Genomic DNA, 72089 nt, shown 5'->3' on the forward strand with positions numbered 1-72089 from the left:
TTTGTTTTGGAATTTGTTTTTTTAATCGGTTTTTTTTGTTAAAATTTGTGTTTATTTTTTTATTTTTAGTGAAGCTGAAGTATTTGTCTTAACATGGGTAGACCTACTAAACGCGCTGCTCATATGAGACAGCGCCGTTTAAATGAAACAAACTAAGTCTGGGAGAAACGCCTATCTCAACAGAGGAAATCTACATCGAGGACAATTTCAAAAGAGACTTGCGAAGAGCGCAAAAATATACTTTCGAAATTGCGGCTTTACATGAAAAAGTTTTGAACAGGGAAAATATCGAAAAACGAAATCACCGTCTCGGCTTGATCAACGATCGTCTATCCAAAGAGACAGAAGAGCAACGTGCAAACCGTCTCAGCTTGATCCACGTTACGGTAGGGGACAAAAATATCCGGATAGCCTATAAAAGATTCGGCCGAGTATCGTTAATTTGCTCCTAAGAATTGAAGAGTTCCGTTACTTTGTCATGGATTCCATAATCAGAACCTAACCAAACTTTCATCAAACTACCCTTGAAGTACATCCTTTCCAATAAAAAAAGAATCCTCGAAATCGGTTGTCGTGATATTGAGTTATTCGTCCATTTGTCGCGCACATACTTAATGCAAATTTAAGACATATGGTTTTCTAATGGATGTAATTGTCAGAAATTGACCAAATTGAAATGGGACCACACGGAAAGCACCAGCTTTCAAATAAAAAAAAGAATCTTCAAAATCGGTTCACCCAGTCGAAAGTTCTGAGGTAACAAACATAAAAAAAAAAATTACCGACGAATCGAGAACCTCCTCCTTTTTTTGAAGCCGGTTAAAAATGGAATCGAGGTGTCGAATTACACCGAAGATATCATATTTCAGTCACATTACAAGGTTGAGGTCATATAACGTGGCAGCTGTAACGTCACAATACAAGAAGGTGGTCGCTCATTGACCTAATTGTTATGAAAGTTACTATATAGGATTTATGTTATTACACACGTGTCCCGCCATCTTCCTGTGAAAATTTCGTTGCATGATGCGCGCCTGAGTATAATTTGAAATAAATAAAAATATTGGTTGTCTGTAAAGTCGGTTTACGGACGATAGTTTAACGTGACAATGTCATAACATTGATGAAATGATTGCATACTTTCATGAATAAAATTGAATCATTTTTATTTTAGTAATAAAAGAATAAATACTTGAAATTATACTAGTAATCAGATTTTTAAAATGCAAGAATAATTAACCTTTATTGCCGAAGTTGTTGTTGTAATAAGCAATGAAAAACACATTAACTTTTCACTTCACTTTATAACCAGTCGACGAAACAGTTCACGTGTAGATGCAAGTTGTGTGCTGCCGCTGTCTTTCTTCTCCTCGGACGCATAGGCCAATCGATTGGAAGAGAGATAGATGCGGCGCAAGCGTACAATGAGCGTAACGGGACACAGCGTAACGGAACAATGCGCGTAACGGGACACTTTTTTCGTGCGTGCAGCCGGCGTTCATCGATTCATTAGACGTTGTCACGTCAAAAACCGGCAAAAGACTCTTGGGTCTGTTTTGCTCCGGAGGCTCGTAATCTGGGCGCCAAGCCGGCGATGGGCTTTTGTTCCTCCCCGTCAGCGATAGGCAGTCTGTCGCAGGCCGCCGCGGACGCTACCCGAGTAGCGACAGACGGTTTGCCGGTAGCGCGAGCGAGAGAGAGAGAGATGGCGGAGCAGAAGGCGGGGTCGAAGAGAGTGACGCTGCGGCAGACTTACAGGCAGTACCTGGTCGCCTTAGCAGGTACTTTCCCTAGCTCAAACTGTTGGGGACGACATCGCACGATTCGCCCTTGAATGAGCCTAGTCAAGGGGGTGTGTATCTGTCGGCGAGGCGTGATGATAAGCGCGACGCTCGCTGGTGCTTCTAGCGCGGTGTCGCCTCGGAACTGGCGCGCAGTCTTCTACTCACGCATGGGAGCAACCGTTAGATTTGAGCGGTTACCATAACCACTATACGAAGGAGAAATGAAGATAAAGGATGTAATGCAAGTCCCTGGAGTGTTTTCAAGAATCTGCACCGGACGTTACCTGCCTAAAAAAAATTATTCGGAAAGCATGCGTTTCAACCCTTTTACACGCTTATAAAAAATAGTTTAAAAGGAACGTGGACCTCAGCTTATTTTTAAAATGATTTAAAAATAAAAAATCCCTCTGATATCTTGAGCGTGGTTAAAATCACGTGGTTTCTTCTGAAGTGCTGCTTACAGTATGTGTGTCCGGGTAGGCGGGGTTCTTAAGGAATGTCAGCCATTGTTGTTGATCTGCCGCAGTGATGGACGATGGGGAGGAATAGAGGTATGTATCCCCCCCCCTCTTCCCTGAAGTAATGAAAAAAAAGTGAGATCTCTGTGAAGGAAGCTATTTTAGTTGATTCAAGGTGAGCTTACAACACCTGTAATCATTTACATTTTTTACAGTTTACATATCCAATCTACAATCTAAAGTGATACATAGCTACATTGAAATTAACATTTACAAGGAAATAGCTTTGAAAGATAACATTTAGTTTGTAATATTAACAAATATATATATGTACAATTTTGGAATACACTCATCTTTTATAAATTTTAGAATGATTAAAATTTACAAGATCTATACCGTATTGACTTACAACAAATATATCTTTATTATAAACACACATATCCTTAAATACTTTAGAAAACTGAGCGGAACTTATAGCATTTTTATTGCCTCGTACGCGGTGTTAACTATGCAAATGAAAACTCAAATAAACTTATACCGCTGTCACCATCTGCTTTACAAACTTAATATCTGCATTCAGTGGTGGTTTCCCAAAATACCTCTTTCCCTTCCCTTTCTTCAGTACATTCCATGAATACTTTTCAATTGTAGGATGGATGAGATAAAATTAAACTGTCAGGTGATGAACTTGAACGTGCAGTAAACTTTGAATTTTGCCTGAAAATAGTGTCATTTATTTTAAACACGAAAAAAATACTGCCAGGCTCTGTAAGAGTCAATATTATTAGGATATACTTTTCACGGCTAGTGTATCACTGAATGCAACCTTGAAATTTAAGTATCCTTTGGTTAAGACTGCGTCGATAAATGACACAGCCTTGATGATTGAAAACAAAACAATGATTTATAGTACTTTGTGGGGATGTAGGGTCAAATTTTTTCGTACAGTGGATTAAATTCAATTCCGTTACCTCGCCTGTTTCCATGGATTTTATACAAAGTTTATGGTTTAATTGGCTAAGGTTTAGTTTCCATATATATATATTATATATAAGTGAGAATAATACACAAAGTTGATGTTTTTGTCATTTAAATATTTTTTTTACTATCACTGTGATAAAAAAATTAATAATCACCCAGGCCTACATACTCTTTCACGAAGGTAGATAGACCGTTTTTGAATACATTCTGTACTTGTTTTCGTTTCTCTAAACTCAACAGCGAGTTCACTAGAAACGATAACCCATGACGTCACAGAACAATTATTGTAAATCGTAAACGGGGCAAAGGAGGGGAGGGGAGAAAGCACAGACATGGAATCCAAACAGGGTCTCGCGCTGACACTATTACCATTGAATATATATAATATACTTATATATTCAATGCTATTACCACCGACGCATATTGTCATGTTTGCCATACAACTTGTAGACCCCTTTACACTACACAACGTAAATGTAATAAATTCAATTTTTATTAAAACTTTCAAAATTTTCGTAGAATTAGGAAGAGAAAAAAAACATCGTCGACATGTTAGTTCCAGGTTGGCTTGGAATAGTTTTTTTTAAAGAGTTATTTTTAAAATATTCAAGGAGAGGGCTCATGGCACCTCTCTTCTCTGGAGGCTATTCCATGCCCTTCCGTACTTCTGTACCCTAGAAAACAAGACTCACAAGGTATGATCCATGCCCTTCCGTTCTTCTGTACCAAAGAGAACAAGACTCACTAGGCATGATCCATTTCCTTCCGTTCTTCTGTACCAAAGAGAACAAGACTCACAAGGTATGATCCATGCCCTTCCGTTCTTCTGTACCAAAGAGAACAAGACTCACTAGGCATGATCCATTTCCTTCCGTTCTTCTGTACCAAAGAGAACAAGAGTCACTAGGGATGATCCATTCCCTTCCGTTCTTCTGTACCAAAGAGAACAAGAGTCACTAGGGGTATTCTTTCGTGAAGGCAAGAGGAACCGTTCAAGATTTGAAAAATCATCAAAAAAATTGTTACCAGTAGTTAGACATAAATACCTCTGAAGAAGGAAACGTAAGACATCTCACACTATGATTCAGTAAGTAAGCTTATGCTTGTAATTTGTTCATCTTTATTTGACACGATGCTTACGATTTTGATGAATCCACAGTATTTAGGTGCTCTAGTATACGAAATTTATTAAATGGCATTATTAACTTGATATCCGACTATGTTTTTTTTGGACTGTATTTTTTATTAGAGTTGAAACGGCTAAAAGGCGTTTTTATTCCAGGCGTGAAACAACCGGTACAGATCCTTGCAAGCCCTTCGCCTTCATTTCTGGGCCAAATGATGTCAGGGTCACTGCTCAAGGGGTACCAGTGTGATGTGGGAGATCGGGGAAGGCGCCAGCAGTGCTGATAAAAGTCTAAAGGGCTCAGGACACCGCCAACTGTCTGGTCAGCTGAGTGAAGTTACAGGGCTGAGGCGGTGACTATGCTGGGTTGGTGGCCCCAGCCGCTGGTCGTTGCCGAAGCTCTAATACCCTCCCGATCAAACAGGGAGCGATCCCTAACAGTTCGGTTTTTAAATGAGAAGCCCAAGATGTACATCAAGTTCTGTCCCTGCCCGAACACGCCCGAATATTCACCTTCGGCCAATCTCGGGATTTGTTTTATTTTTGCGCAGTAAAAAATGAATTCAAATATTGAAAGTGGTCGGTTAGGTCAGCTACATTAAAACACTTCAAAACACTATGGACGGTTAGTTAGGTTAGTATAGCTACATTAAAAAAAACAGAGAAATATAAATATATATATATGTAAATGAACCTGAGGTTGGCAGAAGGTGAATATTCGGGCGTGTTCGGGCAGGGACAGAACTTGATGTACATCTTAGGCTTCCCTTTTTAAATAAGCTCTGGAATGTATATAAATCGAACTGGAAGTTTCTCCCACCCTACCCTGATAGGGCGCACATGTGGGAGTGTCACGGTTGTCCCGTGGACGACGGGAAGACCGCGCGAGCGATGGAGGGGGGGGGGGGGGGGTCCTAGAGGAAGTGCCTGTCAGGGAGTGTGCGGGGGACGCACCACAACGCCGAAATGCCAAAATTGACCACAACGCCGACAGCTAGAAAACTGCTGTGTACCACAACGCCAAATTACCAGAACGTCGAAATACTCTAACGCCGAAAAATATCACTGCAGGACTGCCACAAAGGTTAGGTTAGGTTAGGTTAGACTAGGTTAGGTTGTACTAGGTTAGGTTGTACTAGGTAAGGTTGTACTAAGTTAGGTTGGACTAGGTTAGGTTAGACTAGGTTAGGTTAGACTAGGTTAGGTTAGACTAGGTTAGGTTGTACTAGGTTAGGTTGTACTAGGTTAGGTTGTACTAGGTTAGGTTGTACTAGGTTAGGTTGTACTAGGTTAGGTTGTACTAGGTTAGGTTATACTAGGTTAGGTTATACTAGGTTAGGTTATACTAGGTTAGGTTATACTAGGTTAGGTTATACTAGGTTAGGTTATACTAGGTTAGGTTATACTAGGTTAGGTTATACTAGGTTAGGTTATACTAGGTTAGGTTGGACTAGGTTAGGTTGGACTAGGTTAGGTTGGACTAGGTTAGGTTGGACTAGGTTAGGTTGGACTAGGTTAGGTTAGGTTAGGCTAGGATAGGCTAGGCTAGGATAGGCTAGGCTAGGATAGGCTAGGCTAGGATAGGCTAGGCTAGAATAGGCTAGGCTATAATAGGCTAGGTTAGAATAGGCTAGGCTAGAATATGCTAGGTTAAGTTAGATTAGGTTATATTACGCTAGGTTAGGTAACGTTAGGTTTTTATTGTGGTATTTCGGCGTTAAGGTACATTTAAGAAACACACACAAATGCATTCGGTTGTTATTTCGGCGTTGTGGTACACGGCAGTTTTCTAGCTGTCCGCGTTGCGGTCAATTTTGACATTAGGCGTTAAGGTGGGTTTACGATTGAAAATTAAGAATTAAGAATTAAGAATTAAGACTTAGTCGTGTACTTACCATATGACTATGTAAACTAGTGGAATGGTTTATGATTGTCGTGTGTGAATTTGGACGGGTCATGTGCAAACCACATGATGACAAAGACTTAACAGAAATGGTTATATTTTACATTTTTCGTTAAGACCAATCACAACAAACCGGAACCTTTCAGCCGGAAGGTTTATGCCTTGGTATTGTACCGAGCGAGGCGGTAATTTTTGGTTTAGAATTCGTATATTTGTAATTTGTAACCATCATCCATTTCGAAAAATAGATAGGTATCCCATTTGCCAATAACATATTTCCAACCTGCTTCTCCGTTTCGAACAATGGCCGACCATGTGTTTTGTGCTGTGATTGGTTTGGAATTGACGACTTCCATGTAGATCATAAACTGGAAAATGTAGTTTTGACTTGAATCGTGTGCTCGATGTTAACTAATAATTTCTTAAGGAAATCAATCGTAAACCCAGCTTTACGGTATTTCGGCGCTGTGTTGTAACTTTGAATATACATACTGTATAGAAGTCGCGAGTGGATAGGATTTACTCTACGTTTTTCAGAAGGGTATGATGAGCAGCTTGGGAACTTCACCGCTGCAGTGCGCTGCCGTAACGCCCTGTATCGTCTAAGTTGTTATTTACACGTTAGAGCGCAGCACTGTCGCCCGCTGTCATTCCCCGCACCCCCCAATCCATCATTCACCGCAGCTCCAGTTCGTTCCACAGGAGGGGGAAGGGGTGTTTGAAGAGTTCGACACTTGTCCGCTAGGGACCACCACAAGTCGATGGCCCTAGAGATGGTGGCGATTGCGGCGGTGAATTAACCAACTAACTCAAAACCGTATTAGAAATTTTAACCTGGGTTGTACCGACCCGAGCGCGCGCGCCCCCCATGTGCGCAGGCAACCTGGCCACGCTGAGCCTGGGCTGCGCGCTGGCCTGGCCGTCTCCCACCCTGCCCCAGCTGCGCGCAGACCCCTCCCCCAGGCTCAACCTGACGGCCGCCCAGGCCTCCTGGGTGGGCTCGCTGACTCAGTTCGCGGGAGCCGCCGGACCGCTGCCCGCCGCCCTCGCAGTGGCCCGGCTGGGCTGCCGCCCCACCTTCCTGCTCGTGGGGGCGGTGTTCGCGCTGGGCTGGGCGCTGACGGGGGCGGCGCGCGCCGCCTCCACCCTGCTGGTCGCCAGGTTCCTCATGGGCGCCGGCTTCGGAGCCGTGCTGGTGCTGGTGCCCGCCTACTGCGGCGAGATTGCCCAGGTACCTACACTACATTCATCGCTCAAGGGGATTGGTGCGCGGCAAAACTCGCTTTAGCTTGGCTGCCAAAATCTGATCTAATTGTAAAAAAAAATATATATATTTTTTTATTCATCATTTTTGTATCATTTTTAACTATGTGATATGCTAGGGAAATTAGTGTACCATTAAAATATAAAGAACATATTCGAGTTGTTCTTAACAGAAGCAAGTTATAAAAAAATAATATGCTTAGATTTCAAAAATCTCTTTAGTTATAAACAAGGTTGTCTTCATTGGTCTGTAGCTCTTAATACTGAAATTATGTACTAAATTTACGGCATTTTTACCAGAGGGTAGGAATGTGATGTTCGGGCGTAGGCAGGCTCTGCGATCACAAACCCTTTTTACCACAGTATGGATACAGCACCCCGCTACGATACACTAGACCTAAAAACCACTGGCTTAGAGACAGACATTATTTACAGGGCTTACACGATAACGATATGTAATAATTATATCATTAATAGCGCGTTACTGACGCGTTATCTAGGACTACACAAAATGCACGTGAATCGTACGTACGAACATTCGAGGTAATTCGTTACAAAAATATATGGAAAAACTTTAACAATTCAGTGAATACGTAGGAGTTAAATAAAATAATATTTTTGAAATCGTAATTTGAAGTATAAAGCGAAAATGTTTTTATCGGTAATTCATATTTAATTACACAAAGAAAACCGTCATATCTGAAGAAAATTAGTATCAGAACTTATTACTGAAATGCCAATGTATGGTTTAAGTATGTTGATTTTTTTTTATTGAATATCCATGCTATCCCTCAAACACGTATAATTTGCTACCTAAGCGGAACCACGCTGGTTGCATGATAATTTGCATAAAACAGTTGAGTTGGTTTTTGAAAGGCTACAGATTAGTAAAGAGCAACCAGTTATGTAAACTGTAGTATAATTACTTTATGCTCATAAATGTGAGGTATGACGCGGCCTCAAATCAAGCACACAAACTTCTCCAAATGAATGTGACGCGTTTTAATATTAAGGCAGTTTTTATTCCTAAGTACGCTGTTAATAAATGGAAGTTGTGTTCAAGAGGGAGGGACCACGAGCCCCCTTCCATTCTCCCTAAAGCCAGAACATTTGGACAGCACGTTAAAAATTATATTTATCCCAAGTTATTTCATTTTTTAAAAATATTAATGCACCTCATTTACAAGTTTAAATTTAAAATATAGTTCGATTTATCGCTACTGAATATTGCATAATTTTAGAATAGCCTTTTTTTAAAATACTCATTACTACAATCATGGACGTGTGGATTTGCATGTCATAAGTGGTATAATTTACCCCTAAGATTTTCAGGTTAAGAAAAAGCTCTTAAGGGTCCTCAGCTAGATTAAAGTACTGTTTATGGCAACATATTTTTAAAAACATTCCGGGGGAGAACCACTGCCCCTCCCTCTCAAGAAACTTTCATATAAAAAATATGATCATACTTTTCTCATTGCGCTCCTCGTTACGCCTAAGATTACAATGGGTGTTTTGTAAGTAAGACTATAATAGCGACGATACATTCATTGCCAACAGCGATATGTTTAGTTTAATTCTATTTCAATACAAACACACACACAACAAATACATCAAAAATGAATGTTTTGAATAAATAACTGAAAACAATTATGTAATTAGTCATTAAGTTGTTTTATGTAGGCATGTACGTTTGAACTCTTTCAAATGAAATATTATTTCTGGTTTTACTGAAATAAGCAATCGAAGTAGCTAGTCCATGAGTCATTTATAAATATACATACATATATATCATTATTTGAATGAATAATTTAACTGAGAAACACCCTTAATTTCTTGCGAAGTTCTTCAAAACAAAAATAGGCTTATAAAAATTTTTGTTAGAATTCCCGAGTACTTATGCTATTGTCACCCCCACCCCCCTGCTTAAAGGTTGACCAGGGGGTAAGTTCCATAATGGTAGTTTTCCAGTATGGTTCTTTTGCGCACCCCCATTAAGAAGTGGTTTAGAGCCAACCTTCCCCCTTTCAGATTCATGTAGGCTATTTAACGGAATAATTGATTAATTATTGACTTTTACCAAACGTGTTGTGTTGTCAAACGTTATAAATCATCATATAAACTAAGTGTTTTTAAAGACTTCCAAACCTTTTTTTTTTAAAAGTAAGCATTCACGTAGGCTTTCGTGGTGAAACAGGAATAAAGGTCGAAAAATTTACGACGTCTAGAAATATAAGCATACTGAAAATAAAATAATTTTAACACCATTTGAAAAACAAGGCTTGCACAAAAATGTAAAATATATATATATATATATATCGGATACGTATAATAAGCTTTCTGTGGTGCGATTGATTGAACCGCTGAATCATGTGATTTTAAAGCATACTTGATAACGTAGACATCTAAACTGTAGCAAGGCAGTTTATCTCAGTAATATTTAACAAAATACATCATGCTTTAATATTTATTTATTTTTAGTCATAAGGAGTAAAAATTTTTTTTTAAAGGTTTTAACATTTTTGTTGAAAAAATTTCCGTTTCGTGATAATTTTGCTAAAGATCTTTCGTGGAAGATTTTGTTAAAGATTATGGATTATTCTTTTACAATCCTGCTATCAGGCGTATTAGGTTTTGCTTTTGATACTTCAATTAATTTAATTTTTGGCAAAATTTATTTTCATATTTTTAAACTATATAACGAAAACCAACAGACGAGAGCGGCTGTGACGAGTCGCGTCATCTCGGGCCGACCTGACGCCCGAACAATCCAGAAGGGCGGCGTCAATTCACGCTCCTCCGCGCGGCGGCTACGCGGAATTCCCAAAGACGCTCAGCGATAGATAACAGCGCGGGAACGGGGAGAAGGTTTACGACGACCCTTGTAATCCGGCAAGGCACGCGTGGCATGCCTTACGTCATTGGATGACGCGTGACGTCAGTGGCCGTGCAGGGCCGCCAGCTATCTCCGAACCTGGCATCGTGGTCTGGTCTCCCACTGTCGTAATCTTTTTGATGAATTTCAACAGGATGGGCAGTATTTTAATGAAATTCCTTTTCGAAAATCAGGTCCAAAGCCGGGGTTCAGTACTTTTTTTAAGTCTCTTTTTGTCGGAGCTGTTTCATTATACATTTGAAAATTTCGCTTTGCGAATCGACGTAGCTGCTCCGGTAGCGAATTCTAGCGGCGGGTGCGGAAACTATACGCTGGATTCACATCAAGGAATGTATTTGGAAACACAATTTGGGTGTATTTATTACGTCCGGCGTGATCTGAAACATGAGAAAAACACAAATTCGCACACTATCAAGTACGGAAAAAGACTCGCTCACATTTATTTTAATTTTTGATTTAATTTTTGCTGTCGCATCGCCAGTCTAACTGTTGCGATTCCAGCATTACCGTATCTTTCAGGAACTAGTTGCAAGTTCGACAAGTCACTTGACGGGGGGGTTGTGACGGGGAACTGGGTTTCTCTTCCCCCCGGGTGCAGGACGAGATCCGCGGCCGCCTGGGCTCCTTCCTGCGCATGCAGCTGTCCCTGGGCTACCTGTTCGCCTACTCCGTGGGGCCGTACGTGTCGTACCTGGCGCTGGTGTTGGCGAGCGCATGCTTCCCTGCTGCGCTGCTGGTCGCCGCCGTGTTCCTGCCCGAGTCGCCCTACCGCCTGGTGGCCTTCGGGCGGCTCGACGAGGCCCGCGAGGTGCTCTGTTGGCTGCGCCGCTGCGACGACTACGAGGCGCGGCGCCAACTGCAGCTGGTCCAGGTAACACCACGGAGCTGCTCGCATTTGTTTACGTTAAGGGGGGGGGGGGGGGAGAGAGAGAGAGAGAGAGAGAGAGAGAGAGAGAGAGAGAGAGAGAGAGAGGTGTTCCAGATGTTTATTCATTTAAAAAAAAAAAAAAAAGCAGTCACGTGTACTGTCGACAGAAGTGAAAAACTTAAAAAAAAAAAAAAAAAAAAAAAAACTTTTGTTTTCAAATGTGATATATGACATCATTTCTAAGTCAAATGTACGCGAGAAAATTATTCTGGTCTTATATATCACTAGCACGTCGGTGACGCGAACTCACACAAGATTTTGCCCATCCAAAAATTCGCTCAACGCGGTTAAAGAAGTTTTCACTTAAAAAAAAAAAAAAAAAAACCGCTTAGGTAACTCTTTGCATGTTTTGGATTCAAACGACCAATACGCATTGTGCTGTAAAGTGGTTGATTCAGATCCAGATTATTTATTCACACACTGGACAATGCTTAGGTTACGCGTCCCAGCCGTACAACGGTCTTCCACGCACACTTCCTTCTATACTATACAACCATAATTAATACATATACAGCAGAAAAGGGTTTTGCGTAATAACAATTGTATGTAATTCCAACATCCTAAATATACAACAGAAGCTTGATGTCTTGTTTGGTAATAATTTTTTGACGTGACGTCTAATAAATCGATGAACGCCGGCTGCACGCACGAAAAAGTGTCTCGTAACGCACATTGTCCCACTACGATGTGTCCCGTTACGCTATTGTACGCTTGCGCCGCATCTATCTCTCTTCCACTCGATTGGAACAACCATCGATTTGACTTTTCAATCATGTTTTCGTCGTTTGAATGATTAATATTATGTAATTTAACGATCGTCCACCGATTTTCAGCACAATCGGTACGGTTATTTAAAAGTAATCTTGAATTTTCCAATACGTTTTTGTATGAACAATGGTTTTTTACAGTTACACATAATAATTCAAATTACACCCGGGATCTTTTGCACAATGTTTTAAAAAATATTGTAACTCATTATAAATACGGTATTTTTGGGATGCGTATTTGTTATAAAATCTAATTAGAAAAACAAAATAATATTATTCCCCTACGGTGTTGCCATCTACGGTGACGGACGCGAACCGAACGAATCGCGCTATCTAGCCGCTTCCGCGGCAACCAGGCAACCAGGCACTTCTCCTTTGTTTATCGAGAGGGGCGTTATTATTAATGAATTATAAATAAAATTTCGTGCCCGGGGCTACAATTTCATATCATTTTGAGCACTGGAAGACATAAAACCGTAAACTATTCTCGACGAATTTTAATCTCAGCTCCAGCGCACCACGAGCGCCTGGGTTGGAGATTAAAGCCGAAATTCTTTCTTAAACTTACTAATACTTATTTTATTAACTGCAAGGGCATTTTTATAAAATTCTATGTTTAATTTCACGACGAACAAACTTCGTTGTTAAATGTGTAATTGTGAAAAAGCGTAAAACATTCTCGACGATCTTTAAGTTAAATAGCAAACATGTATAAAAGTTATAGTTAAAATAATCTCTTCGTTAAATTAATAAACATATTTTAATTAATGAGTGCAAATAAAAGTAAATTTATCAATTAAATTGTAGATTTCATTTCACTCCTTCTTTGTATCCATACAAAATAGTGGTAATTCAATAAAAATGATTCAATTTTATTCATAAAAGTATGCAATCATTTCATCAATGTTTTGTTATGACGTTGTCACGATAAACTATCGTCCGTATACCGACTTTACAGACGATCAATTTTTTTTTGTTGATCATTCGTTATATGATAATTCGTAAAGAACACGACAAAAAAATACAAATTATTAGTATCTTTAAAGAATACTTTCTATGATGGAAAAAACAATGTGGTTAATGTTTGATTATGTTATAGGAATAACAGCTGAAGTACCCGGCGTTGCCCGGGCTAGACACATCACGATATAATGAACATAACTGCCGAGTTTCAAACTCTGTAGGACGTACACTTGAAATTTTGGATTTTGGATTTTAAAGTCCCATTGATTGCACAATTCCGGTGCGTCAAGGCTACGCACCAGCAAAACTGCGACGCCATTCATCAGCTTCATTTTGTGGGACGGCAGTTGACCCCTAGGCAAGACGTGACGGACGCACCAAACGATAGCGCGTTACAAATTCAAGGCAACGCCATCTACTGTCGACGTTCTAAACTAAACTGTTATGAGCTCCTTTTGTTCACTAAGCGGTTGGGTTTCGCCAAGGTGAAAAATGGGAAGTTTCCAGACCTTACTATATGACCGTGTGATTGACATACAGAATTTATACAAACTACCGATTTGTGTATCTCTGACCTACCTCCTATGATTTTCTATTATAAAACTGAATTTACCCCTCTTTTTTCACTCCCTTAGGCATGGAATTTCATTATTATATGTAGCGTATGTCATACTTCGGCCCATAAACTATCTGTATGCAAAAAATCATACCAATTCATTACTCCGTTGCTGCGTGAAAAAAAAGGACAAACAGACAAACAAACTTTCGCATTTATAATATCAAGGATGGTAGGTACTAATAAAGTAATTTATATGTTAGCATCAGTTAGTATTGCTTCTGGCACAGTGGGACAGTTTTCCAGTCTCGGAAAGAATGACAGGGAGAATGACAATCAGGAAATTATTGTATCAAGTCGCATACCCGCTGCGCACTATTTTCAACAGCCATCCGGGATTCGGCGTGACGTGTTGCCCAGACCTCAGGGAACGGTGATTGTATCTGATTACCTCAAGGAGCTGACTTTTGAAGCTGAAGGGCCTGATGTATTTCCTCGCGAGGTGATGTTCGTTGTGACTGGCCTCGCTCTGTTCCGCTTGGGACAAGGGAAGCAACTGCATTGTCCATCCAATTGGGTTGGACCGCGAGGAGATGGAGCTAAATGTGCCGTAGGCAAGGGCGTAGTCAGGGAGGGGGGCGTAACCTCCTCAATAGCAATTCGTTAAACAGCTTGAAATTACTAATAGTCCTATCAAGTTAGCCCAAAAAATAGAGTTACCCTATGGCTTTTTCTCAGAAATGGTGAATCGTAGGAAAAAAAAGTGTAAAGATCATTTTTGTAGAGAATTTAATGATATACAATTTTTGTCTGAGCTATTTTTATTATAAAACTAACCATTTCGCTAAAAAAAAAAAACATTATGGTGAACTTTGACCTTTTATAAAAAATTTTTTGCACGCACGGGATCGATGGGGACTTTTCACAATTTCATTATAACGGTATCCCTAACATTAATGCAAATTTTCAGCTTATTTGGAATTTATTCGAAGGTGAATGTCTATTTTGACCGGACTGTAATGTATGTTGTCACGACCTTGACATGCTTACACGGTCAAGGCGGGCAGATATTCCCCACACGCACGTCATCAAGAGTGTCAAATCACGCAGCTGCCCGAAACAAGCTGTCTACACTCGCTTCCTCGAAGCCGGAGTCCCTACCCCCTTGAGCATGCAATGTGAGATTACAGAAATACATCCAACCCGTTATAAACATCTTATAGAAAAGTATCTAATGGGTAGCTATGATAAAAAAAATTTTTTAAAAAAATTGAACATTAAGATAACTTTCTGCAGTTTATTAAATTCAATCACAATTGTGAAACCGACCATGGCTGTTGCGAGATACTTTAAAATTCAATTTTATGCACATGGTGAACTTTTTCTAAAGTCCGTTTGCTTCATAACCACCACTAACAAAAAATACATATATACCTACAAATAATGATAAGAATATTGTAAATAAAATACATGCCTCAAAATTGCACAATAAAGTTAAGAAAAACTCACGTTAATACAAATACGAGATGTAAAAATAAAACCTCTTATTCCATTACCAGGCTAAATAGATTTTTTAAAAGTAATCTTAACACATTATCTAAAATAGTACAATTTTAATGGAGCGCTCCTACATCAAACTTCATGAAGCCTTTTCTGTTCATCATGAAAGTTCAACTCAATTATTAGCACGGTTGCCCAAATATCTTTTTTCACGGCACCTTCCTAGACTTTAATAACGCACAATTCGTAATCAATTGTTACATTAATTCGTAGACTTTAAATTTACCGTTTGTGCAAACCGTATTTTCATAAACCCCGTATGAACGCTACCTGGCCATTTAACCGTTTCCGATTTGTCTCAGTTTGTAAAGGCGGAAAACAAACAATTTAATATAGCCGCTCAAACTTTTTTTTTTCCGTTTGCAAGACAAGTTATTCATAATTATTGTTCGCTAGAAATATAAACGTCCGTAGCAAAAAATTCGGGAACCACATGTTGGATCTTGTAGCTGTCCCATTCAAATCAACAGCATGTCACATTAAAATCCGTCCAACCGAATGTGCGTATTTTCCGTGTCCAGCGACTTACCTCTATGTGCGTGTCGTCCGCCTGACCTGACTCCACGACGCAGGCTTCCAGAGTCGACCCTTGAGACTCCTGGTGTCAGTTCCTCGCCGTCGACCGCCGCAGACAGCTCTGACCTCCGCACTAGTAGCCGGCGACACTACAAGTCCCGGGGCCGTCGATAGTTCACACCTCAACACACTCTGGCGTTGTCGTTTGTTTATGCACGTCTTCGGGCGCACTCGGCTCTTTCCGCAAACAACCGAAGCGGGAATATTTAGCAAGCGTGCCTCGGGAAAGCGCAAATTACAACCAGAAAAAAATTATTTAAAAAAATTGCAAACAATAAAAAGAATACTTCAAACCAGACTAAAAAAATAATTAACAGAAATAAAATCTAACATTATTAAAATAATTAAATAGTAATTTAAAGCAAGCAGCTACTAAAACGTATTTAAATTCCAATTGCCAACCTAAAGAAAAAGTTACCAGGCAACTGGTAAGCAATGTCTCAATTTTTGTCCACTAAATCACAGTGTAAGGATCCATCTTTCATGTGTGGCATGTTTAATTAAGTACCTTAAAACGCGGTGAATAGAAACTGCGGGGTGACTAATAAGAGTCCGTTTAGAGAACCATTAAAACCCAGGGTCAGGGGCTTGATCGTTCAAACAATCTCGTATAGTGAGATTTCAATGGGGAGGGGCTCCATCCTGTTGCCAACTAAAGTTTACAAGTTCACCCTCCACTAATTGGGGGAAGAGTCATTCTTGAGCGCTGCAAGCTAGAAAACAACAAAGCAGTATTCGCGCATACACTTATCTAAAACTGATGCTTACAATTGATACTATTAAATTTTATAACTGGGACATTCTTCCAAGGACTTACTGAATTACCCAGCATGCTCCATCCAACTTGATTTCTGATTTCCATAAAAACCCCTGATTATCACTCTTGAACAATACTGGGATGGTTTCTTACTACAAGCCATGGCTGATATCTTCTTCAATTTGACTGGCCAGTATTGAAGATGTTTCTCTCTTTTGGACCTTGTCGTCATTGTTGCATAAAGTTTTTTTTTTTAAACGCAACCCAGAGTAATGTAGTAAACGTGATTTTTGGATACACATCCCCCCCCCCCCCCCACCCAGCAATGGTGTGTGTCCAAGAAATGACGTTGAATGATCCAAACCTTCACCACCTCTCCGACCGGCCACTTGTACGACCCGGCCACTTATACGACCCGGGCAGTTCTCCACCCACTGGTCATGGTTTCAGGAGTTCGTGGAGAAGGCCGGGCGGGAGGAAGGGACATTCCACGACCTGTTCCACCAGCGAGCCAGCCTCAAGGCCATGCTGCTCATGCTGGCGCTCTTCCTGTTCCAACAGCTCAGCGGGATCGCCGCCATCACCGTGTACAACGAGACCATATTCAGGGTGGGGAAGAAAACACATGCCGTCCGGAGGGAGAGAAAGAATCTCACTGACCCTTCATAGCCTTAGCCCTCTGGGTTTTTCTGTGTTCCTGTATATTTCGAGGTTCTTTGTTTGTGGTATTGTCTACCAGGGACGTCGGAACGTTTTCATGAGTTGGAGGGGGGGGGGGGTGGAGGGGGGGGGGGGGGCCAAAAGATGTATCACACTTACCTCAGTCCTAGAGCGGGGGAAATTTGGAATTTTAGATGCAAAATTGTGCTATTTAATGAGTTTCCGAACCAAAATATTAAATATACCATTCCAAGAATTTGATGACGTAGTATGTATTAAATACTACTCTGACAGTAGATGTAGTACAAATTAATTAAAATACCATCTAGGAATTTGCAATCATTTTACAGTATACCTATTGACAATCATAAATTTGATTTTCTAATCAATGTGATCATCCAATGCAAGGTTTGTAACTACTGGTTGAGAAAAATACTACTAGGACCAAAAATTTATTCTGGGAAAAGGAGGGGGGCGAACCCTGCTGCCCCCCCTGTTTCGACGTCCCTGTTGTCTACCAATCAAACAGGGTATTTTTTCTTTGATAACTCGGCGCTCTTTCAAACCCCATGGGCGAGGGTAACGGATTACGCCGCACACGCAACCACAGATCGGCTAACCAGATAGTTGGCTGTGTCCTTGGCCCCAGACCCAGCACTACTGGCGCCGCATGACGACACTGGGACCCCTCAAAACACCCAGTGAACCCGTGGTCCGGTCGAGGCCTATCCAACCTCTCCTCGCTTTCCAGGCTAGTAAACCGACAGCTGTTTCGCGACAATCCCTGGAACCCGTGGTGCACCCTGATGGTAAGACAAACTAATGTGGGCGGGTCTTTCAGTACCTACTCGCCAGATGTGCAACATCTAACCTCGTTAACGATCAAATTTTCAAGTGTTCTCACGTTGCATATACAATAATTATGAAACGAAAACTTTGACGCGAAATTTAACGTAGAATTCTTTGGAAACAATCCCGAGCGTGATAAACATACGCAAATTGTTTTTTCAACTACATTTTTTTTGACGCGAAGCACACATAGTTTCCTCACTCGCCGCTAGAATTCGCTGTCAGAGGAACTAAGTTGACTATCGTATCATTCCGATTTGCAGCACATATAAAAGCGAAAATGTTTTGAAAATACCAAATCCTCGGATTTTTCGACCAAGAATTTAATTAAAATACCGCCCACCTTGTTAAAATTCACTTAACAGGTAATACTACAAAGTTTCGCTTTGGCTTTGCGAACTTCGGTTCGCGCCATCTGCCACAGATGGCCGCACCGCGGTTACACATTTCCGTTCCATGACTTCCGTTCCACTCACGAAATATATATACTCCTCCCAAATACAGATAATATCACGCTCAGAATTATTTTGAAGAATCCTACGTTGAATTTCGTGTCGCGAGTTTCGTATTAGGTATTTTAAGTGTCTTCACAAACACGAGAACACACGTCACGCATCTTTGGCGAGTATTGAAAGACTCGCTAGCATTAAAAAATATATATATTTTTGACGTGACGTCTAATAAATCGATGAACGCCGGCTGCACGCACGAAAAATTGTCCCGTTGCGCTCATTGTCCCGTTACGCTCATTGTACGCTTGCGCCGCATCTCTCTTCCAATCGATTGGAACAACCATTGATTTGACTTTTTCGAGGCACATTAAACTTGAAACACTCCCATTCGTTTCCTACTTTTCCTATCATCATCCTGTCCTTAAAAGAATAACACAGATTGGAAGAAGTTAAATAGCAAACATGTATAAAAGTTATAGTTAAAATAATCTGTTCGTTAAAGTAATAAACATATTTGAATTAATGAGTGCAAATGAAAGTAAATTTTATCAATTAAATTGTAGATTTCATTTCACTCTTCTTTGTATCCATACAAAAGTGATAATTCAATAAAAAATGATTCAATTTTATTCATAAAAGTATGCAATCATTTCATCAATTTTTTGTTACGACGTTGTCACGTTAAACATATCGTCCGTAAACCGACTTTACAGACAACCAATTTTTTTTTGGTTGGAGTCACAACATCGTTTACCGAAGGTCAGGCGGATGTAATGTGCTACCAGAGCGATGGGTAGTAGCGTACATGAACGATAGTTTCAGTTTCATCCGAGTGAAAAATTTTCTTGCGACGCATGAATTCTTTTAATTCGTGGAAGTTAAAAACGACGTTTGCTTTTGAATCATCTTGGTGAGGCGTAGCGGGAATGCTTATGTTAACTATTGTGTGTGTATTTGCGTGCGCGCGCGCGTCTTCTCGAGTTTGGTTATGCGAGAGTGTTTGTGTGTGGCCACGCGTGCCTAGTCAGTTGGGTTGGGTAGGGGCAGGGGCGCAGCCAGGGGGGGGGTGTTTGGGGTTCAACCCCCCCCTCCCCCTTAGCACCAAATCTTTAATTAATTTCTTATTCATCACTCAAACAAATTTCATATTAAAATTAATACAAATTTTACCATTATAATATTTAAATTTAAGTACCGAAAACTGCTAAAATAGCACTATTTTACACCTTAAAATACAATTTTTCCCGGGGGAGGACCCCCGGACCACCTGCTTTAATACGGGGGGGGGGGGGGAGGAGGGCATGCTTTTTAACACCCCCCATACACAAATCCTGGCTACGCCACTGGGTAGGGGGGGGGGGGAAATTGAGATTGGCAGGGGTTTTTTTTTCCTTCTTTCTTCCCCCCGATTGCGAACAGTGTGTGCGTGTGTTTTCCCAGGAGAGCGGGGGCTCCGTGGACGCGAGCGTGGCTGCCATCATCGTCGGCGTGGTGATGTTCCTGGCGTCGGGCTCCTGCTCGCTGCTGGTGGACCGCCTGGGCAGGCGGCCACTGCTGATGGCCTCCTCCGCCGGCATGGCGCTGTCGATGGTGCGTGGCTTACCACTGGGTTCAACTTTCCTCAACTACAAGCATGGACGTATGCTTTGAAAGAAAAAAAAAAAGCGGGGGAGGGTGTGATTTTGTGACGATATATTCCCCCCACCCCACCCTCCACACAATTCTTAAAAAAAAAAAAAAAAAAAAAAAAAAAAAAATGGTGGTTCCTCTCCCCCTTACTTTTCACCATGGAAAAAAAAAAGTCCATACTCTGTCCACGATGTCTCGAGTAAAAAAAATTTACGAAGCCATTATATACATACACTCACTTCCCAGTGTCTCGTTGAAGTTCGTGGAAATTAAAGTTCAAACACGGTAGTTACAGAAAAGTACTCTAATTAAACTTGTTTTGCAGCCTGGGTGAGTGAGAAGCAGGGGAAAAAAAAAGAAAGAAAAAAAAAAGCACCCCGAAGAATTCAACATAACTACTTCAGTTTTTCGCGATTTCTCCTTCTCCAAAAACTGCAACTGCACTTGGTTTATGAACAAGTTGGTATACTACTACATCCTGAGCTCGAGGGAACGCAAACAGTAGGTATTTTCAGTTGTCGTGCTTATAAAGTTGTTCCCATGCGAGACTCTGTGCAGTCGTTTCTTTCGCACGGTGCACGTCCTGGTGTTAGGATTCCTTCGCCTCGTCACACGCTATATGACATGGAGTGAACACACGGTGACTTACATCAGGGTGCTGTTCAACTCCCACTGCCGACCCACGACAGCGAGTTGTATAAACATCGCTGTGAAGTTCCGCGTGTCACATGATTCTGCACGGATAGGTTCGAGGTAAACGGGACCTCCGGCACGTCGATGGTCTCTTGAGCCACACTGCGATACCGACCCGGTGTTCATGATCACATTTCTGCCAAAGGATGGGATCAGGGCCATCAAGTGAGAACAAGGCCCGCCCCCCCCCCCCCAACCCTATTGCTTAATGTACAACTTTTCAAATTCCATAACTACAGACCGTAAACATTACTGTGGCTATTTATTAACTGTAAACCTGATCTGTGCATATTGCAATGTAACTTACACGATCCCCTATAATTCCATTAATGAATTGTATAAATTTATTAAATAAATAATGTTATAAAAATATTGTTACGATTTTTTAAAAAATGAAATAAATCGTCGTGGGAAACTACTAGGTTCGTAAAGGATAGCCCCAATTAAAGATTTTATTACACACGCAGTTTTATTTATTGCCACTATTTACATCACTAGCAAATAATCTAAAAATGCCAATTAATCAATTGTACTTGGAAATGTTGCTTCCCCAGTCACTCGGTTCTTACACACCACACACCTCGCTGGGCCGCACCTCTGGCACAACTCTCGCCGCAGCACCCCTCGTGGATCTCCGTCGCAGGACTCCGTCGCCGCACTCCGCCGCCGCCGTCGCACTTGCCTTCGCCGAGGATCCGCTCAACGCCTCGCTCGGAACTTCCCTCCGAACTTCGCTCGGGACTCCGCCGCGCCCGAAACACTATCGCCCGAAACTGAACCCCTACCCTGGAACCTTCGTCCAGGGACTTCGCCGCTTTATCGCCCGGAAACTCCGCCGCGGGAAAACTCCCGATTCCACTGAACCCCTGCCCTGGAACTTTCGTCCAAGGACTTCGCCACTCTACCGCACCCGCGGCACTATCGCCCCGGAAACTCCGCCGCGGGAAAGCTCCCGCCTGAACTCTCACTCTGAGGCCAGCGTCCTCGTATTATATATCAGAGACGCCATTTCTAGAATGCACGAGCGCGGCTGGGGCCTGTCGCGTCATTCCGCGCCGACCCGACGGCAGGAATATCTCGAAACACGCGTCGGCGGCTCGCGTAACTCCGCAGCTGTCAGGGAGCTGAGAGCTGGAAGGAGGGGAGGCGCGACCCAAGTGCGCGCGGAACGTCTCATGTTGCGGCGGCCGCATGATGTAAGCCAGCTGTGCACCTGCACGTATCGCGGCACTTGCTCACGTTTGTAACAATATAATATAATTAATATAGTTGAATAATTTTCGTACTATCAGGGTAAGACATCAGAACTCAAGCGGGGCCCGCCTGGTGCCTGGCAATCGTGGATTTTGCCCCCCACCCCCTCTCTTCGCCCACACCTCTCTCACAATGGCCCAGCGTGTAATTGAACCATTGATCTGCACCACACTATGCCTCAGAGAGCCCGGCCACTGTGTACCCTCACCAGGCTGCTAATCCATTGCTAGGGACAAGATTACATGGTGGAATTGCGATAAACCTGAAGTAACACCGCAAAGCCTGTAAATACATCACTTAACACTGAAATGCAAGTTAATACACCATAAACCACCGAAATGTAGCTAAAACAAATAGTGAGTGGAGTCCCTCCGCGCGGAAGAAGTGAAACTTCACTGTTTACTTCGCTGCACAGCAAGAATACCACGCGCATGTGCTTGGGATCTACCGACTCACTCTCTTTCTCTCTCCTACTTTCTACCTTTGTGTATCTTTCTTTCTCTCTCCCTCTTGCGTTGGAATAATGGACGCTACTCGTTGCTAACGCTCGCGCTGGCCTGTAACAGGTATACTACGCGCATGCGTTCGAGTGCCACGCATTCACTCTCGCTCTGTCTCTTTCTATTCCCCCTCCCCAGGAGGGTTGAACGTTTAACACAACAGTGCTTTCATACCCCCTCCATGGTAGCGTTAAACGTTTAACGCTACCCCCTCCATGGTAGCGTTAAACGTTTAACGCAACCTTGTTGGAAGTCGCATTAGAAGTTTCACTTCAAAAACAGGAAAACAGACAAGCAGCATTTTGACAAAATTTAACAAAAATCACAAAGATTTTATATTTTATGATAGTTTATTCATTGGATGTAATTTATTTGGCAAGAATTTTGTACCAAGATATATGGACTAAACAGATTAAAAAAATAAAATAAAAATGTTTGATCTTGCATGTCTTATTAGTATCACGTTTTTAAATTAATTACGTCGCAAATTTGCCAATATATTTTTTCTGAAGTTCTGTTCTCCGTATGCTTATTGTTATTACTAATGATTATATTGTGTAAGTGCATCTTGAATGTGGCAGTCAAAACGAGACTATTTTGGTGAAATAAGTACTAAAAAACATTTAGTTTGATATTTTTTGAGTAATACATTAAATTAATGAAGACAATGTTAAAAATAAGAACAATAATGCTGAAATCACCTGTTTTAAAAACTAAATTGTCATAAAAATTAAACCATAAAATCTTGTCCGTATCCACTGCCAATTCTAATAACTTTGTCTTGACATTGGCATGGTCACAATATGTTTTCTTTCAGTTATCATATGAAAGCATAGATCCATTATACAAAACATGTTTATCAAGTCCATACTGCAATTTTTTTTTCCCCTAGGCTCTGCTTGGAACATACTTCTACTGGAAAGCAATAGGCAGTGACACGTCCTCCGTCGGGTGGCTGCCTGTGACGTCGCTGGTCACGCACATAATTGCCTTCAACATAGGTAAGTTTCCTATGCAGCAACTTTGGGTTACATTGCTCCATTTTTCTTATATTTTAATTTTTATTGTCTAGTAAAATTCCATTTAATGGAATAATTAAATGTTTAATATTTTTTTATACACTATAGTGGGTTAAATAGAAGATGATGGTGTTGCTAGTTTTAAGAAACAATACATACTTGTTCTCATTAAATTTTTTTTTAAAAAGTGGAGCATGGTATGGCCTTTTCAAATATACAATCTAATCTATATCAGAATAAAACAACTGTTAGAACAGCAACATTGTGAAAAATGGTAATTAACATCACAGTATAGTTTTTTAAAATGTTAGTGTAGGTATTTTTTTCAGTGGCATCAGTTTTGTCCTCATGTATTTTTTGGTGTAAAACTCAATTCTAAAATCAGAGTTCAGGGAAAGAGAAGAAACCACAACGATTTATCACCTTTGGAGTTTGGATGCTTCCAATTAAATCATCAAAATGATATATCATTTCATCTTTATGTGTGGACCATCTCCGTGACTTCGGTGATTTCTTCATGAAACTTAAGTCACTCCTTCTTCAGTTACCAGGAAAATAGTCATTTTCACATTGGAATACAACATGCTGACCCACATTCTTGAGGACTTCTCCAAACCCTGATCTGCTTTCTTCACATCCATCCAGAGTCTCTGTACAATCCGTCTCATCCTCGGTCGTTGAACTAGCTTGCTGCTTGCGATACTGCTCAAAGTTCTCTCTTCCAGATGCATCTTCAAGAGTGAGATTTTTGTCATCTTCCCCCGAACTGCTGTTATATATACACTGACTTTGAGAACCTGTAGTCCATTCAGATCTTTTGTTGTAAAGTGCAGAACACCTTTTTTTGCAAGTTCGTAAAGGAAGATGACACAGAAGTTCATTTACATTAATAGGATGTGTTCCAACACTTCCTGAAGTCTGATCTTAAATTTTCTGCCGAGTTCGGAGCTAGTTTAACCATGAGTCAGTTTAAAAGAAATGGGAAGTGTGGTTTTTGCAGTGTAGTCTCTTTCAAATCAAGATTGCTAGCCTTCCACTCAGGAAGCATGTTTAACCACACTACTTTCATGGGTCGAAAGTAGGAAACATCTAGACGCTGGGTAAGATGAGTACTATTTGCTGGCAGGCTATGAACAATATGTCATTTTGCCATCCTGTTTTTCTTTAATTTATTTATTTTAAAGTCTAGATAACATCATGGTTGTAAACCATTCATAGAAAGTGTTGCTGTTGAACCATCCACTTGAGATATATACATACCAGCAACCTGGAGGGTCATTTACATGTTGACCACATAAAAGCGTGTTTCACATTCAGCATTCACAGAAAACACCAGGGAAACGCTGGATTTGGAGGAGTTGCAAATATTTTCTGGGTATTTTGCTCCTCTCCCCCCCCCCCCCCCCCTTTTTCCTGTTTTAAAAATCATTAAATAACACTTATGAGGTGATTAAACCATTTATCAACTATGAACTATAGTTACATTATTGATTAAATATAGCAAAAATAACAATCACAATAATATCTAGAACAATGATATTAAACAGTAAGTACACCAGGAATGTTAATTTTAATAAACATGACGAAGAAAAAAATCTGCAAAGGATTTTAGTTATCTTACTCTCTACTTTTTAGTTGTTCCTTCTCCCTCACCAAGGAGAAAATTAGTTACCTCTGTTACTTTACTCATTTCGGTTACCCTGTGATTTCATTGCTTCACTAACACTTATCTTAATTGTGTGCTGGTTCCATGAAATAAGATGGATAGAGGTTTTTCTTGCACACCAAGCATCTAGTTACCAGGATAAAATAATTCTATGACTGAATTATGTTCTAAAAGCTTTAAAAATAATTTCAATATTTGGTTCCTTCTCCACATAAGTAGTTACTTTCGTCTTTCACCAAATAAAATCTCCAAGACATCAACATTTTGCATTCTTTAGCAAAATGTACAGTTTTACCATTTTAATTGTATTATAGTTTATGTAGATATAAATTTTCCTGAGTGTTGCATAACTTTGCATATTTTAGAAAACAATTAACATAAATGTGCAAAAAAAAATAATTGGGGATAATAATACCACTTTCAGATGAAAAATAACACTACTTTGTGCCTTAAAAATGGCTGTAACACAATTTCACTTTGAAATTAACTGGCAAAAATAAAATATTATAGAAGCAATTTAAGTTAGGAAACTATGCTTTACGTAAGGAATGCTCATCAAAATTTTCTTTGGTGGTGAAATTTTGCATTAATTATTTCCAGAAGTGCTGCCAACTCTCAGACACTCCCACCAGTAATCAAATTTAAGCACACAATTCAACAGGCGGTCAACAAACGCTATGAAGTTTACACCAGATACTAGACTTGACACGCAATAATGAATACCACTTCTGCAGAGTAATAAGATAATTCATCTGTCAAGTAATTTAAAAATTACACTGGTTTAAAAATCACTTTAAATTAAAATGTAAAAATTTCAGGATTCATATTTATTTGAAGATCTTAAAAAAAAATAATTACTTTATTATTGCAAGAGATAATAGAGCGATATTTATCGTACAAAATTCTGATTTTGCGACGTCCTTAAGTGTCTCTGATTCTGTAATAAATACATTAACACCCCGTAGTTCCATTACTGGATGTCTACATCACTAACAATGACTGAAAACCTGTCATATCTGGCAGTACTGTACCAGGATTCGTTGTTTCACGGCAGGTTTTGGCACGGTGCCGTTTGCCCAGATGGGAGAGTTGTTCTCGCCGGGCGCGAAGAACAAGGCCACGGCTATCTTGTCCATGTGGTCCGCCCTGTGGTCTGCGATAATCGCGAGGTTTTTCCTGGACCTGGTGGGAGCCCTCGGCACGCACGGCGTCTTCTGGCTGTTCGGGGCGACGACCCTGGTCGCCGGTGTTTTCACCTTCTTTGCCGTGCCAGAGACCAAGAAGAAACCGCAGCAAGTCATACACGAAATGCTCAGCAGTTAGCCGGCCCCTGGTTCAGGCACAGCAACATAAGTCCACTGTCTTCAAGGACACTGTCAGATCGTCTTTCCCGCTCTTCCAAGTCTGAAATCAACTATGAACTGTTCTCGAATGCCCCGATTTCAAGCTTTCTCCAAACACCCATTCCTTCCCCTGTGATGTCATAAATTTAAAGCTAGTTTGGTTTCATGGTTTGTGTTCACATGATTGCTTCTTCACACAAAAACAAGAATTAAGGACATCAAAGAATCTCAAAAGATGTAGTACGTATTATGTATAAAACTTATAAATACCAGTACCAAAACACTGCTAAAATGTTCGAAAAGTAGAATCTCACAGAACTTAGACATTTAATGAAAATTATTATTTTTTCTTTGTATGTTCACCATTTTAATATAACGATTAAAAATTTATATATTTTTTTCACAAAGTTTATGTACAAAATTAAATTGGATCTCAAATGTTTAAATTTAAGTGAGATTTTTAATGTATGTATAGTTGACTATCTTTAAAGGATTGTTTACGATTTAAAAAAAAAATCCACACACTTTTACCAATATCAGGTACCTATTAACTTTCTTATTCCAAAATATAAAATAAAATTAATATTATTGTAATTAATTTTTATTTTGAGGATTTTATGTCCCCACCTCCCACCTTATTTCGTAAGGCTAAAAATACCTACTTACAAGGTACTTAATACATGACAAGAGCTATGTCCAGTACACTTATCCTTAAACCACTTAAGTCTTGCATTAACTACATAATGTCATAATATCATAATACTAAAATACTTACCCAAAATAAGATACTGCCTTCACATAAATATTGGATATTTTTCCAAAACTTCAGTGGGGAGGGGGAAGGGGAATGTATCTCTCTTATCCTTCCGCTTCATCCTTCACTGTCGGAGATAAAGGAGCGATGAAATCAGAATGTACCTGCTGGCTTCTTGCCGTCTGTCTCTGTCCTGGTTACCCGGTCCTCTTGAACTGAATGTTCTTCAGAATCCTGCTTGCTTCTGCTTCCACTGCTGCCGTCTACAGAAAAAAACCAAAGTATTAGACATGTTTCAACAGTCAGTAAGTCTGAGTATGCTATTTCCTTTTGTGGCTATGTATTAGAATAATGGTAATTGAGCTAAATGGCCATGTAGTAAGTTAGTGTGTTTGGGAGAAATGTAAAATTTGTTTTGCAAACAAATTGTTTTTTTTTTTTTTTTTTTTTTTTTAAAGATATATACTTGAAAATTCTATTTATTTTAAATGTATGTTTGTTCTGTTTTAAATTGTTTTATTAATTTCTAATTTCCATAAAAGTTTTTTTTTAATATTGTCAACTTAACCTGTATTTCTAAATGATTTGTTATATCTATATAGTAGTTTTGGGTTTTAATAGCAAACCTCTATCACTCTGAACAAAGTCTGCTAAATGAAAAAAAAATAGAAGTAGCATCTATTAATGTACTGCTTCTCCAAGGATGTTATTAGGAAATACCATAAATATTTATACACCAAATTGTCAAGTTTTGTCCTAATCACATAACATTTGAATTAAAACTACTTACATTACAGATGGACAGACTGACACGAATAGCAAACTATAAGTGTCCTTTGCTTGCCTACGGACGCTAAATATGTTTGTGTAAAATTAGAACTAAATGTAGCTATTGTTAAGTCCTACTGCAATTCTTTTCTATAAAAATAAATAAAATAAGAAAGTAACATTTAAAGATTCCTTGTCACATTAGATATTCAAATTAGGTAATGAATACTTACCTTCTTTTGCCATGTCTTTGACATTAAGCCAACAGAAAGCAAGGATGAAGACTAGTGGGTTTCTTTTTCTCATTCTTTAGCTCTTCTTATGAATTACGCACCTGATAGGTTTTTTTTCCCACTTGATTTATGATTAAAAACAAATGTCAAACACGGTGTAAACAGAGATTGTATAATCGCAAACAGCAAAACTGACAGATCCGAAATGCTACAAACTATGAAATATATCCCAGGGTGAATGAACGTACCATGTTTTCAAACTTACCTATTCACAACAGTGCATAGGAGAGAGATTGTGCGCATAGCAGGGAAATGAACATATTTTATTTCTGTTACAGTTGCATGGCATAACAGCCAATGAGAGAAGAGCAGGGTGCCATTCTGGCCAAACTTTATAACTTTCTATAGTCATCAAACATATTGTGGCAAAAGATATCTAGATATCACAAAACTCAGGTAATTCCTGTTTCAAAAAAAGGTTAATGCAATTATGTATTTAGAAAAAAACACTAGCCATAAATGTACATAAAAAAAAGGCTTAAAAAATGTTTCGTGGTTAGAACTGTTAACTAAAATTTTTATGCATTCCGAATTCATTATATGATGAAAAAAATGTGTTCACAAACTGCTAGGCAGTTCTCACAGGGTAATCACATGGTAGTTGATATAGTTAATTACTAGAGACCTGCAAAATTTGCGGATTCATTTGGTGATGGGCTAGAATTCAAACATATACCTCTTAGATAATTGTGCTATTGGCTTATTGTTCATCTGGACGAATCTCAACCAGTTATAAACCCTCAACCAAAGAAAGATCGAGTCACAGACAAACCAGCTGAGACGACTTACCGGTCGGCAGCCAATGAACTTGCGTTATTTGCCCGAGTGTTCAGGGGGGCATATGCAGTCTATCCTGAAGGCCACCGAAACCACGAATTTTGCAGGTCTCTATTAATTACTAACACTTCCAAAAGATGTCAATTACTTTGCGAAACTTCACTGGCTAAAGTTAAGAGTAAGACTTCAACTGGGAACGGATTTCGCCCGAGTCGTGTGCACGGCCGCCTGCTGTGTACTCGCTTGTATTGCGATATTGCGAACCTAGCCTCAAATAACGTCCCCCCAGGCAGCCGTCCAGGATTTCACGAACGTCCCCCGTTTCTGCGGCAGGTTTCGGCACGGTGCCTTTCGCCCAGATGGGGGAGATGTTCTCGCCGGGCGCGAAGAACAAGGCCTCGACCATCGTCGCCATGTGGACCGCGCTGTGCTCGGCGCTGGTGGCGCGCTTCTTCCTGGACCTGGCGGCAGCCCTCGGCACGCACGGCGTCTTCTGGCTGTTCGGGGCGACGGCGCTGGTCGCCGGGGTCTTCACCTTCTTCCTCCTGCCGGAGACCAAGGAGATACCGCAGCACGTCATACACCAAATGCTCGGCAGGCGACCCGCTTCCCGTCGCTCCGAGGACGGCGGTTCGGAACTGCACAAGCTACCGTCGCGTGTCTGAAAGTTGAAAGGACATTTATTTGGCAATCGGCGTTTCGACACATTCAATAATCCGGTGCCATCCGAGATGCTCGGATTCAGGATTCACTTTTTTTTTTCTCCCCGAGTGGATTCCGGCCTTTGACCACGGCCGCACAGTCGAGGCTACATTCACAGCACGCAAACCGCATACAAATGGCACGGTTAAACACGCACGGCACAGACGTCGAAACTACATTCACGCACAACACAGTACATAGTTCGAATCAGCCCAACAAATTTTCCCCTCATTTATTTCTGTCAAAAATTTTTAGTTTGAATTGTTTGAATTTTGTCAGCTATTATTTACAGATGCAGTTTTTTTTTCTTCCCTAAATTCAAACATTTAATTTCACAGTTTAGGAATAATAAGTTACCAAAGGTTTAATTTAGCAAATAAACACCATTTGACCCGAAAATTATGCAACTGTGAATATAATACAACCCCAATCTTTTTATCATGTGTTTATGAAAAAGAATTTATGTATCAAAATTTGCAATTAAAGTGCATATAACTTGAAAATTATTTAAATTATTAAATCTCTTCCATATTTACCAGACCCTTTATGGTGTAACTTTCGTCAGAGTGATTTACGTGGTCTCTTTTGAAACACCAAGCCAGAAGTTAGAATCTGCTGCATGTGTGCAGAGGTTCAGCAAGCCCCAGACTAGAGGCACACGTGACACATTTAAGATGCGGAGCCTGTAGTTTTTCAACTAAGTTGTTCCCAAAGGCAAGATACAAGTTTGCGATTGTAACGCGACCCCCACTTTTAGTTTCCACCGTTTTGGTAAAAATCACAGCATCGTATTCAGGTAAATACGGCACATGTACGAATTAGTTTCACTCGTCATCTTTGGAACGCACGTATCAAACCGTCAGTTATTCTATGCCGCTGGCAAAGTGTAAGCCTATTGGCCGCAAACAGAAATTGGCGCACAGCACGAAGAAAAGTTAGAAGTTTGTTAACTTTCTGTGTGCCATGCACGTGCTGTTTTTGCTGTGCGTGTGCTATTTTCCAATGTGGCAGCTGCTATCGGTTTCTGTACATTCAACTTCCGTGTGTCTGTGCTGTGCGAGTGCTGTTGCATATGTAGCCGAGACTATAATGAGCTGCTGCATTTTTTAGTTTGCTTAGTTTATCATTACCCACGGTTTTCCTTTCGCACTGTTTTTCCTAGTGGGTTACATTTCATACATTTGTTATTTATTTCCATTGCAAGTATACTGATGTTCAAAAATCTGGCATAATTGCTAATCAAGTGGTCCCAAAAATGCTAGCATATTAATCCTGGTAAAAAAAAAAAAATGGGTGCGTGTACTTATGTACGTGCGTGAGAAGTTATACTTCTTTGGCATCATTAAAAAAATAGTTTTTAATTGCATGCAAATAATTAATTACAATAAAATAATAGAAGGGCTGGAAAAAAGATAGTCAAAACAGTCGATAAAGTTCAGTTTAAATTAGAAAAATTAAATAAATAAAATTTAGATAATAATAAATATATGACCTAATTTGTACTAAATTTTATAAGATTCTTAATTTTAAATATTTATTATTGATTATTTAATATTTTAAAAGAAAATAAACAAATTTAATAATAAATTCAAAAATTGAATTTAAGTTTGTTCATTTTTTAAATATTTATTATTTTCTTAATTTAATATTCACTTTTCATTTTTATCAAAAAGTTTTCATTAAATTTGTTCATTTATTTTTGTAAATATTATTTATTCAATTTAATAATAAATATTAAAAATTAATATTTTAATTTGATGTTCTATTTTAATTTTTATCACAAATTTTTTATTAATTGTTTTATTAAATTAATTTCTTTATTTTGTAAATATTATATATATTAAATAATATTTTAATTTATATCAATAATTAATACATACAGATAGTTAACCTCAATTATATTGGATTACTTGTAAAAGTATAAAGGCACAATTTTTTTTACTAATATTTACGAATAGTAAATAATATTAATCAAAATATTCAATTTAAATCACTACTGAATATAATTTATTAGCACATAAATATAATTCGCACTTGTATGAAACTAAAACACGTGTTGTGAATGTAGAAACTAGAAACATGTGGATAAGTATTATAAATATGAAAACAGCGATCAGAGGCGACTAATAGAGGTTCTATTTCTATTTTGTTGGTAGCTTTTTTTCGAGACTTAATGAGCGGTTTAGCGGGCAGCTTCATCCTGTTAATTTTGTCACAGTGATGCGCGCACATCTTAAAATTTCACTCTCATCATTTTTTCATAACGCGCCTAAAGAAGTATAACTTCAATAAAATTAATTGAATTTTATTTTACGAGTGTTAATTGCTGAAGTGTTATGCCAAATAAACTATAAAATGATGATCAAAATGTCGAAATTTTTTTACCTGGAAGTAAACTAGACTTGCACAGCTTCGTTTGTACCTTACTTGAAGTCTGGACATAAGTACAATAGAGCATACAAAATTCTTGTGTAACTTTAAGTAATAAAAGAAATATACGTAAAACTAGGTATAAACATAAAATTTGTTGCAGTTTTTCTTGTAAACAAACCCATCTTTTATTTTTTCACCCCTCTAAATAACCAACAATATGAAGATACAAGACGTACAAACACAGCACAAAGAGAAACTTGTCGTGTTTGTGGCATTCATAAATAAAATTATGGGCTCTGTAGTAAAAATCAAAATACATACTTTATCTGAATTTGTTTCCTGTGTTAAAGATCTATGAACTTATGTGTGACTTCTCAGAAATGGTGTCAACCTACTCATATAAGCAATTGTGTTCCACGCCAATTTTTTTTATGTAATGAGAAATTTCAGGAAAAACTTCGAAAACAGCTGACTGTCATTTTCTGAAAATTTTGCGTTTCACCAATTGTTGGGTTCCTAAATATGGCAACATTAAAATTTGTTCCAAGAACTAAGTTTTCCAGATGAGTATATGATATGTATTTAATTTACTCAATACATATACATTAAAATATTATTTTGGACAACAGTATTATAATAGGCACAAGATAAATATAAATAAACCTAGTTAAAGCATTTGCCAGTGTTAAATTTTTTAATTTACTATTTTTATTCAAAATATATCACTATCTTTTTCCTCGAATCCCGAATCTTTTGAATACTGGAGATTTGGTGGGATTCGAGGATTCGACCTTCCCATCCCTAAGTTTTACGTAAAACCAAACATAATATTGAGTCTCTTCCCATGACGGATGTCTACTGTTATGAAGAATATACTTATAATACAATTTTAAGAATTAACTCACCTCACTTTTCATTCAGAATACTAGTTACAAAAAATATTCTTCTGAAGTCAACACATTTGAATTACATTAGAAATGTTATCTGCTGATTACAAACCACGCCAATTTTAGTGAACATAATATTTTATTTTAACATCTACAAAATAATAAATTTTTTCAATAAGTAATATTTGGATTGGGCACCATTATAAGATCCATTGCTTATCCCAAAAAATACTGTTATCACATACTTAAATAATAAAAATGTTATTCCCTGTCCAAATAATGCATGTTGAGAAAATTTATTACGTTGTTTATTCTTAGGCAGGAGTTGCAAAAATATATGCCTTAAGTAACTGGCACACAGTCTTTCTAAAAGTATGATTGCAAAAATTGGGTTTTTATTTATTTTTATTAGTAAAGTAAACTGTGTTGTATTAAATTTTAAGTAAGAAATAAAATGAAACAGTTCATAAATAATTCTAACACACCAATTTAGTCTTAAAAAATCGAGCAACTACGACTACCTAATGCAATACGCATAGATAATGTTTACAGTTACGGCGAAAGTAAACATTTACAGTCTTTTTAATTTTTTCTTATTTTGGAGTTTGAAAGGTTGTACATTAAAAAAATAGGGTGGGGGTCCGTTATAATGATTTGCTCTCGGGCGCCGGTGGCACGTACACAGTAGAGTACACCGAAATGGAAAAACCACTTTAACCTAAATAATCAAATTCCATCAAAAAAAAAAATTTCAAGTCATATTTCAATATTTATTACACAACAGAATGATACTCGAAGTATTCACTAAATACAGATTCATTTCACAAATAAATACAGCGCATATGGAAAAAAAAAAAAAAATGATTATGTTCAATGTATACAGGCTGTTTATACAACGTATTAAATTGTGCAGGGGGACGACATGCAATACAATCTCGGTGCAAGAGACGCTCTCCGCCAACGCTACATCAGTCTTGTGGGTATATACTGGCAGCTTGTCCGAAGCACGTGCCGGGGAGGGGGGGGGGGGGGGGGAGAGCGGCTAGCACCCGGAGGCCTCCCCTCGCTCCAGGAGGGGCAGGTCCGGGGCGCAGCGGAGCTCGAGGAACGCGGGCGAGTCCCGCCGCACCGCCAGGGTCACCCCGGAGGCGTACGACGCGGGGATGCTGATGTGCTCGCTGACCGCGTGCTCGCGAGACCGGATAACGTTCACCACTTGCCCTGCAAACCACACAAGGGCACCCCCGGGTCAACGTTCGGCAATTCCCTTTCCCTGTCAAACTCCCACTTAAGAAATTAAACCCTGCACGAGAAGCCTTAAAAGGACGAGCACTTGACCTATATTATTTTACCCTTTTAGTAAGTTTTAAATTTTTTAGTGGATTGAAAAACTTCTTCACAGGGATTTAATGTACATCAACAGTGGCGGATCCAGGATTTTGGGTTTGGGAGGGGCTTGACCCCAGCTGAGGCTAGGCTTTACCAAGGCAAACACTAAAACAATAGTGGACCCAGTTGCTTTTGGAGGGGCGCTTGAGCCCCTTAGCCCCCCCCCTCAGGATCCGCTACTGTGTACATCTACAGTTTGTAGCAAGGTGCCAATTTCACATTCGGTAGTTAAAATCTTTTCAGAAAAAAATTACACACAATTTAAAAAAAAAAAAAACTATATGTCCAGTTGCGACTACGATCTGAAGTGAGGCAACAACAGCGGGCTAGCTCACCGAGCACGTTCATGAGGTTCCAGCGGGGGTCAGGGTGGGCGGCGAGCGGCCGGAGGTCGGTCTGGTCGGTCCAGCGCGCCAGCACGTCCTTGCAGCGCACCAGCAGCACGGACGGGCTGCACAGCTGCCGCGCCAGCTCCTCCTCCCCCACCCACTCCAAGGGGTTGGCCAGGTACACGGTGCGGGGCCCCGCCCCGAACACCATCTGGTGGTGCCAGGCGTCGGGCACCTGCCCCGCCGCCGTGCGGGCGCGCTGGAGGTTCAGCGTCGCCACGGGCACTGCGCCTGCGCCACGTCGTGCCACTTGAGACTCGCGAAACCACACGATTTGAGAACTGCTCAAGACATCAGAGTGGTGCTTGTTTACGAAGATCATTTAAGCATACACTGAGAGAACAGTAATTTTAGAAGTGAAAATGGCTACAACATGTATTTTCAGAATAATATTTTAAGCACAAAACCCCCCAGTACAGATACTTAAAAAGCACTCAAGGGACCTGCATTATACCTTTATCCTTATTCCTCTGCTATATAATATTAATGACTACCACTCAAACCTCATAGTTATTATATGCACTACAGTAAGACTGCACACTAGTTCAGAGCATCGCGCTCAGAGGCGACACCATGCTAGAAGCACTAGCAAGCATCACACTTATCATCCTGTCCCACAAACACAACCTGACTGGGTGGCCCCCTTAATGCCTCAATGACATCGAGATGAGACTGAAGCATTGTCATTACAAATCCAATAACTTTTAAAATTATTAGTTAGCGATAGCTACACGAAAAGGGACTAATTAACAAACAATTTAAATGAAAGAGTGCAACATGAATGAAACCAATGAAGATTTATTCTGACATTTTGATTTGTTTACTCCAACATAGAACATGCATGGCTTTTATATGTAAAAATATAATAGCTGTAAATTATTTATTTATTTTTATATTAATAATTTTACTGTGTTTTCAGAATTTTTTCTTGGACTTCCATAAAGGGTGTAAAACATGGTTTAAGTTTACAATGAATTTTGATTAGAAAAATATTTTACCATGACAATAATTTGATATGTAATTCAAATTTGAAAAACAGGATTCGCAGAACTCTACTTGTAGGAGGAATAGTAGAATCCAGAGAAAACCCCCTTGCTCTCTATAATGTACACCACATTTCCCAAAAAGTTTGACAGAGACAGTTCTCTCTACCATTATCCTGACGATGATTGACAATGGATTTTCCACGTTTAATTAAATTAATGCTTGCAGTTACTGTTATTGTTCATCAACTTGTAATATAATTATGCTAAATAAACATATAGGTTAAAAAGTTTTAAATTAATTTTTTTATCTTCTATTATAATATTCAGCAAAAATGGCAGGTCAAAGCAAAAATTATGTAGAATAGTTCTTCAAAAAATGTATAAATTAAATATTGTTAAATACAAAAGACGATCTTGTAGTGCATAAAAAAAAATTGTAACATGTTATTTAAAAAATTTTAAATTATAGTTCATTTTCTTGTTCGCTTATTTAGATCACTTTCATACTCAAGAACGAGGTCCATGAGTACATGACTTAAGTTAATGTTCTAGAAAGGAGAATAAGGAAAAGAATACCAGGGTGGCCACCACACTTTGATTTTTAAATAATTTGCAGGTTTTCAATGAACAAAATTTTGTTTTTTAAGGAATTTGCTTGATGGTGAAACTACGCAAATTTAAGATGTCGATATAAATTTATGTACTAACGACACAGCACACTTATATTCCAGCAAAAGACAGCATAAACAATTTATTTTTTCTGAGCTGCCTGAACTTAAGTTATACTTGAATAGAATAGTTCCCAAACTACACACCCAAACAAAAAAAAATTAATATGGCTAGTCATGTAGCAGGTCAAATTTTTTAAGTGCCTTTATTGGCTTATTACTGAAACTTAAGCTACTTATTAAAATATCCGAAAATAAGTAAACGGTATTCACAGGCATTTTTATATTTTAAGATTCATAGTTTTATTTTTAAATTATTAATCGCCATAAGACTATTAATTTCTGAGAATGAAGATGATAATAGTAGGCAAGAACCACTCAAGAAAACTATGCAAAAATTTGTTATGCTCTAGTCAATACAGATCCCAAGTTCGCGAATAAAGTAAATATTGTTGGCTTTGTACATTTTCATGTGCTAATCGAAATATTTGTAAATTTTTATTTGTGAATACAAGCTTTCGTAGAATTGCCATTTCATTAAATAATTGTGGCAAATTTTATAAATAAAAATTTTTTTTAATAGGTAGACCTACGAATTCTGACAAAATTAAATACAACCCTCTTGTTTATTCTCTCAAACATATTTTCAGCCAGTCACAGTTTGTGAATGAGCATGTTTTAAAAACATACTTTGTTTGTTAATATGTTTTATTTCATGTAATATATATTTTCAATGAACCCGAATAGGTTTACTGCTCCTTTGAACAATGGATAAACCTTTGATTTGGCATATGTCATTCATGACATCACAAAACAATGGTGAATGGAATCCATTCACTCTACCAGCCTGCTGATGACCCCAAATATTAAAGTTGACCATCTCGACAATTAAAAGAGTTACTGGGCTGCCGTCGGGAGATAGTACACAATGAAGGAAGCGAATAGCTATTAAGAGGAAAATATTGTCTGTTGATACGACACATTGTATTTAATGCTACACAAGTGCTGTTGCCATTGTGCATGCATGTAAATAAATATTCACGTAAAAGAAAAATTGTACTTGGAATGTATCACCACGCTATTTCAAATCATGCCGTAATTTATTGGCATAGTTACTTCAAAACCACGCAAATCGAATAGTGTTACTTTGAGGGGTAGGTCTAATATGAAATTACTAAGCACCAACACTTCTCAATCATGAACGAACCTCTTAGAAAATGATTTACCGCATGCAGTAATGGAAATGCTTCTCCAACGGTTGAAGTTGCAGCAGACGCAGACTCCCCTACTGCAATAGTGAGAGTCAAAGGACTACAGGATTCTAAGAATGAATGACTAAGGGCTTGACATATTACCATCAGGGTCACTAGAGATGACAAACGGGCCATGGGATGAGAACGGAGCTGATGGAATGAACTAGACGGTGGTGGGGGGAGTACCACCGTCCCAAGAAATTCCACAAACTTACTTCGATCCCGACCACGTTTCCAGATTATGGAAAATCCGGGTCGGGCCCCGTATAACCTCGGTGTAGGACTCTACAAGGGAGGGGTCGCAAGGCTCACCTTTCCGCATCCAGTTGACCAGCCACCGGCACAGGGAGACGTCCCGCTGCGGGTAGAAGGGGAAGAAGCGGGCGTACAGCTGGCCCTCCGAGGCCTCCTCCAGCCCCCGGATGATGTCCTCGTGGGTGACGCCGGCCGCCGACCGCGAGAACAGGTACTCGGGGAGCGGGGCGTACTCCGCCCTCAGGCGGGTGCCCACAGCTTCCTTCAGCTTGTCCAGGTGGAAGGGGATGTTCAGGAGAAGCTGCGGACAGTACGAGGGTGCAACGTGAAAAACTTGCTTCCCAAGCGTGACAAATTATACCCATGTTAATTATCCCCGACCCAGAATTTCACATCAGTATCATAGTGTTTACAATCACCCGGTAAACCAATTTCAGGAACTTCTAAATAAAAGTATTCTTACAACTTCTTGATATCACAGGGTTTTTTTTAAAAAAAAAATTTAATTTGAAAAAATGGAACATAACACGAAATATCTCCACCACTTGCAAAAATTTGACACTGGCTGATTCTGGCTTGGTTTTCTGTGTGTGTTCATATTTCGTTTGTAGGTTTTCTCTACCGCACACAGTGCTAACTGGCCACCGCAGGGAGCACCCGGAGGTCTCCCGAGGCACACGGTCTGGGAACCGCCGCGCCGGGCACTCACCAGGACGTTGATGACGGCCGTGGCGCCGCACGCAGACGTGCCGATCTGGGTCACCTGCTTGGTGCACGCCTCCTGTATCGACCACAGCATGACGCGCTGCGACGACGAGCCGGCCGAGGACATGCCCGGCCCACTGTCCTGAGACGAACACACCCGATCCCCCATCGCCACTGTTTTACAGCGGGTCCACGCTTACAGCTAGACATGACACGCCCGACACGCTCAACAGCCAATCAAATACAAAGTCGCAGTGGCGTCACCCAAGACAAAATACCTGCACCGACTGCCCGCAAGGAATAGATTCCATTTCCACTTCCATCAAGTCGTGCTGCCCGACAGATAGGAAAACAGAAACGGGCGAGAAGCCTCACAGAAATACGACTTCAAAAATATTTACCCGCTTGAAATATAATTTTATACTTGTGGGAGTTACACTTTAATATTTGCAGTTTGCCTTCATCTGTTCTTATAAATGGATATCATCGTGTTTATGGTCAATGTAGTTACTGTAGACTGGCAAAGATTTAGTTTCAGAATTGACGAGTTCAGCGAAGAACTTTTAATTAATAAAGTTCAGGCTCGTGGTATTCTGAACGAAATTGGGTTGAAGCACTACAGAAATCTGCCAAAAGAAAAAGCAGGGACTGAGATAGCATGTTCTTTTTCTCTTCTATACTGTTTTTTAGCACATTCTATAGTGCATTTTTAATGAAAGTATTTGGGTTGGAACGATTTTCCGACAGCCAAATCTGAAATTGTTGGGTTAATGTTGTGCTGTACAACGGTTTGTCAGGTTCGTTCTGGCGTTGCGACTCCAGCTTTAGGGAAAGCAATAGGAACAAAATGATGCACACGTGTGTGCAGGCCTCAAAGTGATTTATTCACTGGAAAAAAGTGAGAAAAGTGACCTTTGTGATAGAAAAAGTGAGAAAAAAGTGATCTCCAGGAAAATAAGTGACTTCAAAGGTGACCTGAAATATAACTGAAATAAATGTTACAAAAAATTCTGATTGTAGTAAAATAAAATGTTAGGTTATATATGGATCTAATAAAATACTGGCAGTTATTCTATCAACTATTTAAAAACACATAAGTTATAAATTATGCACCAGTAGCACAAAATTAAAAGAAACAAATTATTCACATACCTAAGATGGTGAAAGAGAAGTCAACTGTGTAAACTGTGACTTAAAAGTGGTTTCCATGAAAATTCTGTCAAGATTAACATTTTTATATTGTCTTATAAAATGAACTAAGAATTATATTAATTAAGAAGACACCATAGGCCTACTACATAACTGTATCTAGTCCAATTTAAGAACATTTCAACATCAGCAAACTTATGTCAGAACACTCCATCAACACAAAACATCTAATTTTTTTAGTATTTTGAAAAATAGTCAGAAATAATTTTAGATTTCCTTTTCTCCACTGAGTGTTGTACAGTATCAATCTCAAGCTTCATCTCTGCAGCTTCTTTTCTGACTCTGTTAACACCTTCCAACATGGCCTAGGCCAATCCAATTTCCTGCATATCTTTCTTTTCTACAGCCCTCTTTAATCTCTTATTTGCCTCCTCAAAAGTACATCTGCAGTCTTTCTTTTTTGCTGCTCTTCACTTTGCAAACTCTTCAATTTGTTCTCAGCACCAGCTATTATCTTTCTCTCATCTTTCAGTTTTTGTATTCTCTACTTCTTCCGATCTGCTTCTTTTAAAGCCTTCTCATTTTGCAAGTGTGTAAGGTAGCTGCTATGAGCTACATGAGCCATTGCTAATAGCTCTCTTGTAAAGTGGGCTTAATGCATCTTTTAGTAGATACCTAAATTTAGTGCTGCTCAGGCTGAAGTCCTCAGGCAAACCCTCACCAAACATACTTTTAAAAACGTCAGCTATTCCTCCACAAGATGATGCTGAATAATTTGAAATAATACATTTCATTACCCATTTCAGTTCTGCACTTGTTACATCATCTCGTACACTGTAAAGACATTTAAGATGGTTTTCTGAGGACACTTCGCTTTATGTGGAAGCTGAACATGAAGGTCGAACGACCGTGAATTTTAGCTGACTAGGAGCCAACTTATTCCGACATTCACTCTTATGTCGCTCGCAAGTAGCATGCTGAGATAGTGCTTGATACCCTTTGGTTGATATTTTGATTGTGACACAGCAAACTGCACAAAAAACATCAGTATTGTTACTTTTTTGCCCACTCGTTAATGATATATCCATTATTATCGTGCCTCTCTAGCCACTCGCTACGAAAACGACACTTCCCCATCTTCACCACACAAGAAAACATCAAAACACTACGATATTATTTCCGGTTACTTGTTTATCTCAAATAATAGTATAGCATTACACAAGTCATATCGCTAGCCAAGGCCCCTAACGACAAAACTATCTTAAGACCGTAATCAGACTAACTACAGAACACACTGGCGCTAACATAGGTTATCTGCCATCATGTCAGCCAATCAATACTGTAGGGCGAATCGATTAATGGATAGTTCGACTTCAGTTGTTGTTTACGCTTTAACGCATGTAAAAAAACGATCTCGACACAATCCGTGTTATGGCAAACGGCAAATACCTTGATTACGGTCAAAAACACAAATTCAAGCATTTAATTAATGTCACTTTCATAAACGGAAATGCAAATTTTGGGCACCAATATCGAAAAAAAAGTAAATTAAGTGACTGTTTAAAAAAAAAGTGACAAAATAGTGATTGATGCAAAATAAGTGACTGTAAGTGAGTTAAGTGACCATTTTCGACCCCTGTGTGTGTGCACACACCTCCCCACCCACATACACCCCTACACCCATACACCCACATTTAGTTTTTCAACTTCACTGTATTAACATCATTTGTACACACAGGTTATAGCAAAACACGCCTTTGCAAATTAATGAAACACAGAACATACTCTCCTGAAAAGTAGATTTTAGATTTTTCAACACTACTGGAATGGTTCTAATGTGACAACATTAATTTCCAAATTATTTTTGCGCAAACCACAACCTTAACTTTGCAACATGTAAAACTGCTCTCAGCTTAACAAAAGATATTACAAACTACAAATTTAACAACAGTTATATGAACTTGACTTTTCCAATACTTTTGTGTGAATTTGCGTGGTAGTATAACTAGTATTTTAAGAAAGCCAAATTGTTTTTGTGGTTGAATTTTTTTAAATCTAGTGCACTCCATTATGGTAGTCCCAAATTATATGCTCACTTTATGTGGAAAGTGGCCAAACAATTGAGAATCCCAATTTATCTTAAAAACATCAATATGTTAGGAAACTGAATTTGTATAATCTAATAATACACCTTAAAAGTTATCCAAAATCTTTCACCATTTAAACACAGTTTACTTAATATTTTTCTTTACAATGACCTACAGCAATATACATGAAGGAAGCGTACTATTCAACAACTCGTGTTGTTAGGATGGGTTTATAAACTATGCAAGGAAACCAAAGACGCAGCAGCACAACACAAGTTGTGGTAAATATGTAGTTGGGCGGTATTTGCGAAAAAAAATGTTAAAAATCCGAAAATACTTTTATTATGTGCTCTTTATCTTCCTCTTTTCATTAAACCCGGCGAATATAAGAAATTCCAAATACTTTAGGAGATATCAAATTTTTTAATTTTTATAGTAGGGCAGTATTTGTTAAAAAAAATTATAAAATTCCGAAAATACTTTTATTCTATGCTCTTTAACTTCCTCTTTTCATTAAACCCGGCGGAGATAAGAAATTCCAAATACTTTTGGAGATATCGAAATTTTTAATTTTCATCACAATACCTGTGCATTCATGCGTCATTCACAATTGTTTCTTGTTTACGAGTAGGATTTTTTTTTTCGCGACGTAGGTGAACGACTACATCATTTTCTACTAATGGTAAAGGTATTGTACCCACCTCTAACTTAGGTGAGTTTTTAACGTTTAAAATTTTAATGTTTTATTTGTTATTTGGATATTGTTGCGCAAGTAATAAGTAAAGAAAAAATTACGTAAGTTCCTACTGTTCATCCTTTGTCCCGGTTTGTTAGGTCAGGTCAGTTACATTATAAATACTTTAAAACTAAACAACCATTAAGATTACTTCATATTATTTTTAATGTCCGCTTAGTTTGAAAGTATTTATAATGTAACTGACCTGGCCTAATTGACCATTTTAATTAATTAGGCATTCACGAACACACGGTAAAATAAAAAAAATTGCGGCGATGGAATGATTGCACAGGTCTTGTATTGCAAAATAAGAACGGCGATATCTCCTAAAGTATTTGGAATTTCTTATCTCCGCCGGGTTTAATGAAAAAAGGAAGTTAAAGAGCATAGAATAAAAGTATTTTCGGATTTTTAACATTTTTTTTCCGCAAATACCGCCCAACTACATATTCACCCAAGTTGTTTATAAAGCATGCATGTCGCAATACATCATCAACCCTACACAATTCTTTTACAAATTCATTTTATTATGGAAACAATATGTTTAGAGTTTTATTTTCTTTCACCATGTAAAAGTTTAACAAATGTAAACACACTGTTTATAATTAAAAGAACACCGGGCTCTTCCATGCACATAACGTTTTATTCTTTAAAAGTTTTCAGAACATTTTCGTTCAGATATGGCCGTCGAAAATGAAAGCCAAAATGGAAAAAAAGTCGGAAGTTTAACAATACTTGCATTGTGTTTTTGCGCTTATTATATACCAGTACTCTAAATTGTGGTTGCGTTCTTGCATAGTGTACAAACTAGGCCTTACACAAGCTTACAAAGACATGTGCTACACTATGAAATTAATTATTAATATAGGTAAGTACTCACCACAGTGGAATCAACTTCTTTGTCCAGGGCATTAAGCAATTTGAAGACTGAGAAGTTCATGATGTTGCTAGCCTCAAACTGAACTCTACCCCGCATTCCATTCCACACCATCAACACTCCGTGATTGTCATCAGACCCGTGCGAAACCGAACACAAGTCTCCGCTGTTGTGGTGTCCCCACGACTCGTGGGAGTCCACGTGAACAAACCTCAGTGCATTCGACTGTGACAGCGGGGGCTGCACCGGCTGGGGTTCATCCGACGAGTCAGAACCAGACGTCGACGTACTGTTCTCCCGGTACAACACGGGGGGGCCCTGGGCACCAGAATACGCAGCACCGCACTCAGAGTCTTCTTCCGACTTGGGGACCGGTTCCGGTTCCAGGAGTGGGGGCTGCGCACCGGACCTGCCGATGAGCTCTCCCAGGTCTTCCCCCTCCTCGCAGTCCAACGCTTCGTCCGAATCCTGCTCGCAAGAAGGCCCTGGATCAAAGTCCATCTCCAAGAAGTCCATCTCGGGCGAAGAACTTCCGTTTCTGTTTCCCTCCACGCCGTTCACCGCTTGGCCGTTTCGCACGTCCCTGTGGTCCTGGTCGCGAGACAACCCGTCCAATCGGAAGAACGAGTTGGGTAGATCTGCTGCCTGGTCTCCTTTGTACGTGTATATACAGCATTCATCACCAGAGTACCCCTCCTCGCCGTCACTGTCACTGTAACAATGGTTACTACTTAACCTATCACTTTTGCTAAACGACCCTCCAAACTTTCCACAACCGTTTGAGTTGGCTGAAACTGACCCTTTTTGATTTCCCCTACTAAGTGAGCTCTGACCAACAGTTTCATGGAAATTAGCATTATACAGTACATCGGTCCCGTTCTCATTCATTACACGATTGAAATTGTTGGCAGAGCACACTGTAGACGGAGCGGTCTTGTCGCTCGTGTTGCACAGTTGGTTATTGTTGAGCTTCGTCGCATCTTCCAGACGGCTTGCGTTGGCACCATTACATAAAACCATTTGCTTCGCTTTCGGCCTCGCACCACCCACTACCAAACTGTACTGTCGACCGTCCTCTTCGTCACAGGCACCCTCGCGGCTAGGTTCGTCTGCAGCCTTACCGCTGGCGTCTTCATTCATGTCGCCACATCTAACGACTATTTACTGTTCTGAAAGTAAAAAAACAAACAAAAAAAACAATAAAATACTATTAGGGATTCAAAACAAAAGCAACATATTAAAATATAAAGTATTAACATACTTGTGTGTTTAATGCACTCAATTATGTGAAAAATGGTACTGCAATACTTCAAGTAGTTTAATATTTTAACCTTTGATAAACATTAAAATACTATAAAATAATGTGGGTAGTCAGTGAGGTAGGCTACATTAAAAATACTGTAAAACAGTGTTAAGGTTGGTTAAAAATTATATATTTTAAATGTTGCTAACCTAACCAACCATTTATCTATACTATTTTAAATATAGCTAACCTAACCTAACCAACCATTCATATATAATTTTATAGTATTTTAAATGTAGCTAAAACAAAAATTACCAGGAAAGTAATAAACATATCGCAATACCCTTTCATAAAAGATTAGAAAAAAATGTCTGTAACTAAGAAAAGATATTTCAGATTTCTATGTGCTTTCTTCAGATACACCCCGCTCCTTCATGATTACAAAACAATGTGTGTTTCAGTTGTAGCAAAGTCTTATCATGATTCTGACAATAATCCTCAACATTAAAGCAAAGCCTTTCTCATGGTTCCGATCATAATCTTGTCGGTTATAGCACTGGAGACCTTTCAATTGTTAATAACTGACTTTGGTTTTAGTGTGCGTTTGGATATGTAAACTGTAAATATTACAATGATTCATGTACAAATAACATGTTCTCCAGCCTACCATAACCACAGGCTCAACGAAATAAATAATAAATAAAAGCCACAAGTGGTAACACATGCACCATCATCTCTTGTATTGCCGGCAGTCTTAAGAATACAAACATCCCGTGATACGGAACTTTTACCTCCATAATACTATTTAAAATTTCTCCACAATTAAAACAAAATATATTTTAAAAAATTGCATAATACTGACTCCTGTACTCTAAAATAAACACAACAATTTGTTATGACATTGAAGTCTCGCTCCACCCAAAGTTTCAAAACAACCTTGAATTTGAAATTTACACTTATATTATATAGTTAATAACTTACAAGCATTAATCGTTTATGGGTTAGCAATAAAACGATAGATGAATGTTACCATATTAACATTACCCACGTTGACTAAAACAGTTTTCCAACAAAATTAAATAATTCACTTCAAACACCTACTGCGAAACACCGACAATATTTTTAATACAAAATTAATGCACTCTTGTCACAGGACTACCAATATACTTATACCAAATGTCGATTTAAGGGGGAACATTGTCCGCCATAATAGATTTGGACATATATCGTATATTTCCTATTTTGAAATATAAATCCCAATTACGGGCAGGAAAAATCTGGGGGAAAAATTTCCAAGATTATCGTTTAGTGTAACATGGGTAAATATCAATAGTAAAATAGGCCCAAAATGTGAAAATCAAACAATAAATATGTATTGCAAGTTGAAAACATTAAAAAAATTGACAATATATTATTAAATCCGTAAAGTAATATAAAAAACTCGTTTGGCCTACTGTGAATCATACTAATCAATATTTTATTGCAATAGTAAATGTTGTGTAGGCAAAACAACTATTGTTTATCTGTATACAGTTGGTGGTGATTTCCGATATCCAAGCCCATGTATGAGAAAGTAAAGGATAGCCTATGCACATAACCTCAGTTAAGGTGGTTTTACGAGAGAAAATTAAAAATTAGTCATCTACTTAAGATATGACTCTACATATGCCAGTGTTTATGATTATCATTTAAAGGCCCTATCACACGATGGAAAGCCGACCTCCATAGCGTAGTCATATGCACATCGGCTTATGGTGCAAGGGGTTCTGGGTTCGAGTCACGGGTAAGGCATGGGTGCCAAATTGACATGGGGATATTTGATTGCTGAAGAGATAATACAGAGATTGCACACGTGAATAACGGACCTATGGCCGTGAGCTTCGAGCTGAAGGCCACCTCCCCCTCCCCCCCCCCCCCCTTAACGACTTAAAAAAAGATGTAAGTTTCAAATTCCTTCAGAGACGTCACCAACCAATAAAACAAAAAAAATTCCTGGTGAGGAAATTAGATCTGTTCTCAACTTAACTGGTTAGACCAAAGTTCAGCTTGATTATGAGTGAGTTTATTAGTTTTTACATGCTTTATATTAGCTTCACCTGTATGTTTGTCTGTCTGTCTGTAACTCTTTCGACTAAGAGTGAGTGCCTTATAACTATAAAATGTCCCACTAATTTCCTTACGTTCGTTAGCCGAGCGGTCTAAGGCGCGCGACTTCTGTGACGTCAGCTTTCGGATAAAGCGATCGTGGGTTCTACTCCCGGCCACGCCGAAAAAAAAAAATTTTTTTTAAATTTTTTTGTTCCCCGGTAAATTCTAAGATTATATCCATACATCTAACTGTAAATGATTCGGAGAGACTTTACCGTTTCTTTGTGACGTTGCAACTCCAAATAGTTATCTCAGATGGTAATAGGTAGTGTCGGTAACTCATTTCCCTATGATAATTATACATAAATATAGTTTAAAAAACTAAAAAAACAGGCTTTTAAAGAATATCAAACTAAAAAGTTAAAAATTAATATAGTTTAAAAAACTAAAAAAACATGCTTTTAAAGAATATCAAACTAAAAAGTTAAAAATAAATATAGTTTAAAAAACTAAAGAAACATGCTTTTAAAGATTATCAAACTAAAAAGTAAAAAATAATTTTAAAATTTAATTTATGACAATAGTATATAAGCAATACTAGTATAAATGAGAAAAAAGCTTGAGGTGCTTTGTGCCATATTTTTTATAGTATAAATGAGAAAAAAGCATGGGGCGCTTAATATACAAAAAATATGGCACAAAGCGCCTCAAGCTTTTTTCTCATTTATACTAGTATTGCTTATACACTATTGTCATAAATTAAATTTTTAAATTATTTTTTACTTTTTAGTTTGATAATCTTTAAAAGCATGTTTCTTTAGTTTTTTTAAAATATATTTTTTAATAGGTCTCGCTCAGTGTAAATCAATGCTTTGAAACCTATTACATGGAGGTAAATTTAGAGGGAACGGCATCAGATTGAAGATTACTTTTTCTTACAAGCATTCTCATCACCACTTTCTTAAAGTCTATTTTTCTATTGCATCAAGTTACCTACCGTACTCCTATTGAGTTTGTATTTGTTTTTAAACACACACTAAACGACATTGTCTTCCTGCTCAAGTTTTAATATTCTTCTACATGCAAAGAATGTTATTTTTTTCTCATACACAGTGTTGTGCGAGAGTGCATGTGGTTACCATGCATGTAGTCACACATCTCTGCCTGAAATACCATTGCTAAAGGAACGGCATGTAACCAGGGAGTGAACTGCAGCATGCCAATGCCTGTTAACACCATGAAACTCGAGCATAGAGGAAGGGAAACACATGCATGAGCAGGAATGGCCTACCTGATAATACTCTATACACGGTGGCAGCCATAGATTTTGCAGGACCTTAATATTTTGAAGAGGGGCATCACCGGATGGCCAAGGGGTATGGAATAGTTCCCATAAAATTTGAAAAAAAAAAAATAAACAGCTGAAAACATTTTTAAGCCAACCAGGAACTTAATTTTCTACAATGGTTTTGACAATTTATGTGTTAAAAGTATAGGTTACAAATAAAATCAATAAATAATGAATAGGATTCCACAATTTAAGGACAAACATTTCACATGACAGGTGCATGTGTAATAAAAATGTTGGCATTGGGCCCTGCGACGGGTCTCGCAAGTCGCTTAGCCCCGGGCATGGTCCTGGAGCCGCTCGTCTATGCATGTTGGAGTCGTTCGCTTGGCGACACATGGGATGGACACATTTCTTGCATCTACAAGCTGACAACCTTTGTGCAATTCACCTCGAAATATTCTCGGTGTAAGTAAACTCCGTATATTAACTCTTAGATAACCCCACTTTAGGAATGTTTGCAATAACTCCATCATTAAATTTTATACCTCAGGGATTTCTCTCTCTCTTTAGAATTATACGTCCAAAATATTTGGTCAAACTGCATTTTGGTTCAGTCTAGTTTGTTCCAAATATGTAGTTTGACGGTCTCTTGGAGGGGTGCTGGACATACGCCTTACTGACCCATTTATTACGGTCACTATCATTTAAAATCATTTTTGTTTTTAATAATACACACAAATTAGCTAAACTTCAAATACCTTAACTGAGTTTACTAGCCACTTGCTTGAGAATTCATTCATTGCGAACAAACTCGTAAAAGTTTTTAAATGTTCAAATGTAATGTAGGTACAAAGCAAATTAAATTTTATTTTAGCATGTGAAGAAAATGTTGGGAATAAAGGGAAAAAAAAAAGTAAAACAACTTAACAATAATTTTCTTAATTCTTGTCAGATCCTGTCTCTTTCAATAAATATTAGTTTAGGTCCGCCTGATTCGTGAGTATCCTTAGGCAACCTTGTGATTCAGATCCAGGGAGGGAGTGTACTTGCCATGTTAATTATGTTGGTGAAGCATGGGACAGGAAATTAAACAAATTTAATGTAGTAAGCTTTATTCTTCAATGTATCTTTATTTTACATAAAATTTATAGTTACTTCTGTAGCCAACTTTTTCCAACTACAGAAAAGTTTTACTCTTGCACACAAGCACTAGTGCCAATACAAGTCGTAACATTACACTCAAGCTAACAATTGCTAATACTTTATGCAAAACATTGCAATATTTTTTTTTTTCCATTTTTAATTAATGTAAATGTCATACACTTTTAAGAGAAAAATATAAATAAATGTGAAAAATAAGAAAGATTTCTTTCTAACACACAATACCAACTTTTATATAGTAGTTAGTTCTGGCAGAGACAAAGTTGGCATTGACAAAGCTTTTTATTTAAATATTTTTTATAATAATACCAAAAAATAAATCACTTTTTTTGATCATTTCTCTGCCGTCCGATCTGCCTACTACGTTACGCCTCTCCTCACTATTGCTGACCACTACGTTATTAACACTAAGATTCTTGGTTTCTTTTACAATAGTGTTTTTTTTTAATGGAAGACTTAAAATGTTTGCTGCCAATAGCAAACTACCCACAGGTTTGAAAGCAAACCCAAACATTTTCCAGTTTTAAGGCATCAGCAATACAGTCAACCTTTTATACTCTTTTCAACACCTTTTTTTTTCAACATTCTGCCGACTAATTTTTTTTACTCGTCGAGACCACCAATTTAAAATTTAAAGCCTGAAAACACGTGTCTAGAAATTTTTGAAGTTCCTTAGTCTAAACTCCAATTAAAAAAAAAATTTTCAAGGGACCAGAACAAGATTTTTGTATACAGTGAGACATTTTACACTATGTGTTAATATTACCATGATCCAATGAAAATTTGTGTAAAACTCCAAAAATTCGTATGTCAATGGAAAAAATTGGGCTTAGAAAGTGGAGTTTTACTGTATTTTAAATCGCAGAAACCATTTCTGCATTCTATTTATGAATGAGGGGGGGGGGGGGGGATATTTATACACACAAAGGTCATGATTTCTTCTAACAGTCAACTATGTATTACTTTCTAAGAAACTTCTGGTTGTAAATAATTTATTCTCAATCCCAAACAAGGAAAAAAAAGAAGAATATGTTATACTTTCATTCATAAAAGTTCTCCTTAAAGTTTAAAGACCAATAATTCAACCACTTTTAAAATGGCATTGTAACTCTGGTTTCTGTGTCAACTTGTCCAACAAATAGAACCAATGCAAACACAACTTGCGAACACGAATACAAATCTTGAAATGTCACTTGCTCACATCATTTGACTGCTCTTTCTTTTTAATGTTCCTCAACATTCACATAATTTTTCTTTTTAAACTTCTGTACGAAAACAAAAATGTACATGCACCTTAGCTGAAGTTAAATACACACATGTAAATTTTGTTATAAAAACTGTAAACAAATGTTCTAAATGTTAAGTATAGTTATTTCACACTATACAAGAGCAACCAAATAACATGGCCATTACCATTAACTTTTCATACCAATTTACAAGAACATCTGCACAAACCATTTATGTTTAAATGATGATCCAACCACCATATTGAGTTTAGGCTGTGCTCATATCTGGCAAGAGGAAAAATCCTTTTAAAATTGTTATCATCTTCCCACAAAACACTTACTTTTATTTTCATCACATCTTGCAGCTGGCAACTCAGTTTGTGGTTTATATAAAACACGCTAATTATGTATTGTCGAGTTCATAGACCGTGGTTGGTTCCACTGGAAGAAGTCTGTATGTTCACACATTAAAACCACTGCAATTAAAATCACATTTTGTGCTAGAACAATGTCTTATACATAATATATATATTTTTTTCAAAGTTACCCACAAAGACGAAAGTGAAATGAAAATACTTTCAGAAAACTTGCGATAACGATTCGAGGCATTCGCACGACAACGCAGGTAAATGCTTCTCCTCTTGAGTCCCTCATGTTGAACAAGTAGATTAAGAGTATATTTAAGTAGAGTACACATTAACATAAAGGTTTCCAAAAAGCCACATAAATTATAGACACATCCACACTCAAGTTACATCATGTACATAATAATATGCTATCTATGACAAACACAGAAGTTTTGGTGTAAAAAATTACTGCACCATGATCTTTACATTTGTCAAAAAACATGTAAATACCAGATATTTACATCAAAATGAGATCAAGAAAAAAAATTCTACGCTGTTTGGTTTTGCCAGCTTTTGAGCTATATCTAGAGTTAGTTATAGGGAGTAAGGAAAATATTGCCAAAACAGTTATGATAATACACTTTTTCAAAACACACTTCAACTATCTCTCAAAGCTCATTCCAAAAAGTGTAGTAAAATCTAGAATGATACGCACACATACACACCATTATACAGTATATTTTATAATTGCATTCTTCTTCCAATCTTAAACAGTCATATTTGCCACACTTTTAAACCACACTGAGAGCATCATAAAAAAAAAATTACAATAGTTGTAGAGACAAAGTATCTCTGTAAATTTGTGTTTCAGTCGTGTAAACGAGATTGTCCATGTCTCTCTCTCTCTCTCTCTCTCTCTCTCTCTTTCTCTCTCTCTCTCTCTCTCTCAAAGATAGTGTGATGAATTGCCGTACCAGTCTTGAGACATAAACCATTATTGTCTTCACAATTTTTTTAGGATATGGTACATACTACTAACTATTAAATTCTTTATGATTTAACATAAAAAAAAACTACGAGCAACAACAGAATACTGTAACAATTGTTTCTATGTATTTGAAGCATTAAAATTTTCCGATAAAACTAGTGGGCATTTTTTACAACATGAATTTTGCACCTGTACATAGTTCATGTTGAACAGACTATCAAAATACTAAAACCACATTCGTCATAAATCTTCAAAATGTTTTTTTCAAATTTCAGTGGAAATACTATCATATTTATGTCATGGTGGGAAGCATACTACCTACAACTTTTTGAAGGGCATTAAGTAATTCAGCTTTCAAGGTAACAATATGTTTTTTATTTATTTTTCACAAAATTTACCAACTTTGAAGTTATATGCAAGTAAACAAAACAATAATTTTGAGTTCAGAGGATGTAAATATATATGGCACACAAATCAAAATGACCACTGCCTTACTTAACTCAGCATCAATCACGTGTCAAATTTCCCAAAGCCAATTACTAACTGTTATCTAATAGTGATAAAAAGTCATGCAAGTGCTTGTAATAATGATTCACGTTCCGCTTTGCTGCAATCTCTGGACTGAAAAATTAGATTTTTAATTCATCTTCAAAACAACAGCTGTTGTCCCAAAATCTTCAGTTTTTTTCCAGTTGCTGTAGCATTTCAAAACTAAGTTATTTAAATAATCTGGCCTTATTTCTGATAAGTTCTGTGTTTGTGTCACTTGTTTGTTGGATTGCTTTTGTGAAATAAAAGTTTGGCCCCCTCATAGATAGGATCCAAGTTGACACCTCTGTTAATGCGCATTGTAAATAAGGAATATATTCTTTCGCATTATCTGTCCCCAAAATTAAGAGCTGTGGTCATTACAATTTATGATCGCTCTACAGACTATTTTTTTTTTTTTGGCAATGTCTCCTCACTAGTATGGCCTGTAATTAGAGCACATCAAAGTTCAAGAAAATTACTATCATAAAATAAATATAAATGTAGTGTATGTTGGAAATATTATGCACTCCTGATAAATAGGAACATGTTACACAGCATGCACTTGCGAGGAAGAATTCACTGTTTTTTTCATGCCTGTTTTAAAATAGCTAAATCAATCTTCCTATGCAAGCAGCTAGCATTAAAATAAATACTAAAAAACTTAAGATGGTAAAAATGTTAATTTTTTGGGAGATATCAACAATTTTATGAAATTTTGTTATTCAATTAAAAAAAAAAAAAACACTAACAAAAGATATTATTTCTAGCAATAAATCAACTAATTTAGGCATGACACAAATTAAGCTGAAAGATCGAGGAAAATACCAAAATACCATAAAATCACAATCAGGGATGCGATCGGGCAGGAAAGGGCGGTTGTGAGAAGGGAGGGGAAAGAAGGGAAGAGAAGGCCTAAATCTATATCTGAAAAATGCTATGCATTTAAAATATTTTTTGATAAATATATTTTTTACAATTGGAAATAAATGTTTAATTTTACTCCGACCATGTCAACCTAAACGCTACAAAATTCGGTTTTATTCTGAGCTGAGTAAAAAATGGCACTACGTAATGGGCTGGAAAAGGTGATCTAAAATGGACAGTGAGACTATTGATTTTATATAAATGTGTAACATGGCTTTATTGATGTTAATATTAGCCACAACTGGTTATGTCCCCCCCCCCCCCCCCCCCACTCTCCAAATCGACAAAATTGTATTTTGGTTTCACCTTCGAATTTATTCCTTCAACTCCCCACTGACAAGAGTATGTAAAGGAGCATCAGTTGCATTCCTTGCCGCCAACTTACTTAACTTGAGACAGAGATAGACTTTTATGTCCATATGCTCAACTGCAAGAATTAACTGAACAGAATGACTCCCATTCCTGACTAATAAAAAATCATGAACTCTTTACTAGATGACTTTTATCAGGACTGAAGTTTATCTTTGAAAACTGTTTAATGCTACCTCAAAGAAATTCCAAATTAAACTGTACTTCAGCACCAGGGTTTCTGCAGGTATGGAAAATCTGGGAAACAACAGGGAAAGCTCAGGGAATTGAAAACCTGGAAAAAACGGAGAAATCGACCAAATGTCAGTTACCAATCTGGATTAATAAGTTTTAATACAGTTGTTAACTCTATAAATTAAATGTGTTTTGTTTTAAAGAACAGAAGCATCATCAAATGTTAATAGTCATTCATAATCAATAATATACTGTTTCAAAGTTTGATCAAATAAAGAGATTTTATATTAGGCTGCCAACGATTGTTGCGTAGCAGTGAAGGAAATGATAGTGCAAACTGTGTATTGTGCAAGTTTGGCTTTATGGTAATTTTGATATTTTATGTGTGGTTAAAGTGGGTTTCAATAAGTATTTGTAGTTCAATATTAATATGTGTATCGTACAAGATTGATCGAAGAGACAGGGAACTACCTAATGTTTGGTTAGACATGAAAACAGGAAGAACTCAGGCAGGAAATTTTTATACAGGAAGTGTGTGAACCCTTAGCGCGTACACTACAAACAAAAATTTCAGATGATAATATTTCCACATACGACCATAAATTTTGTCCACCTCAATTGGCACAAAAATCTTAACGTGATGACAGACGGTTAAAGAGATAAGTAACAAAATATGATTCACCTCTTCTTATTTTAAGTTATTTTATTTTAGGTAGGACAATATGAATTATGTGCCACTGAAACCCTGAAACTTCATTTTTACTTACAGTGCTACAATACTATAACATAACAATTCCAACAACAGCAGATTATTTAATTTTTGAAAGATGTATACGTGGATAAACTTTTTAAACTTCTTAAATATGTAACTTTACAAAACCAAGAAACAAATAACTGTTTACTACATGTTATGAAAAGTAATATAACATTTACTAATATTACATTCAAAATATTTACATTCTATGTATATCACTATAAAACAATGTAACACTTTTAAAACTCTAATAAATATTTTACATGAAATCAATACATCACGAGTAATAAAATTTTCTCCTAAATCTATGTACAGATTCAAAAGCATTAGTAGCTTCTGCTGATATAAATTTCTCAATTTGCCTGTAAATTTATTGGCATTAAATTTATGAAAACTAACAAAAACCATGTATATTTCTGGTATACCGTGAGTAGCAAATTAAAATGTTGCGTTTCACACACACTTTACAAGAACCTAAGTAACGTTTTTTTATTTGCCTATCTATCATTCCGTATTGTGTTATTCTTTTGCTAACTTTTCGGGTACATACGTGAGGTTCAATCCCTTGTGCACACGTAAAACATAGCATTGTGCTGACTGCACTGCAGCTGACGAGACAATTTCTGCTAGCACAAAACTTAAGTTTTTTACCACATTCTTTTAATACGTAACTAAATACCTCAAAATAACCAAGGTACCCAAATGGAATTATGTAACAATGAGTGGGCTGATACTTGAGATAGTTACAAAAATCCTGTCACAGAGACATTTTTAGGGCAGTAATATTTTCAAAGTTAAAAAAAGAAAAAAAAAATCCACTGAATCTGTTAAACACACATTTCAACCTACTCTTTCACATTAGGTATGTCTTTTAACTAACATTCTTTAATATGATGTCTACAATCCCTACTTAGAGCCTTGAATATTGCTCAACTATGGATATTTATTTATTTATTTGTGATTTGTGTAAAGAAGGAAAGACTTCCTTTGAAAATTAAATTAAATTAAATTGCCCAAAACAATAAAGCTAAACAGTTTTCTTTAATGGTTTATATGTACAAAGCAATGATTGTAGGGTTCCATTTTCCTTGACAAAACAGAAACTATTCTTAATATATATATATATATATAATTTATGTTTAACTTTTAAATTACTAAAACAAAATCTTTGTTTATTGTATGCTTTCTTGTTGAAGTTTTACCCGTTGTATAACTCAAACACTTGAATAATACATTTTTTGTGTCTGGATCAATATCTTTATTTAAAAATGCAATAAAATTGCATCTTTACAGTAGATACCCATCCCAAATACTAACTCTGTGTCTTTAAACATTAGCTGACCGAAGGTAAAGTCACAAGTACATTCACAAAATTTAAAAAAAAAAAAGGTGGGGGGGAGCGGGTGCATCTTAAGTCCGTGAATAGTTGGAAATTTTTTGCAAAATATCACTGAAGTATCATACTTTGTGATGTGAGCGGTTATGATACCGCAATTTCAACTGAGTGAGAAGCCGCGTAGCTTATGGCCACTACTGTAGGTCCATGTGTCTGTTGTTTGTGGTCATACAAATGCAAGTTTTTTTTTTTTACGCACTTGTTCAAAATTTAAATTTTTTTTGTTCTATTTGTTTGTTCAAATCTCCCTCAATCATTCCACCAAATAAATTCCTGTATCCGGGACTGCCTACAAAGTTTTATTCTTACACAATAACGTTTTAGAAAAAAAATATATATATATATATATATTTTTTAAATATTCTTTATTGTCTCTTAAACTTTATGTATTGCGCAGTTGTGCAAGCAGTCTGCTATTTCACTAACTAAAATAGATTACAATTTTTATGATTCAAATGCATTAACTGTAATGCTCACTAACTAAAAACCACAGAACTACCATGCCGACATTGTGATAGTGTGGTAAAGCCAAATTTGTCCAATTACTCAAGTAATTAAATACTTCTGAATGGTATGAGCAGGTTGAAAGGAATACCAAATACCAATTCTGGTTTGCTAATTGCAAACAATGATTCAATAAGATTAATATAATTATATTAAATTTTATTTATATCAGGAACGTGTATCAGCCCAATAAGGAAAAAAATATATATATTTTTTTCAAAAACAATTGCTTGAGTAAAATAGCAGTCAGAACATTTATATGTCATGGCTGTGCACTTACATTTAAAACATATGATTTTATAAATATATCTCTCATAGATTTATTAAAAAAGATATGTATAATTTTGTTTGCATGAGTATGTATAACCTTATCATAAAACTGTTCTGTCTTACAATAAGATGTTTCATTGCAAAAAAATGTTTTAAAATTGATATGTGTAAGTAAAGATGCACAAAAAAATAATTTTAAAGCTTCAAGGATGTTTAAACACTAACAAAATAATTTTCCAGAGTTTAGAATTTTGTGAGAGCTTAATGAGATTATTTAAATTTTGAGGGTTACAACATCTATACACATCAACGGTGAGAAAAGTTGGAAACAAAAATAAATATACAAGTTTTGAAATAGTGTACAAGTTAAAGTAAAACAAAAGTAATATGATATGTACCTAATAATTTTTCTACTCTGTATTTACAAGAAAATCGCCACAGTAAAATACTTCAGAATTGCAGCCAAAATTAGACAACTAAGAAATAATTTAGCACTTTATGCTTTGTGATCAAGATTTTTTTTTAACTGTCCTAAAATATTATAGAACATGTAAAGATAAACAATTTAAATTGATCCCCATCCTGCGTAAGCATTGTTTTAATGGATACAAATTTGCTAATGTTAAATAATTACAAACATAGAAAGTTTAACGTCGGAAAGCCACGTGATATATTGCTGCAGGACAGTGAAGAATATCACCACACACTGAGAGACGACAAATGTTTCCGTTCAGGGTATGGCTGCAGTCCTTCCAACCAATCAATGTGGGGGGTTCTTAACAGGTGATGGAATATGCGGCGGCAAACACCACTTCATTTTCCCCTTTTGTGCAATTCACATTACGTGTTTTGAGTTTGGCGGTCATACGGGAGGAGAAGGATTGGGATGGAGGAGGGGGTATTGGAGGGGAAAAGGGGGCCGACAAACGTAACAAATTCCATTACGATAGCGTGTCGACCGGGCGATCACGAAGACGAAGAGAATAACACCAGCCTGAGTACCCACGCAGCCAGGCACGGCACAAGGCCGTGTCGAGAAGGCAGGAGCGAGCCACCGCCGCCACACTCCTTTATCTCGCTTTCCTGCCACGGAAAAAAAAAAACACACACGAGGAAACACGTCAAACAACACGGTACGAACAGAACGACAGCACAGCAGAATAAAACATCCACTTAACCATGTTTACATGGCCAAATCAACTCGCTTAAACTATGCACCTGGCTTAACCGAACATTACCACAAGTGACTGATCAACATCAAGGTGTTTGTTGTGCGAAAATGTTTCATCATGATCAAGTGTGTTTGGTCATAACCAAGTATTTTTCATTTGCTCGAGCACATGATGTCATGATTAAGCATGTTTTGTCATCTCATAACCAAGTGTGTTGACCGAGATGTAAAATGGGATTATGCACAGCCATTTTGATTTTTTTCTATTTTTTTTGATAGTTAAAATTTAGATATTTAGCAAATTTATAGCGTGACAGGACTTAAATATAACCTTTCCAAGCATTTATACACCAATCCTTCACTTAGCATGCCTAATCCAATGCGTTCATAAAAATTTTCGTGTCATCCGAAATCACGTATTCTGAAGCATTAGTCTCAATAAATAATTTACTTAATATGTTCTAAAATATGTACGGAAATATTCTTCACGCAATATAAATGTGTAGAATTACACTCAATGATAAATACGCACCATTTATCTTTATGAGTGTTCACACAAATCAGCAATACAATTTCCCTGACCTTCATGACTAAAATTTAAAAATTCCTTGACTATTTTTTTTTTTTAAATAATTTACCTATTTTGCATTTTTTTTCTGAAATAAATAAATATTCAAACAACCTTGCATACACCATTTTAAAGTGTGTACGACTGTTCACTTAATACCATCTGAAAAAAACAACTTATTTTACAGTTTGGGTGATGGCAGACTGGAGTATGAAATTTTTCCCCTCAAATTACTATCACTGCGGAATTTCCATGACATATTCCAGGATTTCAAGTAAATTCCCTGACTTTCCCTGGCCAGTTCCAACTTAACTTCCAATAATTTTCAGAATGTGAACATCCTGTAATATTAATCATTAGTCTTGACAATTAGTGTTTGGTTTGTCATTAATTTGTCTCTTCTCTGATTGAGCCTACCTCAAAAGTTATAGCTGTATCCCAATACATGGCGACGAGTCCATAGCACATACATCCCTACATCCCTTAGAAAATGCAGCCACAATGTAAAAGACGCTTTTCTAAGGGATGGATAGTATCTAAATAATTTTACTGCTAGTAAACAGTTGGCCGTAATAATGTTCAAGTAGCCATTCTGAGTAGTTATATCTTTGAATATTCAGCAAAATGTAAAAAAAAAATAACCAATTAAAAAATTAAATGTATAATAAATGTTATAAACGTTAGCAATCAAAATAAATATTTTATGAATCTTAAATATTTATAATAATGATCATTGAATACCTCTATAAGTTTAAGTTCGACTTTATACAATTTTTTTAACATCTTTATTTGTGTGTATTTGAGTTATACTTATAATGTTTTAAACAAATTTTATGCCAAAAAAAAAAAAGGCTGAAGTAATATTATTTACAAACAAAACACGATTCCGAAGCTAATGGCTGTAGAGACGCATCGGTGGATGCGAGTGTCACATCCCTAGGGATCTTCGAGTTAGGGGATGCATCGACATCCCTTGTGAGGATTCATAAGCGACGCAAAGATGGTCGCGCCCACTACGATGCACACTTCCAGCGGATCCCTTAGCTAAGGTGTCCGTTAGGCCAGTATCGGGATGCAGCTTGTGTTAGCTGTTGGGAGGCATGCGAAAAAATGAATAAAAAATTGGTTGTCTGTAAAATCGGTTTAGGGACGATAGTTTAACGTGACAACGTCGTAACAAAACATTGATGAAATGATTGCATACTTTAATGAAAAAAAATGAATCATTTTTATTGAATCATCACTATTTCGTATGGATACAAAGAAGGAGTGAAATGAAACCTACAATTTAATTGATAAATTTACTTTCATTTGCACTCATTAACTCAAATATGTTTATTACTTTTTAACGAAGAGATTATTTTAACTAGGTATAACTTTTATACATGTTTGCTATTTAACTTCTTCCAATCTGTGCTTATTCTGTTAAAGGATAGGACAACGATGGGATGAGTAGGAAACGAACGGGAGCGTTTCAAGTTTAACGCGCCTCGGAAAAAGTCAAATCGATGGTTGTTGCAATCGAGTGGAAGAGAGAAGAGATAGATGCGGCGCAAGCGTACAATGAGCGTAACGGGACACGGCGTAACGGGACAACGTGCGTTACGGGACACCTTTTCCGTGCGTGCAGCCGGCGTTCGTCGATTTATCAAGACGTTGTCACGTCGGAAACAAGGAGGCCGGGGTGGGTAAGTACATACCTCCGGGTGGTAGTTCATGCACTTGGGCGGGCGGCGGCGGTAGAGTGCCTCGCGCGGCCGGGTGCGGCACTGCCCCCCCACCGCGCCGCCCCCACCCTCATGGCCCACCTCCTGGGGCAGGATGCTCAGCTGCTTGCTGCCGCAGGGGCACAGCGTGTCCACCACCAGCAGGATGAGGTTGCTGCGCGGGATCTTCTGCACGCTGAACGGCCTGCGAACCGGGTTACACGCTTCGCTTCCGGGCGGCGGCGTAGGCCAGGATTTGTGTACGGGAGGGTGTTAAGAAGCATGGCGGCCCCCCCCCCCCCCCGTAATGCAGCAGGAGGGGTGGGGGGAAGGGTCTTCCCCCGGGAAAAATTTGGATTTTAAGGTGTAAAATAGTGCTATTTTAGCAGTTTCCGGTACTTATATTTAAATATTGCAATGGTAAATTTTTTTATTAATTTTAATATGAAATTTGTTGTTTGAGTGATGAATAAGAAATTTAATTAAAGATTTGGTGCTAAGGTGGGGGGAGGGGGGTGGTGGTGGTTTGAACCCCTAATACCCCACCTCCCCCCCCTGGCTGCACCCCTGTTTCTGGGGAACGATACTTAGTAACCAGGAATAAGATCAACACCGGCAAAATGCGAAGAAGCGGAAATAACACCGATACGCGATCAAAAATCGTGAAATCAATCGGCATGTGCGTTCAAAACTCAATTCGGATTACAGAAAAAAAATATTCGATGAATGTAAATTATTTAGCTTGGAGTTTATACTAGAATGTATGTACGCCAATCCCTCACTCAGCACAACTAATGCGTTCCTAAAATTGTTTGTTTCATCCAAAATCACATATTCTGAAGCATTAGTCTCAATAATTAATTTACTTAATATGTTCCAAAATGTATTCTTCAGGTAATATACATGTGTAGAATAACACTCAATGATAAATATGTCACACCATTTATTTTATAAACCTACCATTGAATACTTTGTATGGCAAATACGACACCGTGTAACGGTATACTTATCGTAAATTGGCTGATTGACTTGCCCGCCCGGGCGTGAACTTCAACTTACATCGCGTACTTTTTCGCAAACCTTTCAAACAATCCTTTACTGGCAGTGAAACTGATATTACTCTCCGGATATTTACATTTTAATTTTTAAAAAATTAAAGACCATGCTTGTTTTGGTTGCCCTTCAGCATCTCGAAACGATGAAAATGTTGAAAACATCTGCCAAAAAATCAACGAGGATCGTCGTTTCACGATCGACCAAATTTCAGAAGAGACAGGAGTGAGTTGGAGCTCGTTCCTGCGGATTTTGACTGAGGATTTGTAAATGATACATGTTGCCGCTAAATTTTTTCCTCGCCTTCTCAAACAAGACCAAAAAAACATTTAATTGAATTCGAGCCAGGACTTGAAAAAAGAGATTGCAAGTGATCCAAACTTTTTGACCAAAGTCATTACAAGTGATGAGAGTTGGTGTTATGAGTATGACCCAGAAACCAAGTAAGCATCAAGCCAGTGGAAGACTCCCAACTACCCCAGACCAAAAAAAGCAAGACAAGTGAGGTTGAATGTTAATACAATGATCATTGTCTTTTTTGATGTTAATGGAATTGTGCACCAGGAATTTGTTCCCCTGGCCAGACGGTTAACCAGCACTTTTATTTGGAAGTTTTGAGACGTTTGTGAGAGGATGTGCCGAGGAAACGCTCCGAACTTTGGCGATCAGGTGTCTGGTTCCTCCATCACAACAACGTCCCCGCACACATGTCCTTACAAGCGAACCGCTATTTGGCCTCTCAGGGGTGGTCTGTCGTTCCCCACCCTCCGTATTCACCAGGCATAGCCCCGTGCGACTTTTTCCTGTTCTCGAGAATGAAGAAAAATCTAAAAGGGAAGTGTTTTGATAATGTGGAGGTGGTAAAAACAGCTTCACAAAGGGCACTACAGAATATAAAAAAGTTCAAGAGTTCCAGAGGTGCTTCAAACAGTGGAAAAAAAGACTTGACATGTGCATCACATCTAATGGAGAGTATTTTGAAAGTAACTGAAGGAATTGCAAGGTGCTACTGTGAGGATGCCCCATTCAACGTCATTGCTCTATCACGTACGCACAGTCGCTTCGTGCAATACAAGGCTTGCTAGCTGTGGGACGAGTGGGGGAAACTTGATCTGTGGACGCGCCTCGTAAATCACGAAATGTCGAGATCATCCCGAATGCAGCGTGGCGGCGTGCTCTCACCTCTCGCAGCCAGACATGTGGCAGTTGGTGAGCTTGCCCTTGAGCGGGTTGGACTGGCCGCTGGTGTTGAGCCGCTCGGGCTGCAGGATGTAGAGGTCGACGCGCCTGTCGCACGGCCGAGGGCGGCTGCGATTGGCCGGCGGTGGCGGAGGCCCGCCCCCCGGGCCCGGGTGCGAGGGGGACGGCCACGGCCGCGCCGCCTCCTCCCCCGGCCCCGACGCCTCGTCGGTCGGTGACGGCGGGGCCCCGTCGCCCCCGCCGGCGTCCTCCCTCGTCGGGTACTGGTCGAAGCTCCCCGAGTCGTAGTCGTCCGGGTACACGGGGCCTGGCCGAACAGCACAGAGCCCCTGTCCCGACGCACAGCCTCCAGCTGCGGAGAAGCTTGAACACCACACTACTCCCTGCTGAAGTGACACCTCTTCACAGCCAGTACGGTCAGGGCCGGTGCGTCCATACAGACGAACTAGGCAACCACCCAGGGCGCCAAGTAGCTGGGGGCGGGCAGCACGACACATAACAGCTCATATAATATGTTTAACGATTATTGAAACTAGATGAAAAATGGATTTTTGTAACAGTTTGGAATGTTTATATTGATATAAGTAATTATTTAAAGTCTACGGTGACCTGTTTATGATTTGTAATAAGTAAAAAAGTAAAAAAAACAAACATAATCCTGCTTACATTTGATTGTTGACAAAATCTTAGGCTTACGTGATGTATTTTGAGGCAAGGAAAATTTTTTTTGGGGTGTCCGGTTGGGGGGGGCATTAAGGTTTTTCACCTAGGGCGCCAATTTACCTTGCACCGGCCCTGAGTATGGTAAGCAGAGGCAATATATGAACGGTCTCCGGGTAAAAGGTAACAAGTCACATTTTGATGATTTTTAGTTTATTCCAGCAATAAACTCTTAAGTATACTTAGAATATGTAATGCATTTTTAATCATTGGTAACTATGTTGGTAAATAAGTTGGTAAATAAAAGAATAATGCAAGAAAAATTTTATGTATTTAAATTCAATTTTTATCTAAGAGTTTTTTGTTTCTCCTGCAAAAAGTGAATTCTTGACTTGTTACCTTTTACCTGGACACCATCCATATACATCACGGCGTAATGGAAGCATATTGCTCTAAGGGTAAAGGAGTGTGGCGCTCGATGTTTGGAGACGGGGGGGAGAGAGGCTAAGAAGTGGGATGCTCGACGGTTTGTTTGCTCGCACACTTGCATATTCGCTAACTTGTGTACTTGCTCTCTCGCATTCTTGCAAATATTTTTTATACATTTGTATGCCTTTTCGTTTTTAATGCCTGTTTTTTTTTTTATGTCCCATGATACAGAACCATCCCAATGATTACTCGGAGTGATTACAGGAAGTTTCTGTGAATCCTGTTTTTTTCTATTTGAATCATGTGTTAAAATATTCCAGAATGTCAAATATATTTTTGAATCAAATTTAAATATTCACAAAGTACAAGAAATATTGATTAAAAAAAAAAGAGAATTATATGTACATGGAACCATAAAAGAGTGATGTAAAATGCAAAATGCAATGAAAAAAAAAACTGGCAATGTCTCTTACTAAACCAGGTAAATTATAATTTTGAAAATTGATTGTTTAGTGAAAACTAGTTGTATATATAAAAAAAGAGTATTTATAAAAAATTTTAAATCATAATCACAGGTTATTTGTTACATATGAAAAGCATCTATGCACTAGGATGCCAATGTATGTAAAAATTTCTCAGTAGTATAAAACTCGGGTTAGTCCAAAGTGATACCGTTCAAATCACCTCGGTTTGCAGCAATAAGTGTGTTTTCAGAACTCGACAAATCAAAGGTATTTAGCCAGAAGGGCCTATATCACATTTTTTAAATTTATTTTTCAGCAGATAAATAGAAATGATTTAATAAATAAGAACACAAAAAACAGAATATAATTCATTTTATGTGAATTTATTTTTGGGGTTTCCACATGATTTATTTGCCCTTTTGGTAGCGCATTGAATTAAACACCAGAGAATGCTACAGAACCTAAAACTCAATATTTTTTTTTAAAATTGTGATACTGGTCAGTTTCTCATTATACACCATGGCGTAGACATCATGGGATGGGTAACAGGGGGGGGGGGGGGGGGAGAGAGACTGTAATCATAAAGCCCCTCTCTGAGGGAACTCACTGGCGCTTGCAAAATCGTAACTATGAAACAAGAATGATAAAATGTAATCCCACGTCCCCTCCCTCCCCCCATCTAAATAGGGTATCCTGCAGATTTTTGCCCCTGATACTGAAGATAATACAAGCGTACCGTTTAAAGTAGCTTACTAGTTGGCTGACATTCATGTGGATTAGAGTGAGATTGCCAGGAATAATTGTTTCAGAAGCGTGCACATACCGTCGTCGCTGGCTGAAGCCCAGCAGGGCTGCCACAGCTGGAGAAGGTTCGTCTGTACGGCCAGCCACGTAAAGTGTCCCATCAGCCACTCGAGGAACCATCTGACCGGCTGGCTTGGCTGGAAACATCACGCACACTCAAGTCGGCAATGCTGTAAACTCAGACACCATTAATCTTGGGTGCTTGATTCAAGCTGAAAGAATTTAACACTCTGAAATTTTTTTTCTTTATCTTCAATTTTGCCCTCACTTATTGTATCTGGACATTCATTTGTATTTTTTTATTTTATTGCACAAAGTGGTGATATTTTAAGCTTAAATTGGTGCTATTTTTCCCTAGTAATTTTGCACAGTCAATTTTAACACACATAATTGCATTTATCGTTAAAAAAATAGCAGGAGAGTAACATTACTTTCACAGTACTGCAGTTGATGATGATGTATGGCACAAAAAAATTATATCTTATGAATATGATATACTATAATCATTGCTATAAAACTGGCGTAACTATATAATTTCATACAAATTTGAACTAACCAGTCCCACCTTGCCTTCAAAATTATTTTCAGACAGCACATTTCCTTCTTTTAAGCATTGCCACTACAGTCTGTCGTCACCAATACGTCCCAGTATATATTCTATATTCATCTACTACTCCACAATGCTTTCCAACTACACTGAACATTTTAGAATTAATTTCCAAAAGTACTGTCTACCAACAGCCAAAAAAAAAAATACCAACAGCAAAAAAAAAAAAAAAAAAAAAAAAAAGCCTTCCTATATCTTTATCAACTGACAACATTCTAGGAAGGTATGTATATTAAACAGCAAATTTCTGGTTTTACACTGCATGGTTATGAGCATGAACAGTTAACACAAGATTACTAGCCTTACAGAATTATCAAAATTGTGGGAATTTAACAACTAAATAAAATAAATTTTTTATGAAAGAAATTCATTCCATATCAAGAAGTAGCCAGTAGGATTGTCTTCAAGCCTACAATGTCAAAGTTCTCTAGACCTTGTACTTCTTATTTGTACAATGTGAACATGAAATGTAAAAATGTTGCTTTGGCAGCTAAAACTTAGGGACAAGAGTCCATGGTTTCATTTTTATACTTTGTCTTTATTCATAAAAATACTGTGTTTTATTCAACAAATGTGAATCTAAAATATTCCTTAGTACTTATTACACCAAAATAGTATAAATTTGACTGACACTTCTTCAATAAAATCATTAGTAACGAGCATATCAAAACAGAACAACTAAAAAAAATTTTTAAATCTGCAATTTTTGTGTTTTTGAAGAAGTGCCAAAGTCACCAATGTAAACAAATGAGATACAAGATCAAACAATATTAAAACTAATTTTTTTCCAATCTAATTGGTTGTTCTATTGTGGTAAAAAATTTATACTAAATAAATTACATTAAATGAATTTCCCATATTAAAAGAGAATATTTTATTGCAATTTCATATTATAGTTTTGTCAATTGCAGATTGATCTCATGTTTTTAGTTACATTTTGGTGCTAAATGGTGCATCAACTTGGATTTCCGTGTCATATGCTGTACCGACATAGTTTGCGGTGTTATCAAGGTTTTATCGCAAGTCACCATGTAATACAATTTCTTGGCTTCTGGTGTAGGCTGTGTCAGGAAATTGTCTTGCAGACAATGGCCGTGAAAGCCATGAACGGTAGGCAAGGGGAAACGAGACGTAACGCGCACAGAACGTCATCAAGCCTTCGAAAGTACCAATGGTCGATGTGTATCTTCGTACCACCGCCGTTCTGTCGAAATTATTTTTTAAACAACTTCAATGTGGCGGTCGGTATTCGCAAATGAGCATCGTTGTTTCACTCTGAAAAATATTTTTGGGGAGAAATGGATATCATTTTTTACTCATTTTGAGAAGTGTCAAACTGGACAGCGAGCCCGCTCTACGAGCGGGCGGCCTACGTACGTACGTCGAGGCCGGCGGCGGCGTCGCTGTACCGCGACTTGGTGTCGGAGCAGGCGCCCTGGTAGTCGTACACCGCCACCTTCTTGTAGATGCGGTCCTGCACCAGCGAGTCCATGATGGTGCCGTCCACCTGGCCGAAGAAGCGGCCCGTGTGGTCCGCGTTCTCCGACAGGATTATGAAGCCGTTGTTGTCGAGCACGTAGCAGTCCAGGTCCTCCGAGGCGCACGTCTTCTTGCACCCCGTGCACTGGCCAGGGGAACGGTCCGTCAGTCACGTCTCGCTCGTAAAACTGCAGGCACTGGTGGAGATGATGATTGATGATGATGATGATGATGATGATGATGATGATGGTGATGATGATGATGGTGGTGGTGGTGATGATGGTGATGGTGATGATGATGATGATGGTGATGATGGTAGTGATGGTGATGATGATGATGGTGATGATGATGGTGGTGATGATGATGATGGTGGTGGTGGTGGTGATGGTGATGATGATGATGATGATGATGGTGATGATGATGGTGGTGGTGGTGATGATGGTGATGGTGATGATGATGATGATGGTGATGATGGTAGTGATGGTGATGATGATGGTGATGATGGTGATGATGATGGTGGTGATGGTGGTGATGATGGTGATGATGGTGATGATGATGATGGTGATGATGATGATGATGGTGATGATGATGATGGTGGTGGTGGTGGTGGTGATGATGGTGATGGTGATGATGATGATGGTGATGATGGTAGTGATGGTGATGATGATGATGATGGTGATGATGATGGTGGTGATGATGATGGTGGTGGTGGTGATGATGGTGATGGTGATGATGATGATGATGATGGTGATGATGATGGTGGTGGTGGTGATGATGGTGATGGTGATGATGATGATGGTGATGATGGTAGTGATGGTGATGATGATGGTGATGATGGTGATGATGATGGTGGTGATGGTGGTGATGATGGTGATGATGATGATGGTGATGATGATGATGGTGATGATGATGATGGTGATGATGATGATGGTGGTGGTGGTGATGGTGATGGTGGTGGTGGTGATGATGGTGATGGTGATGATGATGATGGTGATGATGGTAGTGATGGTGATGATGATGATGATGGTGATGATGATGGTAGTGATGATGATGGTGGTGATGATGATGATGGTGGTGGTGGTGGTGATGATGGTGATGGTGATGGTGATGGTGATGATGATGATGATGGTGATGATGATGGTGGTGGTGGTGATGGTGATGGTGATGATGATGGTGGTGGTGGTGGTGGTGATGGTGATGATGATGGTGATGATGGTAGTGATGGTGATGATGATGATGATGATGGTGATGATGGTGGTGATGGTGATGGTGATGATGATGGTGATGATGGTAGTGATGGTGATGATGGTGATGATGATGGTGGTGATGGTGGTGATGATGGTGATGATGGTGATGATGGTGATGATGATGATGGTGATGATGATGATGATGATGTGGATGTGGATGATGTGGTGGTGATGGTGGTGATGATGGTGGTGATGATGATGGTGATGATGATGGTGATGATGGTGATGATGGTGATGATGATGATGGTGATGATGATGATGATGATGTGGATGTGGATGATGTGGTGAAAGTTCCGGAGGCTGGATTGCACAACCAACCACTGTCACATTACCGTGGTGTGTGTGTGATGCAGCAGTACGAGATACATGTACAGCAGTGCTTGGGAGGGAAACTGGAAAGAGTGCAGAGGAGAGCAGCGAGCAAAGACAGCTTCACGGAAGTCTTTTCCATAGCGACTTTCGTACAAAGAAAGCAAGGATGCAGTTGCAAAAACACAACGTTAAATAAACCATAGTATGACCTTGGAATGTTTACAATATTTCATGGTGTCAAATACTCTACCCTAATAGTTTCATGTAGTTTTTGGTGGAAGAAAAGTTTAACACATTAATTTAAGTAATTAAGAAAATAAATAAAAAATAATAAATTTGGTTTCGGGAGGGATTATCCCCGCTACCGCCTCCCCCGTCCTTTCTCCTCTGGAGCCGTAGCTGACAGCTAGGTGGAGATGGTGAAGGAAGTGGAGGAGAAATGATAGCGAATAGAGTATTTCAGTAGCCCAACATAGCTGATGAAGGAAATGAGGTGGGAGAGTCTTAAGGACAGAAGGCAGATGGAGTAGCTGGTATTGGTGTATGAAGTATTGAGTTTTGTGAGGAGGAGGGGGGGGGGGGGTGAAAGGGAATGTGAGCTGGGGCAACATGTTGCGAGGAGGAAGCCCAGAAGTAGGAGACGAGAACTCTATGAAAGTTTTCAAGGAAAGAAGGAGAACGGAGAGGAGGGAAATCTGGATGGTAGTGAGAGCGGCAGGGGAATGGAATGTCTTGAATGAGGAGTGTTAGATGGCAAGGAGTGCGCTCAATTCAGGAGCAGAGTGAGAGGAAAGTAGGGTGAATTCTTGCCTCCGGGCTTGTGCCCAATTGCAGGAGTCTTCAAAACAAATGACGAGACTGGGGCGTACTAGGTCGAGATGAAACTGCGGTGAATATCCACTGACTTCCGCAGTACGGACACGAAGGGACAAAACCACACCTAGTCTTCTGCCCGGAAAGTAAATTTCCTAAAAGTTAAAAATTCCCTAACTCTGCCAGGAATCTAATCTGAGACCTCCAGCTCCTCAGTCAAAAGTTATAACGACTGGGCCAACCGATCGGTCATTTAAACATTTGGGTCCCCGCCTACTCAGGCACACACACAGTGTGCAGAAATTCAGAAAAAAACCCACGTTATTTGAGAACTACTCTCAGAGTGGTGTCTGTTTAAGAAAGGCATTTAAGAATACGGTGAGGAAGAATAATTAGCTCTGTTTCCATATTCCGTTTTTAAACTGTATTTTTGTTTTCGGATTTTTTTTTTTTGGCATGAAACATCCGTTACAGAGTCTTGAAAACACTCAAGGAAATCGCATTACAACTTTCAGTGTGTAGCACCGGCGAGTGTTACAGTTATCATCCCGTCTCACTATCACAGATACACCCTTGACTAAGCTTGGTCCCGCACACCAAGGTGATTAATTTTTTTAAATTTTTTTTTATGGTTACTATTTTTAAGGGCTAGTTTATAATGTTTCAACTCTACCTCCATTGCATTTGTTCTGCCACTAATATTTACTTAGTGTAACATCAAGGAGGTTGAAAGGCACCCAACTGCAACTGCCGTCTCACCTTTGAATATATATACTGTATAGAAGTCGCCAGCCCAGGTTAAAATTTCTAATACGGTTTTGAGGTAGTTGGTTAATTCACCGCCGCAATCGCCACCATCTCTAGGGCATCGACTTGTGGTGGTCCCTGGCGGACAAGTGTCGAACTCTTCAAACACCCCTTCCCCCTCCCGTTGAACGACCTTGAGCTGCAGTGAATTATGGGTTGGGGGGTTGCGGGGGGATGACAGCGGGCGACAGTGCCGCGCTCTAAACGTGTAAATGACAACCTAAGACGATACAGGGCGTTACGGCAGCGCACTGCAGCGGTGAAGTTCCCAAGCTGCTCATCATACGCTCCTGAGAAACGTAGAGTAAATCATATCCACTCGCGACTTCTATACGGTGTATATATTCAAAGGCCTCACCGAGGAGGTGATGTTCTGGAAGTAGGCGGCGAGCGTGGCGTGCTGGAACTGCAGGCCGACCACGGCGGCGGGCGCGCGGTGGCCCGCGTGCTCCACGAACACGGCGTGGGCGGCCGTGACGAGCGTCCCCGGTAGCGCGCCCGCGTCGAACGGCACCGAGAACACGAAGCTGTCGGGCTCGACGGCGTAGTGGTCGACGGCCCGCCGGTACCACGGCTCGTCCGTCGCCCGCCGGTTCTGCTGGCTGAAGTGCCTGCGCACGGTCCCAGCAGCCCTCACTACCCGACCGTCGAGGGGATGTCACCGAGTAAGTCGCGACAGATAGTTAAATCATCACGCTCTTTACAGCCATAGGCGTGCCTACAGGGGGGGGACCAGGTGGGCCATGCCCCCCCCCCCCCTAATGTAATCACTCCGATCGGCATTTTCTCTAATGCGTTCGTTAATATTCGTATATTCCTGGCACTGTGACACTCGAACTGTGTTTCAGTGTTGCAGCGTGCTAATTAACAATATTTTTAAACATTTTATCGTTATGGAAATACAGCCGCCTTAGTTTATTTAAAACATGAGGTCCCTTAAAATGACCAAGCAAAAAAAAATATATTTTAAGAGGTTTGTTAAAGTTCTGTTGTCTGAATTGCTGTGTTTGCATTCACTAAAAAGAAGTTCATTTCAAGGACAAAGCTATTGGAAATTCAGGGGGGGGGGGGGGGGGGAAATGTGTAAGTACCCTGTCTGAGCACACCTATGTTTACAGCGATAATCAATCAAACTCTTTAACTGCGTCGTTTTACTCATATTGCATGCATGAACCATCGCTTACTTGCAGCGTGATTCTTTTTTTCGAATGGGGCGTTTTTATAAGTTGCAATGCTTGGCTTTAGTCAGACTAGCTATCTTGGCACATTTGATCTTTATAGAAGAATTACAGTAAAAGTCTGTACACTTAAAAAAAACTTGATATTACTCTTGAAATGCTTTGTGTCATTGAATTGGTGAACATAAATTTTTTGAGATTATGCTACACTTTTTTTGGGTACACATTGCATTTCCTTTTTCCACAGCAAATGAGTTAAAAAAAAAAAAAATTATTTCTCAACATAATCTCCACTTTAATATATATGCCCCCAATACCAGATGCATACAATTCTTTGGGTAGCTGTCTCAGCAACATTATGACATGCTGTTTTTTTTATCGTACAATCATCAAGCACCATTGCATTTTGAAAATGAAAGACACATGAGTGCCTAGTGAATATGAGCGAAATGATGCTGCTGAGGAGGGAAAATGCAAGGGAATAACGATGCGCAACCGAGGACATGGCTGAATATCTTGTAATGTTCATTCCTACGGTGCAAAACCATGGGAAATTGAAACCAGGATTGTTGGACTAGAATTGGACCCTGAGTACACTGGAATGGATGTACGTATAGTGTTCAACCACGCCACCCCTCGCTCGTAATGTACACTGTTTTTACTTAAAAAATCCAAAAATCATTTTAGTAAAACATTA

At 38.6% G+C, this 72089-nt stretch overlaps 3 protein-coding genes across 6 annotated transcripts in view; 1 reads left to right on the top strand and 2 right to left on the bottom strand.

Moving 5' to 3' along the window:
• The first annotated feature begins 1633 nt into the window (after window positions 1-1633).
• On the top strand, window positions 1634-30377 carry LOC134540234 (facilitated trehalose transporter Tret1-like). Its single transcript, XM_063382849.1, has 7 exons — window positions 1634-1781; window positions 7131-7483; window positions 11007-11279; window positions 16966-17124; window positions 19917-20066; window positions 23445-23553; window positions 29506-30377. Exons 1-7 carry the CDS (start codon window positions 1706-1708, stop codon window positions 29835-29837), a joined length of 1452 nt encoding a protein of 483 aa, XP_063238919.1. The 5' UTR covers window positions 1634-1705; the 3' UTR covers window positions 29838-30377.
• A 1429-nt stretch (window positions 30378-31806) lies between these two features.
• Window positions 31807-46132, bottom strand: LOC134539953 (uncharacterized). Of its 3 annotated transcripts, none has more exons than XM_063382337.1 (6): window positions 45853-46132; window positions 43632-44797; window positions 38784-38921; window positions 38132-38375; window positions 34859-35143; window positions 31807-34355 (listed from the first exon to the last, which is right to left on the bottom strand). In XM_063382337.1, exons 2-6 carry the CDS (start codon window positions 44766-44768, stop codon window positions 34177-34179), a joined length of 1983 nt encoding a protein of 660 aa, XP_063238407.1. In that variant the 5' UTR covers window positions 44769-44797; window positions 45853-46132; the 3' UTR covers window positions 31807-34176. The 3 variants fall into 3 exon arrangements, with proteins under 3 accessions (XP_063238407.1, XP_063238406.1, XP_063238405.1); XM_063382336.1 differs by having other exon boundaries at window positions 45916-46103; XM_063382335.1 differs by having other exon boundaries at window positions 45902-46103.
• A 3213-nt stretch (window positions 46133-49345) lies between these two features.
• The window catches only part of LOC134540368 (voltage-dependent calcium channel subunit alpha-2/delta-3), a 222391-nt gene continuing 199647 nt past the window's right edge, over window positions 49346-72089 (bottom strand). For both annotated transcript variants that reach the window (XM_063383055.1, XM_063383056.1), the window contains exons 20-25: window positions 70573-70825; window positions 66938-67180; window positions 64969-65086; window positions 62575-62899; window positions 60334-60544; window positions 49346-57977 (exon numbers count right to left, since the gene is read on the bottom strand). In XM_063383055.1, the coding sequence (XP_063239125.1) occupies window positions 57861-57977; window positions 60334-60544; window positions 62575-62899; window positions 64969-65086; window positions 66938-67180; window positions 70573-70825 (1267 nt within the window). In that variant the 3' untranslated portion in view covers window positions 49346-57860. The remainder of the gene's footprint in view (window positions 57978-60333; window positions 60545-62574; window positions 62900-64968; window positions 65087-66937; window positions 67181-70572; window positions 70826-72089) is intronic.

Source organism: Bacillus rossius, chromosome 16 (assembly GCF_032445375.1).
Source record: "Bacillus rossius redtenbacheri isolate Brsri chromosome 16, Brsri_v3, whole genome shotgun sequence".
Taxonomy (NCBI): domain Eukaryota; kingdom Metazoa; phylum Arthropoda; class Insecta; order Phasmatodea; family Bacillidae; genus Bacillus; species Bacillus rossius.

What these genes read in the sequence shown, in the direction of transcription:
- LOC134540234 (XM_063382849.1), top strand. Translation starts at nt 1,706, where the DNA reads ATGGCGGAGCAGAAGGCGGGGTCGAAGAGAGTGACGCTGCGGCAGACT. An exon ending in ACAACGAGACCATATTCAGG is followed by an intron (nt 17,125 to 19,916) that starts GTGGGGAAGAAA and finishes GTGTTTTCCCAG; the next exon opens with GAGAGCGGGGGCTCCGTGGA. An exon ending in CCGGCATGGCGCTGTCGATG is followed by an intron (nt 20,067 to 23,444) that starts GTGCGTGGCTTA and finishes TTTTTCCCCTAG; the next exon opens with GCTCTGCTTGGAACATACTT.
- LOC134539953 (XM_063382337.1), bottom strand. Translation starts at nt 44,768, where the DNA reads ATGAATGAAGACGCCAGCGGTAAGGCTGCAGACGAACCTAGCCGCGAG. An exon ending in AAGAAGTTGATTCCACTGTG is followed by an intron (nt 38,922 to 43,631) that starts GTGAGTACTTAC and finishes TGTTCGTCTCAG; the next exon opens with GACAGTGGGCCGGGCATGTC. An exon ending in GGTCAACTGGATGCGGAAAG is followed by an intron (nt 35,144 to 38,131) that starts GTGAGCCTTGCG and finishes GACGTGGCGCAG; the next exon opens with GCGCAGTGCCCGTGGCGACG.